General features: G+C 45.9%; 3 protein-coding genes across 3 annotated transcripts in view; 2 read left to right on the top strand and 1 right to left on the bottom strand.

Moving 5' to 3' along the window:
- The window catches only part of CERS1 (ceramide synthase 1), a 32231-nt gene extending 18720 nt beyond the window's left edge, over positions 1–13511 (top strand). The window contains exons 2-7 of the mRNA XM_054981552.1: positions 795–954; positions 3649–3829; positions 5697–5858; positions 10295–10442; positions 12038–12186; positions 13159–13511. Of these exons, the coding sequence (XP_054837527.1) occupies positions 795–954; positions 3649–3829; positions 5697–5858; positions 10295–10442; positions 12038–12186; positions 13159–13201 (843 nt within the window). The 3' untranslated portion in view covers positions 13202–13511. The remainder of the gene's footprint in view (positions 1–794; positions 955–3648; positions 3830–5696; positions 5859–10294; positions 10443–12037; positions 12187–13158) is intronic.
- A 7167-nt stretch (positions 13512–20678) lies between these two features.
- Positions 20679–26384, top strand: GDF1 (growth differentiation factor 1). The gene is made up of 2 exons (XM_054979683.1): positions 20679–20958; positions 25582–26384. The coding sequence occupies exons 1-2, from the start codon at positions 20679–20681 to the stop codon at positions 26382–26384; spliced, it is 1083 nt and encodes a 360-aa protein (XP_054835658.1).
- Positions 26385–35633: 9249 nt separating this feature from the next.
- UPF1 (UPF1 RNA helicase and ATPase) lies at positions 35634–65714 on the bottom strand. The gene is made up of 24 exons (XM_054980190.1): positions 65324–65714; positions 58706–58848; positions 56110–56199; positions 55134–55301; positions 54797–54977; positions 53692–53853; positions 52505–52589; positions 51990–52088; positions 51428–51536; positions 51178–51337; positions 50928–51046; positions 48368–48532; positions 47721–47835; positions 47333–47476; positions 46821–47034; positions 46448–46565; positions 45565–45721; positions 44788–44930; positions 41931–42105; positions 41159–41240; positions 40591–40752; positions 38827–39044; positions 38564–38683; positions 35634–38157 (listed from the first exon to the last, which is right to left on the bottom strand). Exons 1-23 carry the CDS (start codon positions 65573–65575, stop codon positions 38567–38569), a joined length of 3378 nt encoding a protein of 1125 aa, XP_054836165.1. The 5' UTR covers positions 65576–65714; the 3' UTR covers positions 35634–38157; positions 38564–38566.
- Between the last annotated feature and the right edge of the window lie 5109 nt (positions 65715–70823).

Genomic DNA, 70823 nt, shown 5'->3' with positions numbered 1-70823 from the left:
GGGGCCACCAGCCATGTGACCATTTTCAAGAGGTGCTGGAACTCCGTTCCATTGCATTCCAGCTGAAAAAAAGCCCTGGCCCTTTCCAAAGTCCAATGGGAGCAGCAACCCAGAGATGTAATATTTGGTAGGGATTCAGTATCGGGCTGTTGCAGATATTCCTATGCTTTGAGAGCTAGATGGACCTGGCATTTGACTTGGGATAACTCCATGGTAGATTGTCCACTTTGCACTCAGAAGACCGTGGCATCTCCAGCTATGAGGATCTCATGTGCTGCCAAAGGCTTTTCTCAGCTCCAGAGCCACAGTACTGAGCTCAGCAAGCCACAGGTCTAACTCTGCATAAAGCAGCTTAGCATTTTCAAATAAGAATCAGTTAATTTATTAAATTTCTAACCTGCACTCCCTGCGAACGGGCTCAGGGTGGGTGACAACATTGTTCCACGACAATAACAATAAATACAGTATAAAATTAATAATACAACACAAAATACAAAACAGAATTTAAAACCATAAAACCATATCCAACAGTAGCGAAGATATTAAACTTCTGGTTGACCATCTTCTCCACTTGGGTTTCCTGGAAGAGCCGATTAATCGCCCTAGGTGATGCCCTATTTCTACCATACAGTCTCCCAGGTCATTATTTTCTAAATGCTAAAGGTCTAAAGGTCTCAGACAAGGGGGAGGTTTTAAAGATGATTCCTTAATGGTTTCCTTCTTCCCGGCCCTGGGGGAGGGATGAGGTTTGTGCACGGCTGTTTTGTCAACCTCAACCCGTTCTTCTGATGCAGCCATTTGCCGAGTGGTGTCAGCTGGAGCCAAAGGATGCCACAAAGGTGCCGGAGAGTGCCTGGAAGCTCCTCTACTACCTACTCTCTTGGTCCTACAGTACTTACCTGCTCTTCTTCGCTGGCTACCCTTTTTTCTATGACCCGCCCTCCGTCTTCTATGGTAAGCGACTTCATTAGCCAGGACAGAACTCAGCTGGCTCTAAAATCTGGGGATGTGTTTTCAAGATTTGAAAAATTCGTTTTTCAAATGTCAAACCGCCGTCTAGCCTCTTATGGTGTTTAGGAGGCAGGCCAGGCATTTCGTTTTGCCCTTGCCCTTTTAAGCAGTCCTTTTAATCTTGCAAATTCTGTGTTTGTATAGAAATAACCAGAAGACCCCCCATGACGCAGAGTGGTAAGCTGCAGTACTGCAGCCCAAGCTCTGCTCACGACCTGAGTTCGATCCTGGCAGAAGCCAGGTTCAGGTAGCCAGCTCAAGGTTGACTCAGCCTTCCATCCTTCCGAGGTCGGTAAAATGAGTACCCAGTTTCCTGGGGGTAAAGTGTAGATGGAAGGCAATGGCAAACCACCCTGTAACCCCCCCCCCAAAAGTCTGCCAAGAAAACGTCATGATGCGACATCCCTCCATGGTTACTTACCCAGTAATGACTTGGTGCTTGCACAGGGGACTATCTTTACCTTATAGAAATAACCAGCAAGGAGTTGGGCATTAGTTGCGGGCGCTGAGTATGTTGAAAATTAAAAATTAATCAGTGCTGTTGAAGCCTTTCGTTGTGGCCGTAATAATCATCTTGCTTTTGGAAATGCTTTACTTTTGATCTGTTGATCCTCCTGGGAGGGGCCGTGGCATGCAGAAGGTCCCGAGTTCAATCCCCGGCATCTCCTGCTTTAAAATGGCTCATGCATGTAGGTGATGTGAAAAGACCGTAAATTGGAGCAGGGCGGAGCAACAACACTCAGTTACCTGCAGTGTCTTAAAGTGAAACACTCGTGTCAAGTGCTAACATAATCATGATACAGTCATCAGCCATTCTGCAAAATTCATATCAATCCCTACTGACATTAAATATTGTCAATAATTACACAATGTGGTTGTATAATGATGTTATGAAGGCTCACTCCGGTTGCCTGTGTTGAAAATCCCTCGATGTAATTTGGAGTTTGGATTATTATCATGCCCTTGATAAAGTTTTATATCACAAAACAAGTTAAATTGCTAGCGTCTCGTCAGGCTGGGGGGGGGGGCTGTGCCCCCTCTTCTTGTGATGGTCCAACCTGGGCCGTTTCCACACGGCTTACCTTGTTCCAGAAAACAGCGAAATCTCACATGAAATCGCGCGAGAAGACGCGATAACAGCGTCTTCTCGTGAGATTTCGCGTGAGATTTCGCTGTTTTCCGGAACAAGGTAAGCCGTGTGGAAACGGCCCTGGAGTAAGAACAGAAAAAGCAGAAGGACAATTAGTTTCCACTCTTGGGAATCATTAGACCGCGCGTCATCAACGGTTCCTGTCACTTTAAACAGCATCCTCGTGTTTCTGCAGAAGAAAAGGACACCTTAATTGGACGGAGAACCTTTATTAGACTCTAAAAAATAGATTAAATATATTTGCACTGTGGCCGGAGTATGTAATTATTGTGTATATAATGTAAGAGTGTATATTTCTTGACTTATTTATTATTTATGTTTTATTACTATATTTATTTATTTTACATCTACCCTATTTATTGAACGTTCTTAGGAACATTGTTGGGTCAGTATGTAGTGACTGATAAGAGTTTTGCAGAAAGATTGATGACTGTGAGCCAAAACACACGTTAAGAAATACCTAGGTTCAGCACGTGTTCTCTTACCTCAAGGTTTGCTGGGATCTGTAGGCGTCCTGGAAGCTTAAAGTTTAGCATTTACAGAGCAGCAGAGAGGGAAATACAGGCGCCTGTATTTCCCTTCCCCTTTCTGCTGCTCTGTAAATGCTAAACTTTAAGCTTCCAGGACGCCTACAGATCCCGGCAAACCTTGAGGTAAGAGAACACGTGCTGAACCTAGGTATTTCTTAACGTGTGTTTTGGCTCTGTATGATGATTATGTACGCACTTGACACTTTATAAATTATACATGAGGGTTTCACTTTAAGACACTGCAGGTAATTGATGGTTGTCGCTCTGGCTGGGTGGGCTGACACCCTGTTCTAATTTGCTTTCTGATTTCCTGGAGCTGCCTCTTGTTAGTTTTTGAAGTGTAAAGACCGGCAAGCTGCTGCCAGTCAAGGGAGACTATACTGACCTCAATGGACCAATGGTCTGGCTCAATAGAAGGCAGCTTCATATGTCCCCACCCCACGTTCCAAGGGGGGCGGGGCTGTACTTTATAAAAAACAAAAGTGCCCCCTAGTGGTCATGGTATGGAATGCCTGCTCAGGAGGCCTCTGTTGTGGAACGCCATTTGCGCTTCTCATAGAGTTGGACAGGATCTTCAGGGTCATCTAGTCCAACCCCCTGCACAATGAAGGAAATTCACAACCGCCTTCCCTCACACCCCCAGTGACCCCTGCTCCATGCCCTGAAGATGGCAAAAACCCTCCAGAATCCCTGGCCAAACTGGCCTGGAGAAAATTGCTTCCTGACCCCAAAGTGGTGATTGGCCTTACCCTGGGCATGTAAGAAGGGGCCACAAGAACTAAGCACTGATGTAACCCTTCCTGCCTTCTTCTCCTGATCTGCCTAGTTCTAGGTGAACTAAGTCGACTTTCCCCTTCTTGACCAAGGAAGTCGTTGGGGGCTGAAGCAGGGGTGGGGTGAGTTGGATCTCCATTAATGCAGGGCTGACCTCGTTTTGTCATCTTTCTTTCCTCCCAGATTGGAGGAAGGGCATGGAAGTACCGACAGACATCGCTGTGGCCTACCTGATGCAGTGCAGTTTCTATTGCCACTCGATCTATGCCTCCCTCTACATGGATGCCTGGCGTAAGGACTCGGTGGTGATGCTTATCCACCACGTGGTTACCTTCGTACTGATTGCGCTCTCTTATGTCTTCAGGTGAGTCCTTGTTCACTTGCCCACCTCCTGACTGTCACCTCTGCTCCCCCCCTAGCCTTTCCCCAAGCTGCTGTGGTGCCACGGAATGTTCACAAACATCCTGACACAGAGAGGTCAGGGGTGCGATGCCAAATGTGACTTGCAGCTGCCCTGAGCACCACAGTTCTTTGATCTGGCTGAGATAAAAGGCAGAGGGCCTTAGAGATGAGCGTTGCCAGCACTGGCTATTTCAAAACTGGCTACCAAGGTGTCTCATGATAATTTTTTAAAAATGCAAAGGACACTTATAGAATGTTCCTGCAAAGAGGAGCTTCTCTTCTGGAGCTGAGTGAGAGGGAGGCTGTCTGGTTGCCTCCCGTTGGTGACAGCTGATCTCTGATGGGAAGGACATTGTTTATTAATTTAAGATGACTGGCTGCGTTTTTGACCTGGAAGTCGGGGGTTGGGAGGGGGGGTAAAAACTCTGACACTGGTTTAGAAGAGAGAGCCTCAGCAAAAAGTCATCGCTGCCGTTCCCATTTCACAGAGTGCACACGAGCTGTTTTCACGCTGCTTACCAGCCATGGAACATCGTGCCGAGCTCCCGGAACGACAGCGTCTTCTTGGCGCAATTTCGCGCGAGAACTGCTGTTCTCTTGCGAAATCGCGCCAGGAAGACACTGTCGTTCCGGGAGCTCAGTGCAATGTTTCATAGCTGGTAAGCAGCATGAAAATGGCCACAGTCAAGAAGGGGAGCACCGTGGCAAGGGAATTTACGTGAAGAACAATTCTCAAGGGGCAAGGATTCAGTTTTTCTCCATCACCCAGAATAGCATGAATTAAGCACATTGTTTTTTAAATGAATTTATTCTTATTTCTGGTCCATTGGGGGCCGCTCTTACAGCTTCCACGCTGCTTAGATTTCACCTTTTCCTGGGCCTTCCATGCTCTCAGGCCATTCGCTGCAAATCACATTTCTGTTTTTAATATGTTGACGTCCGGTGCTCATTTGCGGGAATGGAGGGAATACTTCCAAGGCTGCTTATGACATCCATTAAAACAAAATGGACCAGCGACATGAAAAAAAATCAGATAAAGATCATTTATAAAACTGGCAGTGAAAGAGAAGGCAGCGAAATATTTTTTTTAAATAAGCAGTAATTTACAAACCAGCAATATAGTAGCTGAAAGCTCAGGAGATGGGAACCAGGGCAGTGCTGTACGTATTTTTTGTTAAGCTGAAGAAGTAGCAAGACAGGGCAGGGAGAATGCTTTTCAGAGGGCTTGGGAAAGTAAAAACTTCTTCAACTGGTACCTAAAAGGCTAGAGCGGATTTCTAGGAGGAGAAACGTGGGGTTATCAGGTTATCTTGCTGTAGGATTTCAGAAGCCGGTAGAGTGTTGTGAAGATGGTACAGAGGGTACACACAGAACTGCCTTATGCAGAGTCTGACCCTCAGTCCACCTTGCTCAAGACTGTCTGGACTTTCTAGTGGAAGTTCTCCCGGGTGACAGGCAGAGAAAGGGCCCCTTCCTACCCAATACATCCTTCAACTCGAGACTCTGGGAATTGTCCCTAGTATCTTCTGTGCATGCAATTCATGAGTGTATTTTGACCCATCACTTCTGCCCTGTTCCCAGAATGCCCACTCCTTCAGATAGACCAATGCTTACAACTTAATTCATAATGTTTGCCCTTAAACGTATAATCCGTAAGACAGCCCTGTAAGGCTGCATCTGGTCTATGCTGCCTGTGGTGGGGTTGCTAATCTTAGCTTGCCTGGCGAGTTGCTGGTGGAATGAGATTGGGGGTGGAGTGGGGGGCTTCCCGGTTCTGCATCTCGGGCACATCCACCTGGGCCTCTGCTTCTCTTCTTCCTGCTTGGCAGGTACCACAACGTGGGCATCCTCGTGCTCTTCCTCCATGACATCAACGACGTGCAACTGGAATTCACCAAGCTCAATGTTTATTTCAAGTACCGCGGGGGGGTCTATCACTCCTTGAACGACTTCATCTCAACCATCGGTTGCATCTCCTTCAGCGTCAGCTGGTGAGTTTGTTCCCTCTCCCCTCCCAGCATCCCATGACTGACCATTGCTCTGTAGGGGTGTTGGGTCCCTAGTGGTTAGAGTGTTGGGTGAGGCCTCAAAAACCCTTTCTCTTCTTGGAAGCTTACGGGATGACCGTGGTCCACTCGTGCTCACTCATTCTCTCAGTATAAACCACATCAAAGGCCCGCTGCTAACTTTGAAGGTAACTCTGAAGGTTGTGTCCTCCAGTCAAAAATGTTTGGAGTCAAGTAGTAATAGAAAGGAAGCTGAAACTGAATTTTCCAAATTCCTGAAGAACTGTAAGTTATTTTATTAGGTCTTTCAGGGAATTGTGTTCCCACGCTCAGGAGAAACATGGTTTTTGACTGTGGTTAAATAGCAAAGATGTTCATTGCTCATAGTTGGAAAGAGCGTTAAAGATAGATTCACAAAGCGTGGTAAATAGCTCGATTACCTCCCCTCCCCCTGAAAACCCCAGAAATGGTACAACAACAACAACAACAGCATTTGATTTATATACCGCCCTTCAGGATGACTTAACACCCGCTCAGAGCGGTTTACAAAGTATGTTATTATTATCCCCACAACAAAACACCCTGTGAAGTGGGTGGGGCTGAGAGAACTCTGAGAGAGCTGTGACTGATCCAAGGTCACCCAGCTGGCTGCAAGTGGAGGAGTGGGGAATCAAACCCGGTTCTCCAGATTAGAGTCCTGCACTCTTAACCACTACACCAAACTGGCTCCCAAGTGAGAGATGAGAGACTATCTTCCTTCAGAAACTGGCCATCCTTTTTGGAATTCTGGACCCTGAGCATTGCGGCTAAAAGTGGGTTGGTGTAACTGTGCATTCTTTTTATAATGAATATGTTTGCTATTTTGTATTGCTGTTTATTGTCAATTGTCTTCTGAGTCATCGTTTTCAATGTTAATTAAAATGATTTTAAAAATTAAAGAACGGTGCTTAGTTCTTTGACCCTCCCCCCAAAATAGGCGTTGGAAACATCATGAATTATTGTTACGAGAAACACATTTGGAATCAAAGGGTTCTCTGCACAAATAGACAGCTCTTGAGCAGGAAGTGTTGTAGCAGTTGGTCCCCTACGGCGTGTATGATTTTTTTCTTTTCCTTTTGGTCAATAGAACTATAGTTGTGATGAGATTTTTTTATTTGCTGCCTCAAGAGTCTTTGCTCAGGCTAAATGCCCCAGAAAAATAAATTTAACATTTGCAGTTTAATAATGGAAATGTACAACCCAGGGATAGAAAGAATTGCCCAATGAATGGGCAGCATTACACTTCAGGCACACCTCCCTTCCTTCAAAGTCTCCGAGATGAATGGATAGTAGTTTATTCATGATGATTCTCTCATATAGGATTTAGATGTTGTGCATAGATTAATACATGATCCAGATAATTATTGATGATTGAAGTAGCACCTGACTGTAGAGATACGATTTGGATAATTATATGATATAGTTGGATGATTATATGATATAATGAATTGATTTCAAGAATGTGATGGCCTCTGGCTAATAAACTTTGTTGTTGCTGTTGCTGTTGCTAGACAAGATTCTCTGGAAAAGTCAATAATGCTAGGAAGAGTAGAAGGCAGTAGGAAAAAAGGAAGCCCCCAAATGAGATGGCTGGACTCAGTAAAAGAAGCCACGTCTTCCAGTTTGCAAGATCTGAGCAAGTCTGTTGATAGGACGTGTTGGAGGTCTTTCATTTGTAGGGTCGCCATAGGTCGGAGGCGACTTGACAGCACATAACACACACATGATATAGTTACACTTTCTGTGTATGAGTTCATTATCTGAAATAAATGATTTTTTTAAAGTCTCCGAGAGACTTTGGGAAATATTTTTAATGCCTAGTGAAAGTTAAATGCAATCAAGTTATTATTTTTTTTTAACTGATGGGTTTTAAACATGGATTTTCCTCCCGTGCTCCTATTGGTGGGCAGCCTTGCTTATGCCAATTGGGAACTCTCTGGACAAGGAGAGCCTGCTACAGATAGAGGAACCCGAAGCAAAGCTTGTCATGGAGAAAGGTTTAGCCATGTCACAGTCCTTCCTCGCCCAGTCCCTAGGGAAGCGCTCTCTCTCTGCAGTAAAGTAGTTTCCTACAGTATTGGAGTTTGGAAGGATGCGTGCACTGCCTCTTCCTGTTTTATGCACTTATGTATTTATATTCTTGTATTTATGTGATTGAGATGTTATGATTTTCTCTGAGCCTGCTTGCAGGGAGGGAGGGCTAGAAATCTAATCAGTCAGTCAGTCAATCAATCAACAGTCTTTGTTGGCACTGGAGCCTCACTTCATTGGGCACATTTTTCCTGGTTTCAAACAGCTGACTCAGGGATACAGCTGTTACAAAGAGAGTAGGTTGGGCATGCAAAGCATGCAGTTGTTGCAGTCTTATTAATCAAAAGATAACAACTCTAAATGAAATAGCAGGGATTGGGATGCAGGCTAAGGAAATGAAGGGGTAGGAAAGGGTTGCTAATGAAAAGGAACTTACAGCATCTTGACGTCGGCTGAATGAGTGGAGGGGCAACCATCTCCCGCCAGTCCTGGCAGATGAGCGATCCCACGCACCCAGTCAGAGGAAGGGCATCCCTTTTGAGAAACCAGTCCCACCTGCTCCCAAATCCAGTAGCCAATCCAGAGTGGGGATTCTGGATCCCACAGGCCTGGCTCGCCTGTCACCCAAGAGGAAGGTGGTACTGCATCAGGAAGATGGAGATGCTCTGATGCTGAGCTGTGAAGTCCAACAGAGGAAGTCTTAGTTCCAGGCTGCGTGCAGACATAGTGTCATCAGCCCCATCTTTCATCATCATCATCATGTGTGTCAAATATCCTCCTCCCCAGGTGTGTCTGTTCCTGCCTCATGTCACAACAGAAGCATTGCTAGGCAGAGCCAGATGGTTGGTCCACCTTGCACCATATTGTCTTCTCCGACTGGCAGAGTTGCTGAGATGTCTGGTCTCTTCCGAGCACCTGTTCCCTGTGATCATTTTACCTGGAGTTACCAGGAACTGAACTTGGGGGCCTTCTGCATGCCGCTGAGCCATAGCCCCCTTCCTGCCCATATCTTGGCCATGCCAGTTTGCGCTGCTGCTTTTAAGCCCTGGCCTCTTTCCACCTCTGTAACCGTGTGTCAGAATGGGGTAGCTGAGCCTGAGAAAACATGTGGTCATGACAGGTTTGCTTTAAGAGCTGACTCATGAGTAAAATCAGCCTCACATGCTTGAGAAGAGTTTCAGCAGCAAATTGTCCGCACCTGTGTGACCTTGGCAAGGCCCGTGTGCTTGTATGTCTCATCTCTTTTCATAATTTCCTCAGGGTAACCACTGTTAATTGGTGTTATGCCCTGATTGGTTGGATCTGCTTTAAGACATGACTGTTTCCAGCCATGGGGGCAGCTCTCCTTGTTGTTGCTGGACCATCACTTTATTTTGAACACTGTTGTCTGGAAGGTTCTACCAACTGCATCAGCTTCCTTCTTCCAGCACTGCATTATCAGCCAGCCCTCTGGCTCTTTATTGGGGAGGCTCAGCTGTAGAGTTATTAGCTAGCCAGTCCAAGTGACTCAGAGCTAAGCTACAAGAGACGAATTACACGAGGAGGAGCACGTGAAGGGAGTCGCAATGTTAGCCGGGAAGCTGAGTTTTAAAAGGGATCGGAAAACTTTGTCAATTTCCGCTCTTTACAGAGCCAGGGAAGATCCCTGCTCAGAGGGTTTGTTAATTTCCTCTTTGCCTCCTAGAAGGGGAGGTGAAACTGACAGAGCCTTGGGGAGGCAAAGAGGAAATTAAGAAACCCTCTGAGCAGATCTCCCTGCTCTGTAGAGAGAGGAAACTGACAAAGCCTTCCGATCTCTTTTAAAACTCAGCTTCCCAGCTAACACTGCAACTTCCTTCACGTGCTCCTCCTCGTGTAATTCGTCTCTAGTAGCTTGGCTCTTAGTTAAGTAAGCCTTGATTAGATTTAGTGAGGATTTATTGTTTTATGTGCTTGCAAACCTTGGCTGGGTCACACCAGCTTTTGTGTTAACCCTCCTAATTTCTTAAAATAAAAAGTACCTTTAACTTTGCCCTGTTTTGATTCACTGTCTCTAGCACTGTATAATTGTGTCACCTGGGCGAACTCCCCCTCTCTTTCAGGCTGAAAAGCCTTAGTAAGCAGAGATCTCCTGCTTTCTCCAGAGTCTCCTAGGAGTCTGAGCAGCCAGTTACTGACTCAGGACAGGAGAGAGAGAGAGAAAGAGACAGCTCCCTGGCACCAAGGTGTAAAACATTGTGCCAATCATCTCCCGCAGCCGTTTTGCACTAGGGTAGCGCCACCCCTACACACGCGAGCGGAGCTTGATGTCACATTGACAACTGTCGCATTGACGGTTTCTAACAAACCCCTCCCCTCTTTTCTCCCCACAGGTTCTGGTTCCGCCTCTACTGGTTCCCCCTCAAGGTGCTCTACGCCACCTGCCATTCCAGCCTCCGTTCCGTCCCCAACATCCCTTTTTACTTCTTCTTCAACGCTTTGCTGTTCGTCCTAACGCTGATGAATCTCTATTGGTTTATGGTGAGTAGTGAGCAGTGCCGTGAGGCCAGTAACTGGAGCTGATGAGTTCCAAATGCTTCAGAAGGCTGTTGGGTGCTCTGTGAAGGAGCAGCCGTGTGAGTAGCAAATTTGCTGGTTTTGCATGGTTGTGTAACATAATTGGATGATGATTGATGGGGTTGAGTTTATCCTCAGTTTCTTGTGCCTAAAGGCTAGGCATTCTCGATTTTCAAACGAGATCCCTCCATTGAAAAATTCGCTTGTTCACAACAGTGTTAACTAGCTTGCCTGTATACGCACAACACAGTCTTTGAATGGTGCAGAATTGTCACAGTAGAGCAAGATCTGAGTCCAGTTGCACCTTAGAGACCAATTAGATTTCCAGGGTATGATCTTTTGATCCCATATCCGGGGAATCTAGTTGGTCTCTGAGGGTGCAACTGGGCTGAAATTTTGCTCTTCTGCTTCAGGCCAACACGGCTACCCACCTGAAATTGTTTAAGTGTAAAACTTCCAAATAACAGAAAGCTAGTACACACTAGAGAGAGAGAGAGAAATTATGATCAAGCCTGCTGTGCTAGCTTTCAACTTGCAGGGAAAGTTTCCCGTAGAACAGCCTTCAAAAACGTAATTCCTCACCAATACCAAAGCTGCTGAAATGCTATCAGGCTGTTCCTACCTCTTTATTAGCACTATATTTTGCTGCCCCAAAAGTATTTATTTACGTGATTTATTTATTTACGTGATTGGGCCTTGTAGCCCAATCAAGGACCACTCAGATTTTACAGAGAAGCCCACATGCAGGGCCCAGAGTCAAAAGCCCTCTTTTTCTGACTGTTCCCCCACTCTTTGACATTCAACGATGTTTAGCCTCTGAATTCAGCAGGCCCATTCAAATCTCACAGCTGATAGCCTGCAAGAGACCTAGCTTTATATTGTCACTGGTTTTCCCAGCCGGAGAACTGGATTTTCCAGGCTGTATAGCCATGGTCTTGGCATTGTAGTTCCTGACGTTTCGCCAGAGCTGTGACTGGCATCTTCAGAGGTGTAGCACCAAAAGACAGAGATCTCTCAGTGCCAATGTGTGGAGAAGAAGATGTTAGCAGGTAATTTATATCTACTCAGGAGGGGTGGGGTTGAGCTGAGTCATCCTGTAAGAGTTTCCCAGGGTGTGGAATGCTAATGGAGGGAGGCTTCACTGTATCCTGAGGACGTTCTTTTGCATATGGATTGGTGCTTGATATGCTAATCTTCTCTGCAGGGCTATTGTAGGATGTAGAGTATTTTGTTAGCCTGGTGTTTTTCAGGACTGGAAACCATGCTCTATTCATTCTTAAAGTCTCTTCTTTCCTGTTGAAATTGTGCTTATGCTTATGAATTTCAATGGCTTCCCTGTGCAATCTGACAAAGTCAGATTGCACAGCTTTGCTTTTAGGTTGTGTTTAGCCCAGCGGCCATCACCAGATCTTGTGGCAGTGAGTTCCTCAGGTCAACTAAGTGTTCTGTGAAGCAGTTCTTCCTTTTGCCTGTCCTGAATCGACTGCCAGTCAGACTGGCAGGGTGATCCCTGGGTTCTGGTACTGAGGTTGACATGGTCGCTCCCCTCTCTCCCTCAGTACATCATCCTCTTTGTGGCAAGGGTCTTGATGGGGCAGGTCCAGGAGGTGAACGACGTGCGAGAATACGACATCGATGCTGGGAGGAAAGCAGCAGCCCTCCAGAAGAAAGACGGAAAGCTGCACAACTCCAGCTCTGGGAAAGAAAGGTAGTGTAGAGCTGGCAGGAGCAAATGACACAAGAAGCTACTTCATCCCAAGTTTGTTGGCTGTGGTGGAGAAGCCCTTCCCTGCCCCGTTGGAAGCCACCTAGGGTAGAATCTGAGCCACCTGGCACAAAAGGGTGCTCTTGAGCAGGGAAAGGCCTCTTCTAAGCCCTGCAGAGATCTTGAAACGGAAGCCCCAGGGGTTCAACACAGCAGCCCCCTCTGTCTACAAAGCATTGACTCTAACCATTGGATCACTACTGCCCATCTCACAAGGAGCAGAAGGGCTGCTTCTGCAGTACATTGTCTTTTCCCCCTTACGAAGTGGTGACGGTGCCTGATTCCGAGTCAGCGGACCCCTGGTCTGGCTAGACCAGCCTTCGTCGTTCTGACCCAGGCTCTCCAGCAAAGAGAAGCCTCCCTGAGACTATCCTTGAAGGGGACAGCAGCTGAGCCCCCTGCAGGCCAAACCGAGGTACCACTGCTGAGCCAGCGGGGATGCCTTTCCATAGACTCTCTGCCAGCATCCCAGGTCCATCAAATTCGGTCTTGTCTGCTCCCCCATGCCTCTCTCATCTCTTGATGCTTGAGAAGCCAGGGTTGGATCCTGGGACGTTCTGCGGCTCCAGGTGCTGAGCTATAACCTCCCCCCACCCTCCACACATACATTGCAGTTTTATGAGGCTGCATTACACCAAGCAGAACCCATAACCTGTCAAGGACTTGGGCTGCGAGGGGCACGGTTTCTCCTTTGCCACTGGAGATCGGCCGCTGAGATTTTCTGCAGGCAAAACATGACCTTGTCTTTTTGCACACATTCTCACACGTGGCAATCCTTTGTTTTGAGCAGCTTTTTTTTACCCTCCAATCTTGCTAGTCCAAGCCTGTCTGGCTTTTCACCCCCTCCGCTGCCCTGCCCTTTCCTCTTTTGTCAAAAGTCCTTTTTCATTAATCTGCCGCTCTCGTCCTTTGCAGGAAACCCCTAATGAACGGGATTGTGAAGCACAAGCACCTTTAAGCGGGGACGTGGTGAACCTGGGGAACGGCCTGCCCAGCTCTGCAGCCCCATCTCCTTCGCTCAAACCCCGGCCGGTTTGGAGAGCCTGCGAGGTGGTGCTGCCCCACATTTAAACTGGAGGGCCCCCCATGCATTCGACCCCGAGTGGGGGAGTTACCATTGCACGCTCAGCTGGGGTTCCATCAACGGCACGCAACGGGCTGGAGAGGGCTGTCGGGTGACCCTTTCTTTGCACTGGTCAGGTTGGAACAGGGTGTATTTTATATACAGTGGAAAGAGAGTGCCTCCACACGGGTGTCCATTGTCCCTCTCCTCCCCGGCACAGGACAAAATTGCGAAGACTGGCCCTGCCCCTCCCATGGATCCTTTGGTTAAGGACGGGCACAAGATGGCAGAGCGGTTTCCTCTCGGCCGTCACCTCTGGAGCCCTGATTGGCTGACAGAAATGAGAGGGAGGGGCAGTCATCACTCCAGGAAGCCAATTGCAGTGGAGAATCAATGAAGTTTTGGCCCAGTTTGCCATGGCTGAAGATGAAAATCCTGGAATGCCTTCTGGAACTTCTCTCTCTCTCTCTCTCTGCCCCTTTGGGGTTTTTTGGGATATATCTTTTGCCCCAGTCTGTTTGGAGAGGGAGTTTCTTGCCTCAGGCTGTGTGTGTCCCCCCCCCGCCCCCTCCGGTTCTTTGGAATACATGTGAATGGATGAGCCTTGAATTACGGGCTAGGGGAGGGCAACCATCCAGGGAGGCAGCCGTGTTTGCTCAGGAAATTGGCTTGGAAAAGCATGCCTGTGTTTCAGCTGTTAAAGATGAGCAGATTGTGTTGGGGTGAGGGGGGAACAATGGAGGAAATCTACTGATACGAATTTTGTCTGTGGACTGTAAATACTTGTGCTCAACTATTGTGGAACAAAAAAGGTACACCACACATTCCACCTGACCTTTGGATCGTTTGGCACCGCGAAGGCTCAGACAGGCAGGCGATCCCTATGGAACCTCCATGGGCGGATGAGCCTTTCTGCAGTGCTGGAGAGGACAGGTACCTTCCTGTCCTGCCTTTTTGCTTGCTGGAAACATCTGGCTGGCTGTAGTTTAAAAGCAGATCTTTAAAAGTTTAAAAAGCAGATAGTTTAAGCAGATAGTTTGAAAGCAGATGTACCTTCGGGGTCCAAGCCAGCCTGGTTTTTTGCTCCTTCCATTAGCTCCAAACAATCGTGAAATGGGAAGGAACCCAGATGGGGCAATTCGATCTCTTGGTGGCTTGCTTGAAGTCTGAAGCGTTAGCTTGCCAGACTTTCTTAGGCCACAGATTTATATCTGCCAGGTTTAAAAACTGCTGGATTCTCCTCCCAGCCAGCAAAATCAAGCGGTGACACAGTTATTACTTTTATATTTTTTTCTGGTAAGTCACGTAGGCAGATAGAGAGAGAGAGCAAGAGAGTGCATTCCTGCTGCCCAGGTCAGGGCTGGCCCTACCTTTGGGTATAGATGGGGACCAAATTTAGGAGTGCTGTTAAAAGGAAGTGAATAGAAGGGGAGGTGGAAAAGGAGATTTGGGTTCTCTCCCTCCAGCACCAAAGCGTCGTGGAGCCCTACCAGCAAGAGCCCTTGGCTGCGAACAATCTGGAAGGCATACGGCCACGCTTTCCTCCCTTTGGGACCAAACTCTTTGTAGAAAAACTTGGTTCTAGGGGCTGCAAAGCAGTCCCGAGGCGAGAGCTGCTCTATGAGCAGTAGGATTTTGTTGGACTGGGGGCAGAATAGGAAGGGCCGGTGGGTCTGGCGGTAGCATAGAGGAGTGTATTTTGCACTCGGGTCAGGGCATCTTTCCTGGGACTGACTTTTTCAGTGGGGATGATGGTAAAGATGGCCTGCTGACTTGGGGCTTCCTTGGAAGTTTGTAAGCTGCTGGGGGTGGGGGAGGGGGTGTTGTTCCTGAAGGTGCTGATGCACCTTGAGATATCAACAGGGAACAGAAGGTGGGAGGAGAGGCGTTTTCAAGTAAAAGAACACTTCCTCCAATTCCTGACCTATAGATGGGTAGAGCTTTAACATTCACAGGTGGGAAATGGCGATGGGGGGTCTCTGCCGTGTGGCACATTTTGCCTGCTCTGTAGTTCATCAGCCTGGAGGCAAAACCTGCCTGGGCCATGGCGACCTCTCTGGGCTTGTTCCCCCCCCCAGCATGCTTCTCTCTCCTGCTTTGCCCCGAGTTCCAAAGCCGCTTTCCAAGCTCTTGTTCCTCCACCCCGGCCAAGGTGGGGAAGCAAAGCTCTGCATAAACCAAGATCATATCGGCTGTTTCCACACTACTCACCTTCATCCGGAACGCTGCAGAACGTCGCGAAAAAACCACGGAAGATAGTGTCTTCTCATGCGACATCGCACAAAACCCGCACGGGAAGATGCTATCTTCCGCGGTTTTTTCATGACGTTCCGCAGCATTCCAGATGAAGGTGAGCAGTGCGGAAACGGCCCGTGTGTGACGTGGCCTTCTGTGAGCTGCCTAAATTAATGCAAGTTAGACAATTTCTGCATCATTTCTTCTGCATGATTTTAGTACACGGAGGATCAGGAGTCACGCCTTGGCCGCACATGTCTAAGAATCCGGTCTATGAGAGCTTGCTGCTTTTTAGTTTTAGGACTGGCGTCTTGAACTTCGGTCAACGAATTGATAATTGTTTAAGTCTGCTCACTAAAGAAGTGAGTGCTGCCTCGGTTGCAGAGGCCTCCTTTAGTCGCAATGGCTGTGGCCCTCTCTGCCAGGAATCCGTGTATTGGAGACCGTCCCCACTCATGGATTCGTGACTAGCAGTTTTATTTGCGGTCCCATCACGTGATGCAAGCCTCTAGCCTGGGTTTTCTCCCACCACGCCACTGTCGTAATCATTATGGGGTTAAATTTTGCAGCAAATATGGCACTTCCTGCTGTTCACAGATTTCACCATTCATGGTGATCCAGGCAACAGTGGCAAGGGTTAACGGTAATTCCCTTGGCCAGCCACTCATTTTGAATGAGTTGTGATGGTCATTCTTTAAGAATCTGTCCAGTTGTGTCCACCTTTTCACTGAATTAAAGTATTTTAAACAGTCAGTTGGAAGGAGTGACTGTTGTAGTTTTTTCCCCCTTTCCGTAATGACAGCTGAGATTCGTCCCAGGGTGAATCTTGATAACTTTTCTGGGTCCCTCAATGAAATGTTTTGCAAAAAAGGACCAAAGTTACTGGTTCTTTGTGTGGTTTGGAAAATACAGAGAAATTTGTGTTTTTTTAAATATGTCTGAACTGTACGGGGGTTTCTCTCCAACAGGAAATGAAGATCATAGAATAACAAATGTCTCTTTAAAAAAATGTTTGTTTAAAATTGCACCAGTTTCAGGAGTTATATCAGATTCTTCATCATCTGCAGATGTCTATCATAACTCTGATTTGCTGAGAGGAAATGGCCAGAAAATCTTGCACTTTGGTCATAACTCTACATAGAGCAGGCAGAAATTGTCTGGACTTCTGTGCAAAATTGTTCCAAACAGAAGCTGCGGCAGTATTACAGTATACAAAGTATTAATGGCTTTTTCTGGCTTCACCACTAAACATGAAAAGCATTTTTTTCAAAAAAAAAGCATGAAAAATGTCCAGTTGACACAGATTTTGCCTGTTCCTCTGAGTGTATGAATGGTACCAATTCAACAGTTTTTGAGCTGCAACAGATCTGTTCCTCTTTTAACCCATTTTTAACATCGTTTTGCACCTATTTACGTTTCCAGTGGATGTTTAGTTGAACAAAGAGTGGAGAAGTTTAATAAATTTATTTTATCTAAATGCTGGCTGATGTGTGGAGGAATTCTCATTAAACTTGAAAGAGCTGACATGGCATGCTGGTTTTTGTGTTTTAACCACTGCTGTGGGGGCCTGCATAAAATTACATCTGGTTCAAGATTCTTTTGCTACAGTTTAGAAAAGGGAACACGTTTATTGTCCTTAAGATTGATGAGAACATGTATTCGAGGGAATGATTGCAGTATGGAAGTATCCACTGTGGGATGGGGTGCATGAAAGAGGAAAGTGTGTGGATATTCGTTCATGGAGGATGCTTGCTTCTTTGAAAGCAATGCATTGAATTTCCCCAAGGAAGGGTGGAATAACAACAGCTGGCCACATTCAGAGTGCAGTTCCCCCCATATATTGCAAAGCTGTCTTACCAAGAATTGTACTATTCAGGGGCTCGATATTGGAGTTGAGTCTGGCCAACCCCATGCAAAGGAAGAGGTCTACCACTAAGTTGTTAAGTAGGATGGGTTAGCTATACTTTATTTGAGTTGAGGGGACTTAGTACAAGAGCCCTTGTAGGTTAAAGAGGGGCCCAGCTTTCTGTCGTTGCTGCAGAGATGTAGCAAGCACCATGAAAAAAGTAGATCCATTGTATATTTAGTGTTAAGGTGCACTGCCTCTGAGCATGGAGGCAGTTTAGCCATCATGGCTAATATTTGTGGGTGGACTTTACCTTCCCGTGGATTTACCTGATCACCTTTTAAGCCAACCAAAAGATCATCAGTTCATTCATGTGGCAGTGAGTTCCACAAGTCGATGTCTAGTGTATGAACAATTTTGTATTGGCTGTCTTGAATCTTCTGGGCTTTCCTGGACCTTGTTGGGTGAGCCTGAGTTCAGGAATTTTGGGAGAGGGAATTAGGGTTGCCAGTCTACAGCTGGAACTTGGAGATCTCTTGGGATTACAGTGGGTCTCTGGAGAAAATGGCTGTCCTGGAGGCGGGACTCCATGGCGCTATACCCCACTGAGGCATCTCCCCAAATCCCCAAGAATTTCCCAACCCAGAGTTGGAAACCCTAGTCAGGCAGGAAAAGTTCGAGCCAGGCATAATTTCATAAGCCCCCTCCACTCAAAAGATTCACAGCCTTCCTCTTCATAAAAGGTGTTCCAGCTCATGCATCATCTTGGTTGCTGTTTTCTGTACCTTTCCCAGCTCCTTCGCCAACGAAGGGCAACCAGAAGATTCCAGCTGCCTCCTCACCTTCAACTGATACAGGGCCTTTCCAGGGCCCTTTTCAACAATTTCTACCTCAGAATTTGCCTTTTTCAGTGAGTTGACTTTCCCATTGCACTACTATCCATCCAGATCTTCACTTCCCTGCTCAGCCCCCACAACACATAAGTGAATTTTGGGGGGCGGGAATGTGCCATTTTTCACAGCCTGCCATTTTCCCACTTCTGCAGCCTGCCAGCAGAGAGCATCTTCCCGCCACTCCCAGCCTGCTTTGCTTCTGGCCCACCAGAATGGCTGGCTGCTTTCTGAACCCCAGACCACCATTTTGTGCTAGCAGGCTCCCACATTGGACCAGATCATATTTACAGCCATTTTTTTTCATCTATTGGTGACGTCAGTGGCGAAATTGAGCGTAATCTATTTCTACATGGAAACCATATTTTTAATAAATCATCTCTCACATTATGTGGGCCATCCTGTCTTTGAATGGTTTTTAATGATTTCTTAATCCATAAATAATTATGAATTCTTTCCTTGGTATCAATTGTCTCCAATTTTTTTTGTCCACTGTTTGGATTTATAATCCAATCGATACAGTTTAACATTTGGCACCGCCAGTCCATCTCGGCTTTTTTCATCTTGTAACATTTTAAATCTTACTCTTGGTTTTCTTCCATTCCATACAAAGTCATTTATCCTTTTCTGCCACTTTTTAAGACTCTCTTCATCTATATAGATTGGGAGCATTTGAAACACAAAATTCAGTTTTGGTAACATACTCATTTTAACAGCAGAGATCCTCCCTAGACATGAGATTTTTTATTTTTCCCATCTTTGCAAATCTTCAATAATACTTGTCCAAACTTTTTAATAATTATCTTTATATAGATTATCATTTTGTCCTATTACATTTATTCCCAAATATTTAACTGGTTTCCTGGTAATAACGGGTAGTTGATATCTGATAGTTGATAATAAAATTATTTTTGTTATTTGATGCAATTTATATCCAGAGTATTGTCCAAATCTTGATATCTGCTCCGTTACATATTTCAGGGAAACATTTGGTTTTGTTACCAATGTTACAACATCATCTGCATAGTTTTTCATTTTACATTATTTACCCTCTTTTATTCCAACTATTATTTCATCTTGCCTGATTTTCGCAGACCATACTTGCAAAACAATAATAAATAATAGTGGAGATATTGGAGTCCCTTCAGCTATTTCTATTTTCTCTGTCAATAAGCCATTTACTAAAATTTTAGCTTGCTGACCAATGTAAATACTTTGCATCCAAATTAAAAATTCAGTTCCACACTTCTGGACTTCTCATGCATGGCTCTCCAGTATGCTGTCGGGAGTGGAGGGGGGGGGGACACAGAAAACCAGGATTTGCCTGTAGCTCCCCAGGTTGGAAAATAAAAGAGGGCATAGAGTTGGAGGGGCCAATGGGATGAGAGAGGCAACTCATCTGGATTGCCCAGCCTTGAGGGGGTGGCCTTGAAGACTGTCTCTGAACACAGAATCAAAAAGAGTCCAGTAGCACCTTTAAGACTAACCAACTTTATTGTAGCATAAGCTTTCAAGAATCACAGTTCTCTTAGTCAGATGCATGCATCTGCCTGGAGATCAGGGGGCGGGGCCACCAGCCATGTGGCCATTTTCGCCCGAGGGTGATTTAAACTTTTAAAAATTCCCCCCTTGTTCCAGCTGACCCAAAGTGACATCATTGGCCCTGGGAGCATGCGTGCACACATGTGATACCAAGGGCACCACCTTCCGCCAAGAGTTGCCCCCTGTGCTGGCAACCCACTGACTTCCACCACCTCTTTTCCCAGAAAAACTCCCTGTTGTGGACTATAGCATGTAAGAGTGCAAGATTACCTGCCCTCTGTCCTGCACAAGTTGCTGATCTAGGTATGCCTCCCAACTGCAGAGCAGGGATTCATGCAGAAGTACAGCCGGCACCCTCCTTTGTGGGCCGGTGTCTGCTCCATTTCTGTGGTGGGAGTGACTGGAATGATGCGTGTTCAACCGAATGCCCCCCTCCCCTGCCCCGAGTCTGACTGTAAGGATGCTAAACCAAACACAAAATCATCAAGGGACGGGATGGAACAACACTGGAGTAGCGAATCAGAGAACAGGCAGCTCACTGGAGCCTTTAATGGCATCTTGAGCTTTCTTCTAGTATCGTTTGGGAATTGCCACTGGTCTGGGTGAGAAAGGGTTAACTGGATACACCCCCTCACTTTAGGGATTACCCTGCCCTCCCCTAGAGGCTCTTCATGGCTAATTGAGAGCACCCCCCTCACCCAATCATCACCCGCTTCTCCTTTGATTTCTCTTTTTAAAAGGAGAAGAGGAAACAAACTCTTCTCTGCTGGCCCTTCCCAAGCGTGTGAGCAGTTGCTTGGCTAAGCTTTATATGTCTGTAGAATTCCCATAACCCCGACTGATGCACCCCCAGTCTAAAATGGGGCTTTTGCACCTTCTGATTAACGTAGAAGTTGGGCTACTTTGGGTCCTGCTGGTTGCAGGGATGGATTTAAAAGTCCAGGAAAGTTTGCTTTTGAAATCCTTGGGGCTGAGGATCAAGCCAAGTCCCAGATCTCCTGCCCCGGTGCCTCCCTTGCTGTGGAAGATGTTTCACAAGAGAACCCTCCTTTCAGCAAGAGATAAGAAACACAAGGATGCCTGCTGGGTGGAAGAATTCGGCGTTCCTGGAAATATCATCCGAGTTTTCCCTGATCAAGGTATGTTTAAGGACTTGGGAATGGAAGAGAGCCTGAGAACGTGGGTGGGTCGGTGTTTGTTTTTTGGGGATTGAGTCCCTGTGTCCTGTTCAGGACTGCAATTGATAATCTAAATTTATATGGCAAAACAGACATGGAGCTCCATACACTGAAAGCAGAGGGAGGGGGGCAGCAAATTGGGAACAAATTTGGGTTGCCAGCCTCCAGGTAGTGGCTGGAGATCTCCTGGAATTACAACTGGTCTCCAGGCCACCGAGATCACCTGGAGAAAATGGCTACTTTTGGGGGTGGACTCTATGGAATTATGCCATGCCAAGTTCCTTTCCCTCCTCAAACTCCACTTTCTCCAGCTGTCTCCAGGTTTCACCCCCTCTGATCTCCAGGAATTTTCCAACTTGGAGCTGGCAACCCTAGAACAAATGGAAGACCAATTTTTCCTCCCTGCCCCGCGCTTACACTTAGCTGTAGCTGGAGAGCAAATGATAAACCTCGGTAAAGCCTCTTTGCCTGCTCCCCCCCCCCGCCATGTGAGTTTGCAAGATGCGTTTAAAGGTGGATTTCAGTCTGTTATGATTTGGAGATGGAGCTCTTGGGGCCTTTTCAGCAATTTGGGGAGTGCAGTCAACCAAGCACCCCACTCCCAACGGTGGTGAGAAATTAATTCCTCCAAGTGGGGTAGAGGTGGTTGAGGAAAACAGGATTTGAGGAGGGGAGGATGAAAAAGATCTTATTTTTGTCTCTTCGCCTTTGTCCCACATTTTAATCCTGTGCTTCCTCCAGGCAACTCAAGGTGGTGAACCACCACCACTCCATTTAAACTAACAACGACCCTGTGATATAGATTAGGCTGAGAAAGCGACTGACCCAAGGCCCACAGACAAACTTTTGTGACTGGGTTGGAATTTGAACCCAGAGCCTTCCAACCCCTCTATTCACTACACCAGACTGTCTTCCATCTTCCTCTAGGGCTGATAGGAGGAAATAGGGGATGAATGACAAAGGGCGCTTTTTCTGGCCAAGGAATCTCTGTTAAGCTCTCCTCCCCTCTTGAAATCCAGGAGCAGCCTTCGCGCACACAGCTTGTTGCCGGAGCATTTGAGGAAAGAGCTTTCTTGTTCAGCTGTTTTGGTTTGTTTGTTTGCCTTCATTAAATTTCACTGAGCTGGTATTTCCCGGCATCACTATGATAGAATGTATGGAATTCTCTGCCACATGAAGTAGCATCAAATCCAGTCTTCGATGCCTCAGAAAGGCAATTAATGAATGAGAGGTCTACTGACGGCAATTGGCTGGGGTGGCTAAGTAGAACCTCCCTGTTCAGAGGCAATCTACCTCTGAATAGAAGTTGCTGGTATTCATGGCCTTCATACTCCTCTTGTTGTTTTACTTCCTTTGTAGCCCACTTTTCTCACTGAGACTCAAGGTTGATCACACGATTAAGACTCACTGAGTCTCAAGGGCGATCACGCAGTTAAAAACCAAAGCAATAAAATTAGATTACAAAATCAGAGACGGGCACATTACGAACAGTGTACTACATGGGGGGAGTGAAGAAAGCAGGCTAGCTGTGTGCTGCCTGAATATGTTGAAGTGTTTATGAGAGAAATATAACCTGTGTGGAACCTGAACTGAGCATGTTTGTGAAAGGACACTCAGTCAGGGAAAGAGAGGCCAGCTTTGTACAATCTGCTGTCATTGTGTCTTTAAGAACTATAGTAGTAAGGCAGTCATGGTGTTTTTTGTTTTGATTGCCCACCTGGAGGTTGGCAAATTTACCGTAGGAAGTGGGGGTGTTATATAGGATCACAGAACCAGAACTGCAGATAAGGAAGTGGGAACCAACTTCAGTCTCGTCCCTGCCTCAGTAAAAATATTAATGCTAGATCCCACTGAGATCAGCGACACTTGAGGGGGAAATAGATACACATTTGGAGAAGCCCTGGGCTCTGCCAGCTATCTCAGCCAGTGGTACTCCATCCACAGCTTACATAGGGCCACCTGTGCAATCGCCCTCAACTCAAAGAGGCACATTTACTTCCATCCTTGGCATGAAGCCTGCACATCAGTGGACGGTGTGTTAAGCGTTACTTCCGCCTCACTGTATTACAGCTGGTATCTGGATCAGAGCATATTTGTGTTATTTTATCAGCAAAACAATAAATAATTGTTCTTGAGCCAGTGGAGATTCAGATTTTGGAGTCAAAAGCTGCCGAGACACCTTAAACAACTGGGACGGATGTGAACCAGCTGAAGCAATGGTTGCAGAGAAGCAGGGCTTTTTTTTCAGCTGGAACGCGGTGGAACGGAGTTCCAGCACCTCTTGAAAATGGTCACATGGCTGGTGGTCCCGCCCCCTGATCTCCAGACAGAGGGGAGTTTAGATTGCCGGCACGGAGGGCAATCTAAACTCCCCTCTGGAGATCAGGGACGGGGCCACCAGCCATGTGACCATTTTCAAGAGGTGCCGGAACTCTGTTCCACCGCGTTCCAGGTGGAAAAAAGCCCTGCAGAGAAGGCTTCTTTGCCGTTTCATAGGTCTTCTAATGGGCTCTATAGCATGCTCGGTGAGATTCAGTTTTCCGCCAGCATCTTTCTAGGCATCTTCGGTCCTTCTTTAGATCACCCAGCTCTGTGATGAGCCAGGGGGCTTGTTTCCACCACAAGGGTGGGAAAGGTTGGTGAGGAGCAAGCTTGTCAATAGCTTGAAGGAGCTTCACATTCCAAGCTTCCTCCACCACCGCAACAGAGCATGCTTTTGGAATTCTAACCCCCCCCCCCCAAACATTTTAGAATCCAAAAGGAACTACGAGGCTTCATGGACAGACCATTTTAGTATGCCCCCCCCCCACACCTTTTGTGGAATGTTTGGGCCATTAGAGGTGCAAACTTTACAACGTCATTTTAAGAGGAAATGCACACATTTTTCTCTCCAGTGTAAGCTTGGGGGAGGGGGATCTTCCTTTCTTCTTTCCCTTGAATTAGCTGAATGCGTCCCGAGCCAGATGCAAATGACACCGCCATTATCACCTCTTCACATCTGTCTGAAGCCCTGTGGAATACACATCCATAAGGTTGCCAACTGACCCAGATGGAACACTTCTTACTGCTGGGCTTCTAAGAACAAGTTGAACGTTAGCGATGCGCTGGCTGAACTATTATTCCCTGTGGCTACCCACACTGTTAAATCCTTGAGTCGGGTCCATAGCTCAGAGATGGAGCACCTGATCAGCAATACAGAAGGACCCGGGAACAAGAGCAGAAGACAGGTGGTGAGAAAAGACCACCTTCTGCTAGGGGCTGGTTGGCCCCCTGTGACTCACTCAGTATAAGGCAGCTTCATCGACCATTCCCTGCATGCAGAAAACTAGCCCATCATTGCTCCAAGTAATCCAGTGTGGTTCAGAGTACGGAACAAAGTGGTTTACATGTAAAATTCTTGAGGTCTGATGTACTTGCATTAGGGCCCTACAGACGGAACATCTTCTTTGGCACTAGTCCTGAGGGGGCAAAGGACCAGGGGAGATACCCCTCCCCCAAATAATTTCCAACCCAAATATTTTTCTTATTATTTTTCTTATTTTACCAGATTTTATCTTGCCTTTTTGCTCTCATAAGGGCCACCAAGGTGGCTAAGAAAACGGTGGTGACCGGAGACCAGGTTGCCTCTGCAGTGGCCCATTCTGCCCATTCAGGCCTGGTGCTTTTCACTTGCTAAGTGTGCTTCAGTTAATTTTATTTGACTGCTCCTGAATTTTTTGAATTGCTCCTTGCTGAAGGTCTTAAATCATTCAGCTAATTTTACTAGCAGGCAGCCAACTAAACTGTTTTTAATGGTGGGGATTTTTTTTTGCACTGCTTTGTTTTAAACCAATCAATTTTACTGATTAAAATATTGTATTTTTATAGACTTACCATACAGCAAATTATATGTTTTTGTTCCATGTTTTTGTTGCAAGCTAGTTCAGGTGTTTTTCTGGAGTAGTAACTAAATTAAATATTTAAAAGATGAACAAATTCTTCTTTCATAAAGTATCATATAATATCTGGCAGCTTTATTAGGCTCATTACAACTGATTGGATAGATAGTATGTTGTAGTGGTTAGAGTGTGGGGTGGGAACAGCCCTGGGTTCAAAATTAGACTCAGCTAGGAAACTCATTGCTGACCTTGAGTCAATCTCTCCGTCTCAGCCCAGTCTACCTCACAGGGTCGTTGCGATGATGACAAGTTCAGGGAAGACTCACCTGTGCTGTTCTGAGCTCCTTTGTGGAAAGGTAGCATATTTATCATTGAATTGGTTATCTTCAAACTGTAAAGTGACAGTTATGCAGTTTTGTGAATCAGACTGCTCCTGTCCTGCAATTGCTATCTCACTAACTTTAAGGTTGAATATCTGAACCTTCACCCCAACCTCCATTCTCTGCTATTGGATGGTTGAATGTGTTTTTTATGTTAGGTTAAGGGACAGGCTCAATGACCATGTGAAACAGTATCAATTTCCCTAGCCTGCTGCCCACCCTAAGCCTCTGAACAAGCAGATGTTTGGCTTTTGAGTTCAAACTCAAAAAAGAGCTTTGGTCATTCCTGTGTCCACCTGTGCTGGTCTTTTCTCTTTTCCTTTCAGGTGGCTTCATTCACAGAGAGGAGCCCCAGAGTTGGTTGTGTCTCCAGAAGCGGCTGTATTTCAACTTCTCTGCCCTGGAGGAAACGGAAGAACTGACAATGGCTCAGCTGCAGATTAAATTTGGCCAAAATTCCTACCACGTTCCTGGATCAGAGCCCCCCTTTGAGCTGAGCCTCTACAGGGCTTCCCAGATAGCCTTGCGGGGCATGTCGACCCACTCTTACAGCCGCAAGCTGCTTGTGGAACAATCCTTCATGCACTTGCACAAGTCTTTCCTCTTTAACCTGACAGAGGTGGCGAAGGATTGGCGAAACGCTGGCAAAAACCTAGGCTTGATCCTGGAAATTGCTGCGCCCCGGGCAGACGGGCTTTGCTCTAGCCTGGATTCCTTTGTGGACACGTCCCTGTTGGTGATCTCCCTCTCCCCAAAGCAGTGCAAAGGCACCAGGACAAAACGAAGCTCCCATTATGTGCCAGTTGGCCTCAGCAATATTTGCAAACCACGCCGGCTGTACATCAGTTTCAGCGACATCGGCTGGGAAAACTGGATCATTGCCCCACAGGGGTACATGGCTAACTACTGTCTTGGGGAGTGCCCCTTCCCCTTGACCGAGGAACTCAACAGCACCAACCATGCCATCTTGCAAACCATGGTCCACTCCCTCGACCCCGAAGGGACCCCTCAGCCTTGCTGTGTCCCAGTCCGCCTCTCGCCGATCTCCATTTTGTATTACGATAATGACGACAACGTGGTGCTGCGGCATTACGAAGACATGGTGGTGGATGAATGCGGTTGTCGATGAGATGGGAGCTTCCCCCCCCCCCCCCCGGTGCCTGTCTGGATTTGTTCTGATTGACTTATAGTCCGCTTGGATGGCAGCCAGCTGTGAACACTGGTTTATAATCCTTGAGAGGGTTGAGAATTAGGAGACTGTCAAGTTTGGGGGGACTAGATCGGTGGAATTGGAGCGCATGGGCTATTTGCCATAGAACTGTGGCTTGTGGGCGTCGTCTGGAAGTCTGGTCTTTAGTGCATCCCCCCCCCCCCCATGATATTTTCGGGTCAGCATTAGCCCACTTTTCATTATTTTTCTATTCTAGGAATACAAGGCAGAAATGAATGATATTTAAAGACTTGTTTCTACTATGAGAATGGGGAAGTTTTGTCTTGTGCCCTTTGAGACCCAGAAAGAAGACAAGAAATATTAATGCTTTTTTAAAAAAAAAAACCCTGTGTAAGTATTTTTGATGACAGGTATTTAAGAGGAATCTTCCTGTGTTGTTAGAATTAAAATAGAAAATGCCACCCATTTGGATAAGGACCTCTTTCTTGATAAAGGTTAGTAGGGTTTTTGTTGGGTTAGAGCAAAGATCCCATCTAATTCAGTATCCTGATCCTAACCAGATGTCCCCCAACCAGCTCACAAGCGGGGATTGAGGGCAGCTTCCCTAGTGTGTTGATTCCCACAGCTGATATTTGGAGGTAGACTGCCATTCCACATGGAGGCTCCATTTTAGTCTCACACTAATCTAAGAGAAATCATGGCGGATCCTTCTGACTCACCAGGCAGAACTTGAGCAGAATATGGTCTCTTTTGTTTGTACCCATCCTCTGGCATTCAGAGGTACGCTGCCTCCCGACATGGAGGATTCCATTTAGCCTTCAAACGCTGATTTTTCCAGAGCAAGCTTAATTAGGGTTGGCTTATCCTTAAGTGGTTTAGGCATGCTAACGCCTACTAGAGATGGCTGCGATCGTGCTGTTCTGTTAGCTTCCACTTGCCAAAAGCAAGGTTTTAGATCTCATAGATGCAAAGATGTGTTTTGAAGCAGGTGACCTACCAAAATCTTGGGCACTGGGAAGATGCTTGGATGAGATTTGCAGGGGCCAGGAGGTAGGGAGCAAACCTGTATGAGTCTTTTCCCTTCCTTAGGACTCCCAGAAGCAACTCAATAGCACACAGAACACCTTGGTACAGAACACTATGGTACACCTTGGCGAATTCTGTCACATTTGATTATTGCTACCTTGAACAACAGACCACTATGGACAACTCTGCAGAGCAATGGCGAACGCTTGTCACTTGCCTTAAAAACCCCTTGCTGAGATTGCCATGACGATGGCTATGACTTGACGGCACGCACATACTTCCATACCTGGAATGACCGCAGAGAAGCTTAATTTTAAATGCTGCCGTGCTAGCAAGTTCTACTAGTGTTTCTTGGGGAAATGAGAAATTAATCTGCCCGTTTTAATTGCTTGAACATTGAACAAGCAGCAGACAGAGTGGCAGGGAAAGCGGAGAAAACAGACCTCTCTCACACCCACACACAATTTCTTTCTTTCTGTTGCGTTGCCTTGGAATTGGAGCCTCCAGAACAGTAGCAGCTGACCTTCTGCAGGTGGGGATTGTCTCAGTTGCTCCAAGCCTAACTTGCAACTGAATCTTCCAACGCTTAATTCTTGGGCCACCTGGCATTTGCTGTAGCACAGCAAGACGAGCAGGCTGTCTGGGATTTCAAACTTTGTTGCTTTCACCTTCTTAGCTGTGAGGTTCTTCTTTCCTCTTGGCACTGCCTCTTCAGAATAAGCCTTGGAAATCGCTCCTTCAGATGGCTTGCAAGAGCTCAGCCAGATCACGAGACAGGGCCGAAAAGCCAACAGCTAGAAACATTTGTGCAGCTTCAAGAGCTCTGCGGCCAGGCCTCCTTTGAGGTGCTGTGGTGGCTCAGGGAGACTGAGGTGGGGAGGAGTAAATTGTGTAACAATAAAACCTGCATGGCGTTCCTTGGCTCCATGTTGGGTCAGTTTTGTGTTGGGCACTGGCTTCTGGGCTGAGAGCCCTGCTCACCAACGCAGCCTACTCACACAAGATGGTCCCTTAATTTAGCTGGATTGGCACGTGGATTGCAAAAGCTCACTTTGGATAGATTGTTTAGACCTGTTTTTTCTCCCCTATGGACATTTAAAGCCACTTTTATAACATTCTGTCTCCCCCAATTTGAGTGTGTCTGAGTTAAGGTCACCCAGCAATCCTCCACAGAAGAGCAGGATTTAAATCTGGATCTCCCAGACCTTAGTCCAAAACTGGAACAGCTACCCATACACAGTCAGGGCCCACAGCATAATAATAGTAACAACGTTTGATTTATATACTGCCCTTCAGGACAATTTAATGCCCAGTTAGAGTGGTTTATAAAGTGTGTTATTATTATCCTCCCAACAATCCCCCTGTGAGGTGGGTGGGGCTGAGAGAGCTCTGAAAGAGCTGTGACTGACCCAAGGTCACCCAGCTGGCTTCAAGGGGAGGAGTGGGGAATCAAACCCAGTTCTCCAAATTAGAGTCCTGCCGCTCTTAACCACTACACCAAACTGTCAAACGGAACTGCCCATCCCCAGAGCCCCTGGGGATGGGCGGTATATAAACTGAAATATAAATAAAAAAAATAATAAAAATAAACCCTCTTTTGCATTTGAGGGCTAGAGAAGTCCAATGGTGAGTGGCAACTTGAGAGAATGATGTCTCTCAACTCCATACAAGGATCTCAGACAAACCTTTTCCCACAGCTGGCCAGCCAACTACCTCCTGCCCCCCGCCACCTCCACCAGAGCCGGACAAGCCCAGGAATGGTAAAAGCAAAGCTTCAATCCCAAGCAGAGTTTAAAGATAAGGTGTAAAATTAAAAGATCCAAACTCCCAGCTCTTGGTTTTCCAAAGACTGTTTTTATCTTCCTGAGCCAGGCCAGCTACTGAGGGGCTACCAGGCAGGGGCATTCTAAAGACTCCAGTTTAACAGTGTTCCCAGGCCCCCAAATAGAAAGAAGCTGCTGTGATGCCTACAGAGTGGTGGTGGTGTGTGGATGTGTGTGTGTGAGAGATGGATTAGAACTGTAGAACGATTCTTCATTACCACCACCGCCCCAAGGAATGCTGAAATCAGCAGAGGGGGAATGGATAACTCCCTTTCCCACCCTTCACCAGGGAGTTATGTAATACGCAGAGAAGTATTTGTGTGTGAGCCTGCCTGATAGATGGTGGAGAGAAACAAACTTATGCTCGGAGCTTTGGTTAAGCTTTAGAAATTTGTTCATTTATTGTTGGAACTCCATACATGATAGGATTCTTTCTAGCTACCTAAAGATGCCAGTGGATGATAGGATGGCAAGTCCTGCATCACGGTCTCAAGACGGAAAAGAGAAGAAATGATGAGCGGAAAGCAAGGATGGACAGACCCCTGACATTTCTCTCTGATTGTTCCCCTCTGAAACCTGAGAAAGGGACATTATAACAGTCCCCCTCAGCTTACAAAAAGGCCTCCCTGTCATTGAGACTTTCTCAGAGACTCCTCCCCAATGTGGCAAAAGTGAATCAGGAAAGCTCAACTCAGTAATGAAAACCTTTGAAGTGAAGTCCTTTTTCCTTTTGAGTTACTCCAGATCCTGGGAGCTCTCTCTGAAGGTCTTTTCCAGAGATCTTCATTCCAATTTGATACAAAGCAGAGGCGCTCAAGCCCAACATCTTGTGAGTAACGCTCTGAAACCACCAACTGAAGATCTGATGGCTGGAGCCAAACAGGAGGGGCTTGCCCTGGTAAAAGTACCAGTTGCGAAACTCAAGCAATAAAAATGTGGGTTCTACAAACAACCCACCCCCCTAGGGTTGCCAGCTCCAAGTTGGGAAATTCCTGGAGATCTGGGGGGTGAAACCTGGAGAAAGTGGGTTTGGGGGAGGTAAAGGACCTTGGCATGGCATAATTCCATAGAATCCACCCCCCCCAAAAGTAGCCGTTTTCTCCAGGTGAACTGATCTCGGCCTGGAGACCAGTTGTAATTCCTGGAGATCTCCAGCCACTACCTGGAGGCTGGCAACCCTAGACCCCCCTCAAGGCTTTCTAGTGAGCCCAAACCATGTTTTTGGCTGTGGATTCTACAACTAACTCCCCCCACCAAGGCTTCTCTCCTAGTGGCTCCACGTCAAAAGGGAGTTTTGTTGAGCTGAAATGCAGAAGTGAGCTAACATTTGCCAGACCATATTGAGAGAAACCTGCCAGTTCTCTTCCCTTGCCAGGACTCCACCTGAGAATTGGCAGGAAAAAGGACAGCACATATTATATATTGCCTAGTGCCAAGGAAACGGCAACATCTTTTGTTGTTCCCCAACAAAAGAAAGGCATGAAACACTACAGGTCTGGGCTCCATCGGTGGACACCAAAGGTCAGCCCTTTGAATGGGAACAATAGCAGCCTTAACCAAATTGCCCCTGGAACTCTTCCCAGCCCCTGCAGGAAGCTAGTTTCACGAGTCCTCCTAGATAGGCAAAGATTGTCCCAGACCAACAGTGGGCTAGCCTTCTCTCAGCAGCTGATGGAGGAATAGTACAGGAAGGCAGCTTGCCAAGGGTATTAAGTTTTTGCAAGGCATACAAAAGGGACTGGAGACCTCCAACAGTTATACCCATAAATCACATTCCCCTTGGAGAAGGGGACTCCAGGGAATGGATTTTGAAGCTTGGTGGGGGTAACTGCAAACATTAGACAGCATACCGCCTCACACCAGGGTCTTTTAAATATGAAGTAGGATCAGCTTGGAGAAGCATTGCTAGAAAAGACAGCATTATATGAGAGACCTCCCATGAAGACCAGGGTTGCAGAGGCAGGAAATGGCAAACCACCTCTTGTTAGTCTCTTGCCATGAAAACCCCACCAGGGGTTGCCATGTCAGCTATGACTTGAGGGCACCACACTCATATGGAACCAACCAGCTGGTTAATACTATCGCTGATTAGGATTCATTCTTTGTGATGTACATGGGAATCTCCAGTGTCTAAACTCTACCCATATTCTAGAAGAGACATACAGACTCTCTTGAAGTGAGTATGGAAGGTCCCAGGGTTGCCAGACTCCAGGTGGTAGCTGGAGATCTCCCAGAGCTACAACTGATCTCCAGGCAACATAGATCAGTACCCCTGGAGAAAATGGCTGTTCTGAAGGGTGAACTCTATGGCATCATACCCCACTGAGGCCCCCTCCTTTCCCCAAACCCCGCCCTCTCCAGGCCCCACTCCCCAAATCTCCAGGAATTTCGTAACATGGACTTGACAATCCTAGCACCAGGGCCAGTAACAACAGGTGGATGTTTACAGCATGCAGAGGACAGCCAAACCACTGACGCTCATACACAAGTCTCCTACCTCAAGCCTTCATTTGGGAGTGAGTACAGATGTTGAACTTGCTTCAGAATCACCTGGGCCAGTATGAACCACCCATACAAGCCAACCTACTTTGGATCTGGTTCTTGTGGCAGGCACAGAAGGCTCCCCCCTCTCAACATTCCTTTCTCAGGGGAGAACTTCACTTCTCTCCACAACCAACACTGCACGAATTGTATTCTCATTCTTAAGTTTGGACACAACCGCGGTGGACTCCTCAGCCAGGCCTTCGATTCCAGCCAGAAGTCTGTCTCTTCAGAGGACACCCAATGCATATGTAGGATCAAGCAGCTTGATGCATTAGGAAGATACTGTATTATCTCTGCGAGGGGCTAACGACTTACCTTGTATGATGTGCTACCGCTGAGAAAATTTCTTCCGTTCTCACTCAACCATCTCCCCACTTGATGAGTTAGCTTCCCTCCCCTTCTAAAGAGGAGGCATTTTGCCTTAATGCAGCAGCAGATTTGTACTACTCACGTTCCAACTGCCGCCCCAAACCTTCAGCTGCAGGAGCAGTATCCCTTCCTTAGTAAGCTTGTCTACACTCAACTATGCTAACAAGGGAAGCTAAAGCATGTATTGGAGTCCTATCGATGTGATGGAGAGGGGCCTGTTCAATAAAAAACAAATGACACCCTGAGTCCAAAAGCCATGTTCTGCTGCATGGCCTGTGGGACTCAAGTCTACTGTAGCCGAACAACAAAAACAGAAGGAATGGCTAGCGCAAGAGCACTCCAACTAGATGTTTGCATTTATCTCAGTCCAAGAAGACGTACTCCACTCAAGTCAAGCAAGTCCATCTTCTTGGAAATATGTTTTGTTCCCAACACTCCTGGTAGTCTGGGACTTCCAAATGAAACCTTTTGATTCCGTATCATGCCATGCTTCCATCACGAGCTCTTGGACATGGAATGTTATACCCAACATGCGTACCCCCCCTACAATCAAGGAAGGCTAGGCAATGGTTTATTTCACTTCCTTCCTAAGAGTTCAAGGGTCCTCACGCCAACTTTGAGTTTCACTCTTTCCTGGAGAAAGTGGTGATACAGGTGCTAACCAACCTCCCAAAGCAGCATGGGCTTTTATACTTGGCGCTCCATCTTTTGTCACAATCAGGGCTTTTTTTCAGCTGGAACGCGGTGGAACGGAGTTCCGGAACCTCTTGAAAATGGTCACATGGCTGGTGGCCCCGCCCCCTGATCTCCAGAGGGGGGGTTTAGATTGCCCTCCGTGCCGGCAATCTAAACTCCCCCCTGTCTGGAGATCAGGGACGGGGCCACCAGCCATGTGACCATTTTCTCCTAGGGCAACCCACTGAGTTCCACCACCTTTTCCCAGAAAAAATCCCTGGGTGCAATGGTGGTCTCCATTTAGGGATGCCAGCATCAATGTGGAGATCAAGAAATTCAGAAAGGCGATCCTGGAATTGATCTTGACACCAGGGGGGCTTGGTTCACCTTTACTGATCTCAAGAACCTCCACTTCCAGATTGCAATTCAGCCTCTGTGCCTGAAATTCATCCATTTTTCTGTGAGCAATATGCGCCACAAATACACCAATACAAGGCAGTTCTGGTTGGCCTTTCTATGGACTCAAGGGAATTTTGCAAGGGCACGGCATCTTTCGCTGCACCGACAATTGGTTTCTTTTCACTGTACTCTTTTTAGCCATACACACATCACTTTGAATCTCCAAACTCCACTGGGTCTGCAGCATCTCAGAGGCTTCATTCCTCACATCCAGATGCCTGCAGTTTGCGCCCTCAGTTCTGCAACAGCCACAACCTTTCTGCCCCACAACATGGCTTATGCATCAGCCAAATTGGCCATGTTCTTTATAACTCAAGTAATCAAGATGCAACGCCTCCTAGGTCAAATGGCAGCATCTCTTATAGGCCATACCACTCAGGATTAGACCACTGCAGAGCTGCCCTTCGGATCTTGTACAGGATTCACAAAACATGCTTCTCACCTAGCAACTGTTTGTTTACAGAAGCCTCCTTATCCTTCCCACTGGACTAGAAACATGCCTTCCTGCCCTGTATCCCCTCAGTCTATTTTGATAACCAATGCCTCCCCTCAAAGGGAAGACGGGAGGCCACACTGTGGTCCCATTCCGTATCAGCCACCTGGGGCTCCTAACGGTCCACAAAGAGACTTCCTCCTAAAACTGCAGGTTGGTTGGGGCGGGGGGCACCAAAATCACCACTTACCAACAAGGTACTGCCTTATATTAGGAAATGTCTTGTCTGCAGTGAATGGAGCCAATGCCAATCCAGGGCTATTATTTATTCCAACATGCAGGCAAATCTGACCTTTTCCTGCAGCAGTAGCCTCCGAGGATGCAAACGTGGCCCCTAACTTAGCAGTGATTTGAAAGGGTGTTTTAAAAATGCAATTAGAGTAAGACTGTTACCTGGATTTTTAAAATTCCAATTAAAGTGCTTTAAATTTTTTGCTTGCATTTTCACTGTAAATTGTCTTAGGCCATTCAGGAGGCAGGATTTTTAAAAATATTCATGAATCAAATAAATCACAACAGACCCAGTAGCAACGCTTGCAAATCCCCCTTTATCACAGAGGGAGTGCGTCACTTGTGGCCGCTCTCTTCCTATGTGCTACCTACATTGCATCTACAAGTGGGGCATACCAGGAGACTTGCTTCCCTCTGCAAAGGGAGCACTGCAGCAGAGAGGGGGCCCATCACCTGAGGAGTTACCTTTCTGCCAACCCCAAGGCATCCCTCTTTGTGTTTTTCCTCCCAGAGAGATCAACTTACACGCTGAGAGGGACACCACTTGAGAGACACCACTCATTACCCTATTCTGGCTACGGCGACCTCAGCTATCCAGGTTTTTGTAACTTGGTCAGGGTTGTCATCCATACCTCCCCAAGGCACATAACCTGTTGCAGGACTGTGGCCTGATCCTTCAGTATACTTCAATCTGGTTGCACAGAAAGCCATTTAGGATCGTCTCTACCTTCAGCATCTGTAGTGCTACTTCCTGAATAGCGAGAAACCTTCGACTCTATGGTCCTGTAACAATGTAAACCCTTCGTTTCATCATACCATTGGGTCTCCAGCTCTTGTTGTTAACTTCAGTCTTTGCTCCATCTTGTCTTGCTCCATCCATGTTCTCAGGAACACACACAGAATATCACCTTAGGCAGCAAGACCACCTATAGAAGGACCAACTGATCTCCACACTCCTGCTGGTGAAGTCATTCTTCAAAGGCATAGTGAGGCTCTACTCCTTCCCCCCTCCCCTAGTTTCATCTTTTACATCCCTGTGATATCTTCAGATTGTGCTTTCTTAGCTTACGAAAAACTCCTTTGAACCCCCGAGTTGTGACTTTTTCCTGCTTTCCATGAAGGTAGTTTTTCTGGCAGACCAGATCATCATGGGCAGGTAAGCAATCTGTTTCCCCCCCCGTTTTTATTAGTGCAAGGAAATGCTTGGCAGATGGTGCTTTGTAGCAGACCTCCTCCTCTTTCATCAACTTAGCAAAAACAGTTAATGTAACATGCCAATTCAGGATGGAAAAAGTGGGAATCAGATTGGTGGGGTGGGTCATAAAGCAGAGTACACCCAATTCTATGCAAAAGAGACAAATGTCTCTATGGTTGGTGGAAAGTATAGATGAAATAGGAGAAACGAGCCTGGATCAAATGTGTGGCACAAAGTGAACTGAAAAGACATATGGGCCAAGTAGAGAACCACCTGCTATCCTCCCCTGACTGCAACCTTCATGCAGCTCGGCAAACATGGGAAACTTGTCATCCAGGTAGCTTTTTGATCAAGCCATCTTAACTTCATTTACAGAGATCAGTCCCTGGAGATTGAATGCAAGAGCTCTTTATTGTTTTTTTTAATTTGATGACAAACAGATTTTAAAAAACAAACTGAGACAAAAAGGGGGAACGAAAGAAAAAAGGTTTAGCAGTGTGCTAGCACTGATGCTTGAGTGGGGTTTATATAACAACTCAGAACAGCTACCAAGGGAAAAAAACCCGTCAGCCAGCACAAAGCGGAGGCAAGAGCTGCTATCCAGTGGAAGATGGAAGGTGTGGGCAAGACCTAGGAAGGTAGCGGAATAAGAAGGGGGGGGGGAGGCTACATTACTCCATGGATTTGCATTGCGCAAGAGGGTTAATGCTCAAAAAGCTAGCTCAGAAATCTACGCTGTGAACAAAATTAAAGCAGCCCTCTGACAGTCTGAATAAATAAAAAGTCCATCATCCCAGCAGGAAAGTGGCCCAAGCGTGTGCCCCCATCCTTCTCCTTGCACACGGCAGAAGTCTGAACGCTGAAGGTTTTCCCGTTCATGAGAACAGGCGGCTTTTACGAGTTTGCACACAATCGGATTGCTTTGTTCTCATTTCCCGGCCAGGCCATCCCTCCCACACCTGCGGGTACGAGCAGTTCTCTGATAGATTCCGGGAGGGGAAAGAGAGTTAAGGTACTTGCAGAACTACTCCAAATTTCTCTAGGATGGGGAAGGAAGAAGGGAATGGGACAGATACACTTCCAAATTCCTAAAAAAAAAAAAAAAAAAAGCAAGGAGGGTTCTCTAAGTACATTCATGTAGTTTACCAAGAGTTCCTCAACACACGCGCGCACACAAAAGTTGACAGATGCTTAGAGCCCTTTGATCGGAAAGCTAATTTAATTTATAAGCTTTAAAAATACCACTTCTAGAAAGCTGGTCAAACTACTGTCTCAGCCGATTGGGGAGATTAAAAGTGTTAGCGTATCTATGGATCGCCTTAAAAAAAAAAAAGAACACAAAGAACACCAGAGCAAAGTTATCAGGAAATTCTATTTTCTGCAGTGGATTTTCTAGAAAGTTTGAGATGCAGTTAAAGACACTTATGCTAGGAACACAGCCGAGGTGGTCTGGGGGAGCACCCCATTCAGCCGGGCTCGGTGGTCCTTTGGAAAGAGCCCAAGGGGCTCACTCCCCGCTTCGAAGGCTCCCAATTTCTTTAAATTTTCAATGCCCAGCCCATTGCACACCTCCCTGCTGCGTAGAATGCCGGACCGATAACCCACCCCCTCCCAAATAATCTAACACAACCTACCTACCACCGGCCACCATGAGCTGCCTGCTCCCCCTACCCCACCCCTTCCTACAATATCTTTGTAGAGTCTTTACTTCAAGCCCAATATAATCCCCAGTTTCCACTTCTGTGTCCCAATGTCAGTGGGAGCTAATAAAAGCAGGCTTTACCCAGCGTCCTTTTTCCTCTGAGACCAAAGGGCAAAGATGCCCAAATCCCCGCTTTTGTGAAGAAAATTATACATCGTATAGAGAAAAAAAACCTGACTGGTGTTTACAGAGCAGGGCCCTGAGACTAGCCAATTAAAGTAGACAAATGCTTTCGAACCCTCACTACCCGGATTCATCGGCTCCTTTGCTAACTATCTGCCATCAGAAAAAGAGGCCGATCAACCAAAGTCACACTGAAAAAAACCTTAAAAGATTGGAGCTCTAGTTTTTTATAAGCAATAAATGGTTATATTTTTAAGCTTCCCAGAACAAGGATTTCCCCTCCACCCCCAGGTCCACTACTAAGGTTTCAGAGACAAAAAACTTCTAAAAAAATATCCAGTGCTTCTTTGAAAGAATCTCTTTTCTTAAAAAGGAAAAAAAAACACAAATACAAGAACCCCATCTCATCACAAAAAGCCTGTTCAGAACATTGGTGACAACACACGCGAGTTTCAAAGCTGGATTCTGGACAACAAAACCACCCATCTCAGAGTCGGGTACCAGCCGGCTGGGCTTCCCATGGGTATGGAGGACCTTCTCTCTTGAAAATGCCTGTGCTCCTAAAAAGGCCAGCAGATACTGCTTTTTTTTAAAAAGAAAAGAAAAAAGAAAAACACACGCACAACTCTGAGATGGAGGTTTTCCTCACCCCTCCCTGCTCTGAAAAAAATGAAGCCCTGCTTGTCAAGAGAACGGAATGAAGTGGAACTTGCTTCTAGGGCCTCTCTCTCTCCTTCTCAATGTGTGTGTTGATGGGGGGAGGGGGAGAACAGGGGACTCCGATGACCACTTGGTTCTTCCAGGGCAGGTTGGCTTCCCCCCCAGTGAGGTGCCGGTCGGTCCTCCGGCGCTCTCTCCCATCTCTGGTCAGTCTCCTTGTCTCAGTGAGCTAGCAGTGGGCTCTCTCGCGCGCACTCTCGTCTCTCCTCTCCGTTGGTTTCTCTCTTTCTCTCCCTCTCTCTCCTGTTGCTCTCACAGAGTTGCTTCAGTTTTAGCAGTGGAAAACAGGTATCCATTTTATTTTTTTTTATTACCCAGAATAAAATGCTGACGAACTAAGCTCCACACAAGCTTAGCTCCTCCTCTTCAACCTGCAAAGAGGAAGAGGGGAAACACTTAACAGTCATGGAAGCTGAGACTTGGCATTGCTAAGAAAGCTTCTGAACATGAAAGGCTGAGGGGGGGTCACCAGAAGGAAATCCAACAATAGCTCCTCATTAAAAAAGAGTAAATGTAATCACATGGGGGGACAATTTCATGCCTAGGAAATCTGCTCTACCTAGCATATTCAAGACCCTCTTCAAACCCCCCCCCCCATTTCTTGCAACATTATAAGAGCAAAGTTCAGTGTGTCAATCAATGTCTCTACCAGGAAGTGGGGTATTGACTGAAACAAGATTGACTTTGGTAAGCGGGCTTGTCAGCAATTCAAGAGGAAGTAATATGGCTTCCAAGCCTGCTTGGCTTCCCTCCCTCCAAACCCACCCAACACCTTACACTCTAATACTGTGACAGTCCCGTCACTCCATGTTGATATGCGCGTTCCCCCTGGTAGGTAGAATCCTGCGACAGGGCCACGTCGATCTGAGATTTAAACTCGTCACCAAGGTAACTGTCCTGAAAGGAGGTGGGAGAAAAGCAATTCTCAGGATTGTGTTTCTGCTGGAAGATTTGGAGGCACTTATATCCACCACGTACAGGAGGTCTGCTGGGATATGGTCCACTGCAGGACCGCCCCAGGCAGACCAAGCATGCATTACCTGCGACAGTTCTGGTTGGGAGAGGCCTGGCTGGCTCATCTGTGACGGCTGGCTCATGGAGATGTAGCCCTGAGTCAAGGGGCCCTGAGAAAAGGGCTGTGACACCACATCTTGACTGGCCTGGCTGTTGGGGAGGTTTGACTGGCTAGCTCCTGGCATCCCAAAACGATTCTTCTGGCGTCCACCACGGCTGGTCTTGCCTTTTGGATTCCCACGCCCTGCAACATCCAGATCTCACCATAGTCAGAACACACTAATTCAACAATGGGAAGGGGGGGCGCGGTTTGGAAGTGGCACATACTGCACACGCAAAAGGCTAATCTGTACATAGTTTAGGTTAGGTGGGCTCTACGTTAATGATGGTGTGTGCTAAAACAAGTTCTCCAACCCTAGAAAGTCACCTAAAGGCAGACAAGGAACTCCAGAAGCCAGATCACACAAAAGCATAAACTTGGCCACCCTCCTCTTCCCACAGAAGCTATCAAGCAGGATTTGATGGAGCGAGTCACACCCTGCTTGCTCCCACAGGCATCTCATAGCCAGCAACCTCTGCAGCGGCCATTTCCCCAAACTAAAGGAAAGTCAAGTAAATATTTTAACCTTGATGAAGGAACTGCGAAAGGGTTCCTTTTTCAAGCTTAAAGCTTCAGGTTTGCTCAGAAGTAACGAGACAGCACAACCAATTCAACGTGATAGTCCACTGACATGATTGCTTATGCCTCCAGTGGACATGCAGTATCATGGATATGGCTAGAATTACAGGAGAACAGTTGCTTGATATGACCAAGGAAGTTATTCAAGACACCTATGCAAACGGACACAGGGCTTTCCCGGCCCCGTAACTAGCCAAGCCACAAAGGCAGTCTAGAGGCCTAGAATAAAACCACCTTGGAGAGGGGCATAAAATAATAAAGTTACATAGTTGTATTGTCATGTGTAGACTTAGAAGTGCTGTCTTACTTTTACCACTACATACAATATACCAAGGCCCAAGTGCAGGGATTATCTGAGAATGGCAGGAATGTTTAACTGCATTGGTGGAGGACCAAAAGATATTCAGATGTACGAGAAACTTGTCATCACTAATTCTACATAGACTTCGTTAATATACAAAGTAGCAAGAATGAACTAACTATTGTTACATAAAAATGACAAGCTAAACTGATAGACAGCTGCTTCTCAGAAGGGGCTCCTTGTCTGTGACCTTGTTACCTTCGGGTAAGATACATTTTTTGGACTCAAGTAAATGCCTTCCCTTAATGATTTATGTATGATTTTCTGTTTTCTATTGATTGAGTAGATATTACGAATACTGAATAATTATTTTGTAATAATAAAAACTTCAAATGGAAGCAGAGACTCCATAATTGTATTACTTGTCTACAATAACTAGGAATACACCTACGACGTTATCTGTGGTGCACCTCCAGCCAGATGTTAAATGATCTGATACAGGGAAGGTACCTAGATGCTCAAGGCTTCCTAAGTGCATGCTTATATCTGAATCAGGCCTGACCAGAGTCATCCAACCCAGTAGGTTTGGAAAGCTACTTGCTGAAGCTATGAGGGCAATGCTTGACATTAAATATGCATTGTTGCGGGGGCAGGGGGGGGGGGAGATACACGTTTGATGTTTCTCTTCCTTGGGGCACTATTCTCTTGACCTGACATACTTTGGGCTGCTGGCAATATTTTTAAAGAAATTGATCATGAAGCGACAGAGAAGCTTAGAAGGGGACAGTAAATACCAGAACGGTATCCTACCGGCAGCTGGCCCATTGGCCTGTCCAAAATATCCTGGCGGAGGCATTGGAGGCATCACCAAGTTGAATGGGATAGGAATGTTCATGGCGGTGACGTGGCTCGGCCCGGCACTAATCATCCCAATCTGATCGTGCGTTTGAAAATACATGTTGGAGGGGCGGCCTGAGGGCAGAGCATGCAAGGGACATCTGAGAAAGAGAACCCACTGGGCAAGATCAAGGACACAGACCCAAGATGATTACCACAGCATTCCACCCATCAGGATCAGATGACATAAAAATGAGGAACTCTTTATCATTTGATTTTATCTAGCAAAAGAATAAAGAACTATCACCACACCTCACTCTTTCCTAAACAGCCCAGGTCTCCTCATCTACAGCAAGCATCTCAAGGTCCCCTCATTCAACAGAGAACAAGCCCTAATTTAGATAAGGGCAGAAGAAAAGATCCCACATTACAGGGCACAAGGAGCTGCCACCCATCCCTAACCACCCAGCTTCAACCCCAGTCCATGCCTGGAACAGCAAGCTAAGCACTTTTGTTCATAGCTCTGATCTCTCATCCTTACCTTGGCTGCTGCGATCATAGACAGATCCAGGGATAATAGCTTCACGGGCATCATACATGGCAGTTGTCATGAATCGGGCTCCCTAGGGTTGAGGGAAATAAACATGCGTTACTGATGTAGCAGGCACATGGCCAAACACACGATGTTCTGGCACCTCCACCCCCCTACGGTCTAGCTAATATCCTCTAGATGCCTGGTCAACTTTTGTTAACCAAGCTGCAATTTAGGATGGTTTGGGGATCATACTGAACTGTTGCTTTAATATTGTGAACAGATGTCTGATCATACACATTGTCAGCTACCTTAAATATTTATATTCAAAGATAGCAAACGAATATATTTTAAAATAACACACTTTAAAGACTCTAACAAACAAAGAAAACAAAGCACTGTTGCTAGGGGCAGAAGAGATCCTAGCTGGAAATGGGAGTGGCAAGATCCTCTTGGTCTGTGGAATCCTGACTCTCTCCCTCTTCCATCTGGCTTGAGATTCATGGGCTGAAAGGGCCGGAGACTCTTCAAATAGCCCAAGCAGACAACACTGGGCTAGACCAGTGGCGTCAGCCATTGCAACAGGCTATTGGAGGAATCCCATCTGGACACAAGAGGAGGAAGGGCATGAGAACTCATTTGGGAGCTGATGCAGGTGGAATGCCACCACTTTCACAAGGGGTAAAGAAAGGAAGGGAAGGTCTGTGAAGCCAAGCTTGAAACATTTAGGCAAGAATAGGCTGCACAGCAACCTCAACGTTGTTCCCATTGCTCTGCTTACCGGGTTGATGGTGTTAACGAGCTTCCGAGGCTTGCTGAACTGCATGAGGCTCTCTCGGAGGTTGTTCAAAGGACCCTCAACTAGTACTTTCTGCTCCTTGTAGTAGTTCAGCAGGTGATTCCAGAGAGGCTGCTTGGACAGAGCCTTTGGGTTTCCAACAATAATTACACCGTACCTACAGAACCAACAGCAAGGCACTGAAGCACAGCGAGGGTGGCAGCCGGTCCTGTTTGGCAGCTCACCCCCTTCACCAGTGATGCACACACAAAAAACCCCCGAGAACTTAGGAGGCACCAAAACAGTTAACAGTGACCAAAGACCACAAACAAAGCACAATTCTTCATCTGAAGTATTTCCCAGCACTTGGCTGGAGACCTGTGCTCTCAACTGTCCCAGATTTAGTCTCCTTCCTGCACAAGCAGCCAGCACATTGTCTGCACTACCCCCTCCCTGAACTTTTCAAAATGAAGTGAGAAGAAAAAAGCAAAGAGAAATGAGAATGAACAGAGAGGGCAGGAAGGAAAAAATAAAGAAAATAAGACAGGAAGGATGGGAAAATAAAGGGAACAAGAAAAATGGCGGTCCCTTAAAAGAATGGGGCTGTAAGGGGACGCTCCCTCGTCTTATTTGGGTTGAGGTTATCTCCCTCTCAACTTATTTTTGCCTCCTGGAGAGCCTGTGTTGAGCTAGACCTTCCAGAAGTCTAGTCGGGTGATAGGAGTCTTTTTCAAGGACTGGTTCCAGGACAGGTAAAGGAGGCGTCTAGAACCGGCAAACAGGAACAAAGCCTCAAGAAGCCTTGGAATTGTAGGACACAACAGAGACCTATTGTCCACGGCAGCTGTTCTTCTCACAGGGAGAAGGAAGGCCAAGGAGCCTCCGGGACAAAGAGCCGGAAGGATCGGCTGCTTGCTGGGAAAGGGAGAACTGTCCTGCCAGAGCTCAGTTCTTGTGAAGGGATGAGCAGAACATCAGCAGACGGAGATTAAATCTGGGCACGCTCAGCTTAATGTGAGGGGGAGACCAGACTGGTCTGCTTTTGTTTTGTATTACAACACTGTGGCATTATAACAACAACAACATTTGATTTATATACTATCTTCAGGACAACTTAATGTCCACTCAGAGTGGTTTACAATGTTATTATTATCCCCACAACAATTACCCTATGAGGTGGGTGGGGCTGAGAGAGCTCGAGAGAGCTATGATTAACCCAAGGTCACCCAGCTGGCTTCAAGTGGAGAATCAAACCTGGTTCTCCAGATCAGAGTCCTGTCAGTCTTAACCACTACACCAAACTGGCTCTCATACCTGTGCATACTGGGTTGTATCCTGCCACTTTGCTAAGCAGAGGGGCTTTCCTCTGTCATAAGGGTTGAAACTTTGCTTAGTGGCCTTTTGGAGAACTTTTCTAGCTACAGAACTCGAGAGGGCGTTCCCTGTTAGCACACGATCAACCATTTCCCGCCCAACAGAGCGCCCTTCCCTCTCTCTGTTCTTCTTTGACCCCCCCTCCCCCACTGACCAGCAATCGGAACTCAACCTGTAGTGTAATTTAGGGTTTTCCCCCTTCTTTTTAATTATACAGATATATGTATTGTTAGTGTGTCTTATGTTTAGAATGTTGTGTTTTTTCTTATTCTCTGTTTATTGTTTATAGTTTATAGCTATTATGTTATGGTTTATAGTTTAAATAAAGAAAATTCTACCTGTAATAATTACTTGAGATCAGAGCTGACACAGGAGGGAAGGAGAGATGGAATGTGTGCCTGCAGAGCAGAACTCAATGAACAGTTACAGGTAAGTGCAACGCTGTTTTCATCTTTGTTCTTCTGTGCAGTCCCACATTGGGAGATTACCACACTAAATACCTGAAGGTGGGTGAAGCTCTCAACACTGCCTTCTCCACTGCTGCTTCCTTCCTTGCATTAGCTTCTATTACATAACGTCTGATGAAGGTAGCTTCTGAAGACTAACAGTGCAATCCTAAGGAGAGTTACTCCAGTCTAAGCCCATTGACTTCAATGAGCTTAGACTGGAATAACTCTCCTTAGGATTGCACTGCAAGTTGCTGCTCTACAAATGTCCTGTAACTGGACTCCACTTGGAAATGCTCCTGAAGATGAGTGGAATAAGCTCGTACCTGTACCGGGCATGGAGCTTCTGCTTCTTGACATGCTAACCTTATTGCTCTGACAATCCATCTTGCTGAAGATGATGCCTTTTAGCCCTTATTTGGACCAGAGTAACAAATAAAAAGGTGTGGATCTGTTCTAAACACCTTCGTTCTATCTAAATAATGAACAGACACATGGAAGTAGGCATCTTTTAAATGTGGAACCACAAACCAATCTTTTATTTTTAACAAATTTAACACAGCTAAGAGAGTAACCATTTTAAACTTTTTAACTTGTAAGAAAATATTTAAGCCTCTGAGAGCCAGGAGGGTTCTCAACTCATGCTCCAACTCTGGCAATGCCTACTTCCATGAATCCATTCATACTGGACTGCACAGAAGAACGAAAATGAACCAGAGGATACAGGCCTCTATTTTAACCAGAGCTCAACAGGGGTCAAATACCTTTGGGCTAGTCAAATAATTGGTACCATAATAAACACAGTTATGAAGACCAAGATGTGTATTCATTTTCTACTTTTTATGCTTTTCTCCTCTTTTTTTTAAAATCACATGTGCTCAATTGCGCTAAATCTCATGTCATGGCACAAGCTGCTTTTTAAAAACACCACACAAGATATGCCTAGCAGCACATTAGAATAAACCACAAGCTGTTCATAATGTCCGTTAAAAAATCCAAAACAGGAGGGTCCAGGAACGCGTACTGGGAGGGATGTGTACCTTGCTCGGGTGAGAGCTACGTTGAGACGCCGGGGATCGTTCAGGAAACCAATCCCTTGGTGTTCGTTGGCTCTGACGCAGGACAGGATGATGAAGTCCTTCTCTCGCCCTTGAAAGGCATCTACACTGGCAATTTCCACCTCCTGGAAGAAGGGCGTAGAGAGACAGAGGCTTCCTTACAAGCGAGCCTTCATTTGCCCAATCGCTAGAAGTATCTTGTTTCATATTGCATCATCATTTTGCAACATAATAGTAGCCCTCAAGTACTCTCTTTGGGCAACATTACTTGAGTAGGTGCAGGCCAAGGGAAAATAACTTTCTAACTCCCCCCTTTGTACCACCCCCTTGTCCCAAATCACCACCTCCAAGCTGCTTTTACCCCCCCCCAACCTCCAGCAAAGATAAAAGCAGCCTTGAAGTTATGATCCAGGGCATGTGGAAATGGTTCAGGAAGGTGCTTTCATAGGATGGCACTGCTTATTTTCTGTATTCTCTTGCTTTTGCTCACTTGCCTTCTACTTTGGCAATCCATTTTCTGCATTGATTACTGATTACATCTTAGATGGGGGTTTTTTGTCTGCATTGTCTTCTAACTTTGTAATTCTAGTCTTACTGCGTTGTTCAACAGATGTCTTACACATGCTGACTGCACTGTTTTACTGTTTTGTAACCTGCTTTGAGTCTCAACGAGAAAGGTGGGCTACTAGTGAAAGACTAAAATTGGCAACAATTTGGGAAGCAGACAAGAATCCAGGAGGCACGCTGAGAGCACTATACCTGGTAAAGCTTGGTGTGGAGGGAGCCGCTAAATTGCATGTACTGCACCAGGTAGGAGCGCTGTCCCTCATAGGGGGTGATAATGCCAATCTGATCTGGTTTTGCACCAGCCTTCAGCAGTTTAGTGGTGATCTTCTCCACATTTGCAGCCTCTGTCCTGGGGGCAGGAGAGAGAAGACAGGAGTTGACCCATTCCATCCATGATTTACTCAAGTAGCAGCAACACCAGAGTCTCCGACATAGTCTACTCTGCACTCAGTTTACTTAACATAAGGAAGCATAATCATTTATCACACCGAATTTACTCTGCTTCCAATATGGCAGGTTTAAAAAAACAACAACATACAGAGCAGAGGAAAGCAGAATAGTATTAATTCCCTAGATTTCACTTCTTGAGTATTAGGCCTGTCACACACCCAACCAGATCTGATTGCTGTCCTACTGGCAAGGCCTTCTGGCAAAGATGGGACCTTGGCACATTTATAAACTCCAGGCTGCTTCCATTTAACCAAAGCAAGTAACTAAACACACATTTTTTAATTGGAAGCACACTCAGCCCCTGAAGACAGACCTATTCCTGGCCCATGATTTTTCCTAAGAAACCTAAGAAAGAGAGGGTTGGGGAAGGAGAGAACTGAGAAAGGGAGCATCACATACACATTACCTCCTCCCAGGTGAGCACTCATACTCCCCCCCACCTCCACCCCATCCACAGAACTCCACACGGATCTCCTGGAGTTGCAGAACTTTGAGTGGAGCAAGCAAGGCCAAGATGTTCTGCTACCTGACTTCCTCAGCTGCACCCTCCCATTTTTTGATATACAGATACTGCAAGCCTATTTTGCCCTAGGAAATAGAGGCAAAGAGCTTGCGTGTTATTTACCTGTTCAAGTAAGATGTGCCAGAGCTCGCAATTTCCTCTTGCCCTTGGGTTACATAGAAAAACATGGGCTTATCCGGCTGAGGCCACTGGAAGTCAAATCCCTTTTTCACACGGTCTGCTACAGAGGAACATTAAACACCCAGTTTTCAGCAATAAGCTGTGCGTTGACATTGCTCTAAAAATACCTGAGGCCTACCAAAAATAGCAAACTGCCAAATGGCAGTGTACCATGTGCCAAAACCACAACCTCTCAATTGTCAACAAAATGATGGGAGACGCCATGTTGCTTTTGTATAAGCCACAACCTCCCCCTCCCTCCCACATCCAGCCAAGCCACTGAGACCCCTCTCTTATTCTCCCCCACCGCTTTTACCTGCTGTGACGCCATTCTGGAGAGACCCCTCGTAAAAGATATTGGAAGGAAACGCACTCAGGGCAGGGTGCATGCGGTACTGCACTTGCAAGCGAATAGGACGGATCCCCAGTACCACTAGCCGCTCAAAGAGAGACTGGGATAGGCCGGCTTTGGCTGCCTTCTTGCACATCACAACAGGGCCAAGCTGGCAATGGTCGCCCACCAGGATCAACTAGGAACACAAAGATGAAGGAAGTTCAAAATATATTGAACAAGTGGCCACCCTACCCACCCCCCAGCACTAAATGTCAGAAAGCAGTGATGGGCTTTGAGTCTACTTGCTGAGGTTTGGCCTCCAAGTCACTGAAGCTGGAAAGGCTACTTTCTTCTCACAGAACCTTCCAGAAGGTTTAGAGGGCGAACGTTCAACACAAGGAAACTCTCACCCACCCCGGAAGGAGGCTGAAATGACGCCACTGCAAGCAGCCTCAAACACATCCGGTAGCTCTGTTTAAAGAGCCAAAGCCTACCTGCTTTGCCCCGAGGACAACCGGCACCATACATTCTGGCTCAGTGGCCTGGGTGCTCTCGTCAATCAAAATGGAACGGAACTGCATTTTGGCCAGCCTCGGGTCGCCGGCTCCCACACATGTGCAGCAGATGACATCTGCATTCTGTAAGGGAAGAAAAGTTCTGAGGGCGGTGCCCAGCGTCCAATCCCACTTCAATCCACAACACTTGAGGTGTGTCTTAAAATTACATCATTTCGTTCAAAATTCCACTGCAGCTGTTGAAAGTCTCTTACTGAGGCACCCCCTCAATCACCATAGCACTGAAACAAAGAATCCTATCGCCTGGGCTGCAGGCAACATGCCCGGTTTGACCAGCTTAATGCCAAGGCAGAGAAAAAAAATTTACCATCAGCAATTCCCGCTCAGCCGTTCGCTTGAGTGCCCGGTAGCGCTTTTCATCTGCAGAGGAGAGTTCTCCAGTTTCATCTTTCAGTTGCTGCAGTTTCTGGAGCTCAGGCATACTGAAAAACACACAGAGGCCACTAGTGACCCTACACATTTTATTTTAATGTACAACATACATTGCTTCATTAAGACTCCTGGGATGACAGCTAGGGCTTCATAGCACGTTCCCATCTCGGCTCCAGCTCTAGTGCTGTCCTCAATTTGTTTCGAGAGACAGCTGGCTGCAGCAGCAATTAAAGCCACCTTTCCTAGCAAAGCCTACTGTTCAAGATGTTTTCAAACTCTTGGAGGAGGAGTTCAGAGATAGTACAAGGAGACAACCAACAAGGGATCCCAACCACAGCAAGTAAAGATAGAAAGAATTGAAGGCCAAGCGTCTGGGTAAGGACTAACTAAAGTGTAGTGCTGATGCAGCTACAAGAATGGTGAGAGATGGTTCCACTGGTTTTAGTGAACCATCCAGGTGGACACCAAGGCACAGCACATCTAAGGGCCAGAGTGCCCAAGGTCTGACCTGAATCCACAGCAGCACTTGCTCTGCTATCCCTCCACCCACCCCCCTGCCCACTTCTCAAAGCGCCCTCTTACCTGTCCATGTTTCTGATCTGATTGTGCAGTGCCAGGAAAGATACTGGCGAGTCAATTGCCTCCCGGCTCTTGGCACACAGACGCACCACTTTCAGTCCGGTCTGATGTATCTTCTCAGTCAGCTGGTCCACAGCTATGTTACTCGGAGCACAAACCAGAACAGGTCTTAAAAAGGACAAGAGACAGGTGTGAAGGCCAATCAAGTAATAAGCATCAAACCCAGAAGCCCCACAATAGCACCATGGTGATTCAGGTTAACATCCACATCAACCTTATTTGTTTAAAGAAATCAACCTAACGTTATTGGTGGCTTACTACAGTATAAAATAAAATTTATTTTATAATAAAAACAACAACAGCGGAGATCAGTCAATGTTGATAAAAAGCAGAGGAACCCTAAAATCAGAGCAGACAAAACATTTTAGAGAACAGCCCTGGAACTTTAAACCAATAAAAAACCGGCAGTTAAAAATGCATCAAGGACAACAGAGAGTAGGAATTATCCAAATGTTCATGAGACTAAAACTGTCTTAACCAGCATCTAAAAGTCAATAATATGGCACCCGATGTATCTCCTTAGGGAAGGATTTCAAACACTTTGGTATCATAAGCAGAAAGGTGTTCTTCTTTGACCAGTCCTCAAAATTTTGAGGACTGGTAAAAATCTACAGTGAAAAATTCTCTTCAAGTTTAGGTGTAACTCACTTAAAATGTATAGTATGAAAAGCTTCACACAAGACAATCAACAGAATTACAGAATGATAATTTTTGTGTGTTCTGCAGACACACAACATATTTTCAACTGTAAGTTTATTTAAATAGGACTAGTTTTCTCTGCAATAAGCAATGCATATGATCCTAATACATGTGAAAAGTCCAGTGTTTTCAACATTATAAAGTTTAACCAATATGCAAACAGGCTACTAAACCTATTGCAACTGTATAGGTCATGTTTTTGCCTAAATATGCTTTACTACAAAACTTGTTCTCTGTTTTCAATTTATTTTTTCCTTAGCAAAAACTAAGATACGGGTATTAAGGTAGCAGAGTGTAGCGTTGTTTTCTCTCATGTACTGGGGTAAATTAGCAATTTTGCTTATAGGAAACTAAGGATTTATACTAGGGGTAGGCAATCTTTTTGAACCAAGCGCAAAAAAAATTTCATCATCTACCTGTGAAGATGTTGGGGTGCCAGCAAACAAAAGGGGGAAGGGACAAAGGTTGTACTTTGACAGACCAACAAAGCCCTCAAGTGCCATTGCCACTATTTCAGGGATTTGCCTTGGCCAGTGGTTATGCAGGTCTGGGGGGGGGGGGGTGACAGCAGGCATCAGCCATGCCTGTGTTTTCTTCCTGCACTGCTGGCCCCAGCATAGATACTATTGCTGCGGTTGCATGGGCAGAGATCCAGTGCTGGGTGCCAAGATGGTCGAGTAAAGCCATTGTTGGTATGTGTGCCAGGAGCTACTTAATTCTGGATTATACTTTTAAATTGCCCAAATATGCTAAATAGCACAATTACATGATATGTTGAAAAATGATGCATTTTGTGGAGTTAAGGTAGTAAATTAAGTTTAGGCTCGATCCCCCCCCTCCCGTTCAATCTCCCCCCTAAAGCAGCCTCTCTCCATGGCTTCAAAATTATTTTTTAAAATTTGCATATATAGTTTAGAAGATACTAATCTTGGCTTATGCTAATCAAGGTTATCATATCAAATCAGGGTTTGAAGAGGATTAACAAACCCTAGTTAGCAATATGGTTGGAGCAGGAATAATCTACGGCCATTACAATTACCAGGCTAGAGGAAATTTGTATGAGTCTGCAGTTTTCAGTCACTTTGCAAATGCCACAAGTAACTATGAAAAGCCAAAAATGTGCATAAATTCACGGCCAGCTTCCAATTTCTTAACCATGATTAAGAGATCAGGATGCTTCACCTGCACCAGGCCAGCGTTATATTTGTACGCGTTTAGGGGATTTATTCCTCACCTTTAAGTGGCTTACAAACATTTGAATGACTATTCCAGTACAATCTCAAGATGAAACAAGGGGTTAGACCCTATGGATCTATTCCACTAATACTTTCTCCAAGGAACCCCTGAAACAAGGGCATCTTTCACCTGGGGAAGGAAAGCATCACTTCTAGCTAAACAGTTCTGCAGGATCCAAAGTAAGCCCTGCAAAACCCAGTCAAAAATGCATAATGCAGATCGGGTAAAAGATAGTCTAAAAAGAAGTCTTACACCTTCAAAGATTCACAAAAGAACTACTACCACAAATTCCTGAGAGTTCTTCCAGAGCTCTTCACCTGGCATACTCTTTTGCTTAACACAACAGAAAGATGTCAATCAAAAGAAACCTTTGCTGGCTGGACCTGAATTAGTATATAGGCTCATACAGGAAGAGGCAGCCCTTCCGATATAATACTGGCACTTGCAACTGACCTCATAAGCAAACAGGCAACTAGTGCAGTTGCCTCGGAATTAGGTGTATATAAGCCAAGGTGATTTCATACCCCTTGTACTAACGAGATTCTGCACCTTTTGCTCTGGTTCTTACCCATTTCCTTGCCTAGCCAGGTGGTAAACAATGGTAGCTGATGTCACAGTCTTGCCTGTCCCAGGAGGACCCTGGATAAGGCTCAATGGACGCTGCAGGACAGTCTTCACAGCATACACCTGAGGAGATGAAAATTGGGAATTCACAGAGGCTGCACAATGATACACAGGGGCAATGAAACCAAAGTGGCTCCCTAAGCCCAATACCTGTATTATACATCTGGCCATCCCTGTGGCATAGACAGGGTTACCTGAGAATGATTGAGGTCAGGAAGACCTTGTGCAGTAAAACGTTTTGGCAGCTGACACTTGATGATGACATCTTCCACCTCGTGACCAAGCAGCTTGTGATAGATGTAGCCGGACACAGAGGTTTCATCCACAGCAAACGTTTTGAGTGCACTCTGCATTCTGGAAGGGAGACACGTTGTTTGGTACATGTTCCTTTATCAGGAGTCCTACCACTTCCCTCACAGAGTGATCATAAATTCACCCACCCACCTGTCAAAAGAGGTCGACTTCCACACAAAGTCCACCTGGAAGTTATGGGTCACCTCCACAGGGGCACCAACGCTGCTCCTCAGCTCAATAGCGATTTCATCGCCATAATCTTCAAAACCTCGTTAAGTAGCAATTGCCAAAAAACCTGAAAGCTCTTTTGAAGTCATTCCCCTCTCCCCATCCCAGCATCTTCATTTCTTTTTGCATCACCATTCTACAAAGAACACATGGCCCCAAAGACTCACAACATACTGTACTGCTGAAGGCCTGTGCCCGTAAACTGCACAGAGGTGAGACTGCCCAGGAATCACATGTAATCTGTTTGTGCTCCTTGGATGGAAAAATGGTTGGGAAAAGAGTTTAATGGAGGCCACCAACATTCCTTCTGTTCTGTGATGGAGCAGTAAGAGATGCTGTCAGGTGACAAGAAGGAAAATGAGATCACCTTCTCTTGACTGGGTGGACAAACTCCAGGGCCTCAGCACAAAGCACCTGGGATTCCATCTGCAGTTTATCCAGGATGCTGATTCATGTCCTTAGTCTCTTAAATTACAAAGGATACTATCTGGAACTTTAATGACATGGCCAATTCCTTTCCACAGTGGGGCCAAATCCCCCTTGTACCTCAGGCAGATTTCATCTCCCTGCATCAGACGCATATCTGAATAGACAATATGAAACATAAAACATTTCTGAAGTCAGCAATCATAACACTCTTTACGTGTCACAAGGCTGGGCACTAAGGCCAGCAAAACTAGCAGATACATCATATAAAATGCATCATCCTTTCAGGCAATTGCACCGAGCAGAAAGCAGACCTATCCAAGAGTGTAGTAATCACCTGTGCCAGACTGGTCATCCCCAGGGTATATTCTGAAGACATGTAACACCAACAATAATAAATACACTGAACTGTTTAACTACAAAGTTATCTTGAAATCATGACACATTAGGATCGTCTGAACACCACTGCAATCTGCCCTTCCTAGCCTAGCATGGGGACCAGCTAGGACAGGTCTGGCACATTAGAAGTTTGAGCCCCTAAACCCCTGCACTTTGGCTAACGACGGATCTGACCTGAGTCGGTCTTCGGCAAGGTGAAGTAAGCAATTCTTTTCTTGTTCAAGCCCAGATCCCATCTCACGGTGATGTTGTCCTGAGTCTAAATAACAAAGAGATGAATATTCTACTTTATCTGCAGAAAAGGAGCAATCAACAACAGATCTGGCCATCTACTTTAAATAGTGTTTGAACAATCATGGGGCCAATACTTGCTGACAGAAGTTCAGAGCTAAACAAGTAAGTCCAGTCTCATTGCTGTGGACAGCGCTAATGCCGGGTGGGGGGGGGGGGAGTTGATGTTAAGCCCCTTCCAATGCCATATTCCTCCTCAAGGAGACAAAGAGGCTGACTGCAGCCACTGGCTAGAAGATTGACATTTGCAGGAATGTTGCTTCCCCTCCTTTCTGAAGAAGGAGGCTACAGAAGCAAGGAAAGGGGCCTGCTGGAGGAAGAAGGGCTACTACGAGGCCACATAGCTCTTCCTCCCCATAAGGAATTTCTTTTGTTTCATCTCCAGACTTTGCATATTTGTGTAAGCTACTCAGAGTCAAAACAACAAGAAGGAATATTTTCTCCAACTATAAGAATCAGGGGAATATTAACTTCTCTCAGCATGAAACATGTGACCCGTAGAAAAAATGGAAGACCTTCAAGTGTAACTGAAACACGGTTGAATGAGAAAAAGAAGTTGTGTTATTTACTAGTCAGGGCTGTTTTGCTTGAATTTTAAGAGCAGCCCAGAAGTTTCCAAGTGAATTTCACACTGGTATAAAAGTCTGCACCACACAAAGGGTAAGTCTGAGCTGACCCCTAATTGCCTTAACAAATCTCACTCTGTGATGTAGAAAAGGGTATGTGCCAAGCATGGGCATCTCGTATGTAACACTAACTCTGGGAAAGAATTTAAAGAATCAAGAGGTGGCACAAATTCTTGGGCTATAGTTGCCTAAGAGGAAAAAGATGCTAGTGAAACCAGGAAAGATGGTGCTTCCAGAGCACCTGAAAGGCTGAAGCATGTGCCAAGGTGGTTACAGAAACCCTTCAAATACTCTGCTGACAGTTGTGCTTAGTTCCTGGGGGGACTCCCACCCAGCTGCTAAAATGTAAGGGCAGTGAAAATTCAGCAAAATATTCCTTTGGCTCCAAGCCCCAGCATTTGGAAATAGCCACTCCCCTTCCCTAATCCTCTCCAGGACCCCTACCTGAGACTCCTTGAGTTTCTTGTCATAGTCCGCCTCAAGCTTGACCAGTGGCCCGAAGATGTTCTGGTACTGATAAGCATCCTCATATCGAAGAAGGACATGCTGCGGCTCCTCATCGACACCAGGTTTCTCCAAGTCCTCAAGGGTGGCAGAAGGATTTTCCTGAAATTCAAGCACATTGAACAGTCAGTCTGCAGACCAGATCAGATGATCTTTTGGCAGGTCTTCCTAAGTTGGAGGGAAGAATGAAGATGAGAACCTCCACTAAAGAAACTCAACCAAAATAAAATTTGACAAGTATTGGCAGAGAAAAACATGCTTTGTTCCACTGACAACCAGGGAGTTACTTTTAAAGTAAAGCACAGAAGAACTAATATGTCTGAACTTTAACTTTGTGCAGCCTACTTTCAGACTTAGAATAGATAAAATAATTCTATGGAGCATTTCTATGGTGCTTTATGGTGTTCAGAGTTTCACATCTACTGTCTTGTTCAAGTCCTTATAACAACCCTATTAAGTCCTTGTGTTGCAGATACAGCCACCAGGTGGTTGGTGGCAGATGTACCACTTAAGCTGGTTCATCATTCTGTCTTTGCCACACCACATCCCAATACTCCCCTGTATTAGCCGCAGAGCATAGGAAGAATCTCCAGCTGACCAGGCAAAACAGCTCTTTCCCCACCCCTGCCCTTCACATATTTTATCCTGTAATTAAGTGCCCCAGCCCATGGGGGCTGGTGGGATAAGTACATGAGTTTGGGGACTAGTAATGTTTGTGGTATTGCAAGAGTTGGTGTCTCCCAACAAAACGTATCCATCCCTGCAAAATTCTGAGTTTCTTACAGAAGTGGGCCCTATTGACCTCTGTGCATTCTTCAACTTCAAACAAATTTCCAACCCATAACCCCACCCCTCTTCCCTATTCTAAACTAGAGGGAAGAAAAAAGGGAGAACGAAGAGGATTTATCAGTTTTATAAATGATGTCGGGGTCTCAGGAAGAGATGAATTCCTAACTCTGTAACAGACATACACATGGTCCCACCTGCTGCGCCCTTCGCTCTCTCTCAGCCCCTCCAGTAGTTCCCGTTCAATTCTCACACACACCTTCCACAGTTCCTCCAGCTTGTTTATTTGCTGAGCCGTGATCTGCCGAGCTCTCAGCTGTTCCTGCTCAGAAGGAATCTTGACCAGCCAGGAAAGGAAGCAGCGGTCTTGGATCAGAGGCTGCCATTGTGAACTGTCCCAGTTGATATCCTTTAAGCTGCTCTGACTGGCACAAGGCTGCCTGCATAACCAAGATTTCGGAGAAGAATTCTATTAGACAAGCCTAGGAAGATAACTTGCCAATCAAAGCATTTTGTAAAAATTGGTTTCAAACCATTCTAAAAATTTCCTATAAAGACCTGTGTTGCCCCATTGAGAAAGAGGGAGATTCTCTCACCTGCACAGCAAAACCACCACAGAGTCCGCTTTGGCGGGAATGAAGCCGAGGAGGAACACGTTTCGGCAACCACAGTTGTAGCACTCCAAGACCGTCTCTCCCAAGGGCCCATCTTTGTGAAGAGTCACCTCCTTACATTTGGCCCTCACAAGATGATTCACAATGTGGCTGAGACACGAAACAGAAAGATGCATGCTTGTTTAAATGGCAACACCTGCTTTGGTTCACTTTCTTTCTAATGCCAATTCCTGCAAATTGTTTCAGACATTTGTCTCTTTTTAAAATCCAGTACTACCAAGAAATCAGAAGGAGATGGATAAGGAACTAAAAAAGATCCTCATGTGTAAGAAAGTGTTGCTGGAGACCAAGGTAATTCAGACTATAGTATTCCTCATTATTATTGGAGCATGTGAAAGTTGGACAATGAAAAAAGCTGACAGGAAGAAAACTGATTCATTTGAAATGCGGTGTTGGAAGCGAGTTTCACAGATACCATGGACCACAAAAAGACAAATAAGTGGGGTCTAAAATCAAATCAAGCCTGAATTCTTCCTAGAAGCTAAAATGAATAAACTGAGGCTATTGTATTGTGGTCACATCATGAGAAGGCAAGACTCACTGAAAAAGACAGGAATGCTAGGAAAAGTTGAAGGCGGTAGGAAAAGAACCAACGTGAGATGGATTGACTCAATGAAGGAAGTCACAGCCTTCAGTTTGCAAGATCTGTGCAGGACAGTTAATGACAGGACATTTTGGAGGTTGTTAATTCATAGGGTCACCACAAGCCAGAAGTAACTTGACAGCACACAAGGACCCCATGGCAGGACTGGGGTAAGCCTCTCCTTGCCAGAGACCTCCAAGAGCTGCTGCCAATTACAGTAGACCACACAGTGCTAGACTCTGCAGAAGGCAGCTTATTTTCATATGTTCATGGGCATCATGAGTGCTAACCACTTAAGTGACCTTAGTTGTTTACCTGCCAGAGGTATTCCCACGACCGTTGCAGAACCACTTCTTGCTGGTGTTGCAGTAGACCACACAAGCTGGGTCATGGATGCCACAGTAGCTAAGGAAGAGAACACAGAGGGTAACAGGCATCTTCTTACTTGAAGGGAAAGGCAAGCCAGGACATGCTCTCAGATTCAAACCACTACACAAACAGTGCAGTGTTGCTGATTCACATTCTTTATTCTGTCTGAATTGCCCGATACCTGACGTTGGCTTTAATGGCCCAGCTCTGCTTCACATTGCCTCAATCTGAGAAGAATTTAGGCCACTGAAAGCGAATGCTCCTTTCCAGTCACACACCTCTGTATGAAATGACTAACATCATCTTCAGGTGTTGAAACATTTAAGAGTTCCTCTTGCCTTGTCTATTTGTATTTAGAACAGTGGGGCATATGATGCCCACTATCAATTTGGTCCAAATCTGAAAAGCACTAGAGAACATGGGAGCAACTGGGCCAAGAAAGCACAGACACACAACAACCTGCTATTGAAAGATGGTTTGTTTAATAGACAAGCCTCAGGTAAGACCCTCCCTCCTTCCTGTGATCTGAATAAAACTCTGAAGACTCATTAAACAGGCAACAGTAAGCAGATTCCTTGTCCTGTCACCTATAACATTTCTTATGTACCACAGGTGAGGCACTATTTACAAAGGAGAGGCACGACTTTTCAATGGCTGGCTCAACATGCTACATATAGCAAATGCAGACCCTGGTGAAGGAGTAAGAATGCCACTGACCCCCAGAACAGCATTTCCTCACCCAGGCCCTGTATCTCTCAACTTGGAAAAGGCAGTTTGTGATGTTGCAAGGGCATCAACAGCCCATCTTCGTCAAAGCCAATAGTTTCAAGAGCTTTCAAATACTCTTGGATGGGGAAAATTCAGCCTTAAAGGATCGACTGCAATTCTACCATGACAATAGCTAGCATGTGGGTGGTGTGAAAGCCCAAAGGCAATACTCTGTCTTGAGAGGGTGAAGGTTGAGGGTGTTTGCTTCCAGCTCCTGAAACGCAAGCTGTATTCCACAACCCCCCCCCCCCCCCGCATCAAGTCTGCCCCACATTATTACCTGAATATAAATGTTAAGGACGTTAGGTTCTTGTTTCTTAACACTTTCAGCACTGTATCCAACTTCTGGTTATTTTCAAATTTTGGCAACCCATTCCCTATGTATTGTTTCTTGAATGCCCCATTCTGTTGATTGTATTGACTTACACTGTGAAATGTGCCTCGAGTCTCAGTGAGAAATGCTTAAAAATAGTGCAAACAAAATAGAAAGCAACCCTGCAAGGTTTCTAAGGCAAGAGATATGTAGAGGTGGTTTGCCATTGCCTGCCTCTGCAAAACAACCCTGGAGGGATCACCTACTTAGCTTCCGAGATCTAAGATCAGGCTAGCCTGGGTTGACCTGATCTGGGCTCAGGTGATATACTACCGCTATATGTGGAGTATCCAGTTAACTCTTATGCTAAAGTAACTGTGAATAGACCTTTCATCCACACATTTCTCTAATCATTTTTAAAGTCCCTATGATGCTCTAGCAGTTGCCACATCATGTGGCAGTGAATTCCATATATTACAGATGCACTCTTGAATATCCAGTTAGCCATGTTAGTCTGTAGTTGCAAAATAGTAAAAAGCCCAGTAGCACCTTTAAGACTAACCAACTTTATTGAGGCATAACCTTTTGAGAACCACATGCATAAGTGGGTGTCATCAACATATTGATGGCACCCAAGACCAATGCCTCAGACAATCTAATCCAAAAGCCTTTTAATCAAATGGATTCTGGTTTTGAAAAAGGCGTGCTCAAAACTTGCAAGTTGCTGCTCACAAAGTAGATTTCTGGCTCACAACACTGCACTACTTAGTGGGAACACTGCTGCCAGTTAAGGGGCAGAGAGGCAAGCAGGCCCGAATTGTGGGAGTGCTCCTGGAGGGCACTTCCCAGAAGTGACATCATCGTGCAGTCCTGGGAGCACCGCATGTGGTACCAAGGGCGCCACCTCCTGCTAGAAGTTGCCCCAGGTACTGGCAACCCACGCTATGCCACTGAGTTCTACCACCTCTTTTCCCAGAAAAAAAGCCCTGACTACATGCAGGATTGTGCAATATGCGCTGCTGAGGGGGGTTGTAAAACTGCAGCTGCTCTTTTTATACTATCAATTTTAATTGTTTATTTCTATATTTTAAATTGATGTGATCTGCTCTGAGCTTGCTTGCGGGGAGAGCGGACTACAAACTGAGTAATAAATAAATAAAATAAAAATGACTCTCAAGCTCTGTGGTGACCACTCAAGAGTGCAAGTCAGCTTCCATCCCAAGTCAAGCCAGGCATCACTGAGCTGTACAACTTTACACTCACTCAGTGTGCAAGACGAGCATAGATGCCCACACATTGTAAGCAAGGACACAATTAGGCCACCCTCTGGGGACGCTGTCAGTGAGTGCCGGGGCAAAGTGATACAAGATGACACCAAAAACAGCTCCTAGGTCACAGAGCAAGACCCTGCTTGAGCTTTAACTCTAACCAAACCCTCCAGCAGTGTTTCTTCAAACCTACCTGCAAGCATGCACAGGAAGGTCTTTGGTATAATATGTGTCTTCTTCATCTTCCTCAAAATTGAGTTCTGCTAAGAGCTGGCTGGTCTTCGCCACATTATCATCCACTGCACCATTTTGGAGGATGCCATCAGGCCCATTGACCTAAAAACAGAGCAAAAATGTTCTCATTTGATTGAGGTGCTCAAGTACGAAGAGGAAATCTGTCCAGACAGAACTAGCAACAGACAGGAATTTGTGTCCTTTATTATAGTGCATTAGCCAACCAACACTAATGCAATCTATGGTGGCTGCTTTGAAAAGAACATACCGTCCTTTCCAATGGCACACTTACCAAGGTAACCTGGCAAGGCTGGCCACAGTACCATCCTCCTAGCAAACAAAGTCTCCTAGCCTGTCAAACCACACATGCTTGTGTTAATTATTTATGGCCAAAATACCCCACTGATTCTCATAAAGATTTCTTGCTTGGTCACCTGGAGATTATTGTTTTGCACCACAAGCTATTTGCCAGCCTAGCACACACGCACAGCCTTTAATTCATTACTGTAATGCTCACGAAATACCTGCATGACTTCTCAGAAGCCATCCTTCCTCCCACCCTCCTAAAAACAGCAGGAGAGAGATCCTGAAAAGGTATCTTCTCTAAGAATCATTTGCCTGTTGCCATTGTTTTAACTCTTCCCCAGTAGCCATCCCTTGCTCTGACCTCAGTCTCCAATCATATTTTCCAAAGCAACCACCAACCCCCTGTTTTAAAAGCCATGCATCCCAGAACATTTAAGAACGTCCTAACAAGGTACTTCAAGTATTTTGTTAAGTGGGCTGGCACTGGAACAGGCTGTAGGAAGATCTCTCTCCTGCCTGTTTCTGTTCTTCATCTTCCCAAGTTTCAAGGCTAACTAGATAATCCAAAATCAAAGACAGCTTAAGCGTCAAGAACACTGGTGGTTTTGAGATGAACCATTCATTTTTTACACAGGGGAACTGGAACACTCTGATCTGCTAACAAGTACAGTGGCTCAAGCTACAACCCTGACCAGCAAATCATTTTCAACGGTGGCTGTATTTTCTACCGGACCAAGAGCTGAAGGACCATAATTCTACCATTTACTGATCTCAGTTTCACCATTCACTCACCAAGGCGAGAAATTAACCCATTCTTCCTCGAGACTTCTACAAGGGGCAGGGCGAACAGGTTACAGAAAGGGTAAGACTCTGCCCAAATCTCTCCTGGCTGCTCTCCTTATGGGAGAAGAGCCCACTGTCCGTATTGCTGCATGGGAGAAAGTGGCCAAGGTGCATAACAGCAGGAAAGGGGAATGAAAGCCTTGGGGTTAGCTAAGATCTGGAAGGAAAACATTTGGCTCCCAACTGCCTATTCCTAGCCTCCATGGTGAGGAAGCAAGCACAAGGAAGATTTCTTTTGTCCTTGCCATTCTGCAGAGCAGGGACAAGGGACATCCTTTGGTCCCAAAGGGTCACACAGCTAGTTGTGAAATCAATTCATGGTACATGCTAAGAAATTGGCCCTGTATGTCTTCTCACAGGCCCAAACAAGTTCTCAAACATGCAGAGCCGCGAAAAGTTTAAATGTTATTCTCTTGGATTCGGGATTCAAAACCAGAGGGGGATTCACACCTTAACACAAAGTGTCAGCTTTCACCGTATCTTTTGGTTCAGCAATTTGGGATTTAAAGGTAGGCTACAGTTTTGTTCCCTGAAATATTTAGCCTCAATCAGAGCCTTGTAACAGCCCACAAAAGACAGCAAGTTGGTGAAAGCTACACCGCATGCCTCTCAACCATGCAGGGATCTGTAACAGTTTGCCTATATAATATCCTGGTTAAAATGTCACACTCATCAGTTTTATAGCAACATTAAGAGCCCATTAAGTACAACTTGAAGCAAGAATCAAACTTTTTGACATCAAGTCTGATGGATGCCCTGCAACAAACAACGAACAGCATTGTGCCAACATGGCAGAAAGGCCTCTGAGCAACAAAAAAGAGTAAATTAAATGCACACCATCTTACCAGCTGCTTGGTAATAAACATCAAGCTGGAGATCTTCTGGATTATAGAACTGGTTGTTGGTAGTCTCTCTCTCTTTTTTTAAAAAAAAGCATTAAACTATACTGTTCAGAAAGGACAAAGTTTTGAACATAAGGATTAATAAAGTTCACCCATTTCCAGTAAAGCAACACTGCTCTTTAAGGAGAAAAAGAAAGCTGGCTAAAGTACCCCCAACTCAACACCATCTCTTGAACAAATAGTGGCTAAAAGGAAAAGCATCTGGCAGGGGCAAGTCTCTCTTGGGGAATTTGCCTAATACACAAAGAGGTCTTTTGCCTAAGACTTCCAGTCCACATATCTTCCATAATATGCAGCTCTTGCAAACAAACCCTTTGCTCCTGTTCAGTTGCACAAAGGTGAGACTTTGGCAGTCTCAAACAACTCATACAACAATTACTATGAAGACAGCAGAGGTACCATCTTTGGGATCAGCTGTTGCCAGGGAAGTCCATTCTCCACATATGTTCACTAAGTCAGGAGCAGCATACACAGTATTTTTTAATGCCACCACTGATACAACATTTCAAGAAGACACCAGATGAAGTGCTCATTTTCCACTGGCCAGAACCCTGCAAGCCACCAATTAGCTATAGTTTCATTCAAAGCAGGTCAAAATATATGGGGATTGCTCAATGAAAATAATATAATTACAACCAGCTCTTATGCTGCTTGTGTTTCACTGACAAGATTTGATTTTATACATCTGAAGCCACGCAGTCCAGCTGGGCTACCAACAAAGCAAAAATGGAGACTTCTCTCACAGCAATAAAAAGACCCTGGTGGCCTGTATCCTGGAGTTGGGCCGAAAGGAACTGGTTGTAGACAGGGTTTTTTAGAATAATTATTTCAACATAGTTTTATAATGTATTTATTGTTTGAATCTATTTAATGCTTTCAGTATTTAATGTGGTAATGTACATGGTGTCCTGAGTTGTTAGGAGAAAGACAGACACCAATATTTTAATTTAATTTAATGCCTGGGGAGGATTCACCCACAAAAAAGGGGCAGCAATAGTATGTAGCCTAAGTAAGAGCAGAATAATTAACCTACACTTTACGTGCTTCCTAGAGCAACATAGTTCAACATCTCAACTTGCAAGAAAACTTGCAACCAAGATTATCTGCACAGATGTAATGATAGTCTACCTATTACAAGACTTGTTGAGGCTCAACACAGCTCACTTGCAAATTAGCTTTCAACTGAAATTAACCACTTTTGGTGAGGCTCAGAAGCCAGGCTCCCTTACTTTCTGCCCCACAAAACCAAAGAAAGAATGTTCCTTTCAAACTCACAGCCCCACAAGATGGTTTGTACAGGGGAGAAGCAGAAGGAAGACAAAAATCTTTTCTATGCAACTCACAAACACAGATGCTGAACCTTGGGACAAGGTACCACTCTGAAAGAGGCGCAATTCTACTCCTCTATTCTTGGTAGCTTCTTTTTTTTTTTAAGTTACCTCTCTGCTGGAATACTTGGAAATTTTCCCTGCAGATGGGCAGAATTACATGTTAGGCTTCCTCTAGTAGTTAACATTTGGCACACCGTTTCCACAACCTGAATACAACAGTTTCAAGCTTCTCTAAGCCCAGAATAATTACTGACAAATGGAAATTGTACTTCCTGTGACAATAAAAAATACAGGTAACATACAAGCATATATGTCTTTCAGAAAGAGAATTCTCTTGGAAAGGTGTGCAAGGGAGGATACCATGTGACGTGATCCAGGGCTTATGCATTAGAACTGTATCTTATGTTTCCATCTCATGTAAGGTCAACACACACAAAAGCCTGTTTTGCAACACATTAGCAACTTGTTAGTGATGAAGATTAAGCAGCACAGCGGTAACAAAACGAACCACTTCCTAAACCTGCATGATCAAAAAGAGAGAGTGTGCTACCACAACCAAAAGTAAAACTGAACCATGGCATGGCAAAAAAAAAAAATTGGAATGTTCACGCTGAGTTAACAAAAGAGAGGAATCCTGCTGTTACCACAATGAGAAGACTCACTCCAAACTCCTTAAATGACACACTCCCAGCACCTGTTGCCACTTGGTTTCATAACCAGAGCTGACTCAACTTCCCAGTGGGAAACCATATGGAAGGCAGGCCTGTAAGGACTGCTACAGTTACAAGGTAATTCCATAGAGCAGACTGGAAGCAGACCAACACAGTTACCTACCCGAAAACAATAATTATACAAGACTTCCTCTCTCAATACTCCCACCGCCAAAAGATAGTTTTGTCCACAAAAAGTGATATTCATGAACAATACCAATATTACTCTATCACTTCAGTGTCTTTTGATCTAAGCAAACATTTGAACTGTGTCAACACAAAGCCCCCTCCTTATTTTTTATACACAAGGGCATAATTCAACTAAACCCAACCATGAAATAAAAGTTCATTCTCATGTTTTTAGCCTACAGCCACATGGTATAGACAACTGCAATTCCAGAAGGATAGTTTTGTCAGTTGGTACAGCAAAGATAAAGTCTTGAAGCACTTGATGATGAGCAACTCTGTACTCCAGCACAAGTTTTCATGGATTAAAGTTCAGCTTCATTAGATGCATGAGACAGCGTTAAAGGGCCATGAAATGCTGGAAATAAGAAATGCAACTTCCAGACCCCCCCCCCCCACAAACTGCCTCAACTACAAAAAAAGTCGTCTTCAACTGAATGTAGCTATGATTAAATAACTTATCTTATTTCTGTTCTTCCATAAATACACAAGTCTGCCACCTTTCCTCACCCAAGACAGCTTTAATCACAAACAGTGGTAGAAGTCATAACTAAAACAAGTCAGCCAGCGTTTTATTGTGTATGTTCACATATAAGCTGATATATGGATGACAGAACCGAGATTAAAAGTCTAACTGCGTTGGCTCCTTCAGGAGCAGTTGGTTTAGACACACAGAGGCTCTCCCCATAAAAGACTGCTCTTGCCACTGTACCTTCACAGAGGAGTCACTACAGTGCAGCAGTTCAAGTCAAACTAGGATTGAGTTCAAACACACATTCAGCCACAAAGCTTTCCTGGGCTCTCAGCCTGACCTCCCTCACAGGGCTGTCAAGAGTACAAAGTCAAGGAAAAGGAAACTATGTACGCCACCCTTGAACTCCTGGAGAGGAAGAGCAGAATAAGGGCAACTAGAAGGGCTTGGGCATGTAAACACAAACAAAAAACCACATAAGCAGATATCTACATGCTGACCAAGCCCCTCCTTTACCACCCACAGTTCTGCACCTGGGCCTCCATTTAGCCAAGCCAAGACTGACTAAGAAAGGAATTCTTTTATTTTTTGTTATGTGCCAGATATTTGCATCTGTGGCATAAAACATATTATCTTTCTCATATACATATACACAAACACATGGAACAGGGGAACCCTACTAAACACACGTGTGTGATATATGCATATGCTGTTATGTAGCAGATGACTTATGGTGACTTTGTAGGGTTTTGATGGCAAGACGGGACCCTGAACTTCCTAGGCATTCTCCCATCCAAGTACTAACCAGGGCCAACTCTGCTTAGCTTCTGAGATCTGATGAGACTGGGCTAGCCTGGGTCATCCAGGTCAAGACAGAGAGACAGACAAATATACACAAGCTGAGTAGCAAGGACCAGATCCAATAGCACCAACTAGAGTCAAAGCTCCCTTCTTCAGATACTTGAAGAAGGGAGCTTTGACTCTCGAAAACTCATGCCCTGGAAATCTAGTTGGTCTTTAAGGTGCTATTGGACCCAGATCTTGCTCTTCAACTGCAGGCCAACGTGGCTACCCACTTGAAACAAGTGCTGAATGTCTAACAGGGTTGCCCCATTCTCTGTTCTACTTCACTAAGCTAAGAAAAGCACTCTGGAATTATTTTGTTATGTGAGAGATGTTTATACCTGTGTGGCATTAAACATATTCTGGGACACAAACACATACACACGTAGAATGAGGGAGCCCTGTTAAACATACCATACGCATATGTCAAGAAGCAGGCAATTTATAGCAGCCCTCTAGGGTTTTCAAGGAAAGAGAAGTTAAGACATGGTTTGCCGTTGCCTGCCTTTGAGTAGTGACCCTGGTCTTCTTTGGAGGTCTCCCATCTAAGACCTGAACCAGGGCCGATCCGGATTAAGACAGATGGATAAATAGATAAACGTGTGCCCAGTAGCACCTTAAAGACCAATAAGGTTTCCAGGGAATGAGTTTTCGAGAGTCAGCGCTCCCTTCCTCAGATACTCAACTACCTGACAAAGGGAGCTTTGACTCTGGAAAGCTCATTCCCTGGAAATCTTGTCGGTCTTTAAGGTGCTGCTGGACCGGAATCTTGTTCCTCCACTTTAGGCCAACACGCCTACCCATCTGAAACACGTGCTGGGCGTCTAACAGGGTCCTCTCATTCCCTTTCCTACTTCCCTCCGATAGAAGAAAGCGGCACCTGCTGTCAGAACTCGGAGCCCGTGCAGAACTCACCGGGCGAGGAGCGCGGCGCTCCCTCCCAGAGCCAGCCACGTGACAGCCCCCCCCCCGCCCGGATCTCACCTGGGCGTCGAGCTGCCCGGCGACGACGGCTGAGGGCGGCCCCCCTCCTCCTCCTCCCGGCGCCCCGGGGGTTCCTTGGGCGCCGGCACCTCCTCCGCTTCCTCCCCCGGGCGGCGTCTGGGTCTGACTGGGCAAGGTGAAGTCGGTAAACTCGAACTCGGAGCCTTGAGTGTCGGCGCCCAGCAGCTCGGCCTCTTCGGTGTCCAGGAAAGTCAGCGTCTGCGAGCTGGGCCCGTACGCCTCCACGCTCATGATGGCGGCGCCTTCCGGGTCGCCCCCTCGGTCTTTCTCCCGCGCTTCCCCCTCACAGAAACGACGCGACCGCGGACCGCCTCGACGACGACGACTAGGCCGCGCGCGCCCAATGCGCCTGCGCACACTCCAGGGACAGGATAGGGGCGCAACCGTCGGCCAGCCGGGCTGTAACGAACCAGCGACTCCCGCCCCCTTCCGCCTCCTCTCAGCCAATAAGGCCGCGGCCCGTTGTCGATCAAAGGGGCCCGAGCACACCGAGTGCGCACGCGTAACGAAGCGCGTCCACCCGCCACATCGCTCCTCTCAACTGCCGAAGGCAGGGAGAGAGGGCGCGTGTGTGTGACAACATACGAGGCGGGCTCGATGAAAGTGCGCACGCGCACGAGAAAGAGTTCTGAGGAGAAAGAATGGAAGGGGGAGGGGAACATTCCCACTAGGAAGAACCCAATTAGAATGACAGAGGGGTGGGACCTCAGTCGGACGCTAACGAATCAGAGTGGTCCTGGCGGAGAAGGGGTGGGGACCAAGCGCTCCCAGAGAAAGGAGAAGGTGTGAATTATGAGGCGATTGAATAAGGGACGGGGAAAAATAGCCGGTCATAGTGCCATTGCGGGCAGGGAAGGGGGCAGGAGGATGGAAAGAGTGCACAGAGGTTGTGTGTAGGAGTTCTGAGAAGAAGGGTGAAGGGGAGGGAAACAAGCCACGAGCCACTCATAACGGAAAGCGCGGGAAACTAGAAGCAGTCAAATCCATCCACCACGCGAGGAAGGGAGGGAAGATTTTAGAGTGGCCAATCAGGATGGAGATTTGGGATAAAGGCGGGGAAAGAGCGGAAGAAAGGCAGAGTTGTGTACGCATGCGTACGGAAGAGCGGTCACTTGTATGCGAGCGCAGCAGTAGGACAGCAATACACGCGCGCTGATTGCTTTCGTGCAAGGCCACGCCCCCTTCTAGGTAAGGCGGGAGGCACGACACTCACCTGTCCGTGATTGGCTGAAGGATGGAGCAGTGTCATGTGGGGCGGGAGCCTGCTGCAGGTTAATTTTTTAAAAAATTATAAAATGAATATAATTTAATGCCTATAATAACTTTTTTAAAAAATTAAGGATACTGATGTTACTGATATTTTTTATTACTTGTATGTCTATAATCCTTTTGAATGTCTGGAGCCCTGAGCATCCGTTACCCTAATTTAAAGAACAGCCCTGTAGGGTAGGCTAGTAAATATTAACCTTTTAAAAAGAACCAGATTATCAAGGTTTTTTAAAAAATAATAATTCAAACCGGCATGTATCCATGGTGCAATTCCTCCAGCCTAAGGAAGCAATTACCTATGTGCGAGGAAAGCTTCAAACTTCACTCAGGGGGAGTGGCAGGGTACAGGCAATCTTAAAGAAGATGGTTCTAGCAGAGTTTTTTAAAGAGGGCAGTGGAGTGACTGCTGCCTCTTCTTTCCCTAGCCTTGCACCTCTTATTGCAGATAAGTAATAGTGGTTTGCTTAGGGCCTTGGACGTAGGTATTTGAAAAAGGTGGGATAAAAATGTTTTAAATAAAAATAATCTTAAACCCTTCTTAATCCCGAGGCCCGCTCTTCATCCAAGCTTCCATCTTAATATAGTTTTAATTGTCTTGTTTTCATATCAATCGTTTTTATTGTAGAGGTTTCTGTTTCTTTCATAGAGTGAAAATGGCAGTTTTTAAAAATCATTCTGTGCCCTGTTTATCATCCAGTCAGATTGTATTGTTGGGTACTCATCAGGTGTTACCCTGATGGGTGGTCTCCTCATGAGTAGGGGGAATTAGTATTCAAGGAGATGCAGTGAGAGGAGTTAACTGGGTTTTCTACCAATTTCTACCAGGATATTCCCTTAAGAGAACTCTCAAGTAAACAGGCAGGTGTAAATCAGGAAAGGTTTCTTTATTGACAAAAAATTAAAAAGGCAAGCACACAGAGAACATATGCACAGAGCTACCTAAGAAAGTAGGGAGGAAAATGGGAGAGAATAATTGGGATTGAGATCTCGAGGAGAAGGAGAGGATCTGTGGAAGAGCAGCAAAGTGAACTGCACTTCATGATGAGAAGGAGGCTCAGGCGAACTGGAGGGCACGTGGATCGGTACCAAGACACACACACTGAGCATATGACCGAGCAGTCCAATTATAGGGCAAAATGTACCCCAGAGCAAGACTAGCATCTTGCCTCCAAAACAATGGCTTAATTGCTTGTCTGGAAGTAGGACAATTAAGTTGGAAAAGGTGTGATAGGATTATCTTGGGCGGGGCTGCTGATAAAATATTGCTTGATGACCCTGTAACTACTGGCTAGGGAGGTTATTAGATGTGTTGAATAGCCTTGATTAGGTAAGTGGGAGAGGAAAGGTGGAGGGAGGTGTTGACAGGATTAGGCAGGGAGGTGTCTTAGGAAGCCTTGTTATCTCTGCTGCTCTCTTGGTGGTGGGGGCATTGTCAGTCATCCCCTATGACTCATGTCTTGGTAACTTTCCAGTCTCCAGGCCACCTGGCATCCGTGCTGCCTTGCTAGGCAGTGTCTGAAACTGCTGGCAAAGGAGTTTATGATATTCCATATCCATGAACTGCCCTTCTAGTATGAGAGAGGGGTCTCACTGCTAACACGGACAGGCCATTCCATAAGAGGAGGGCCACAACCAAACATATGCATGTACAGGCAGTTATTGATTTTGCCTACTTGCAGGATGGCACCTGCAGAAAACCCTGCTCAGATGAGCAAAATTACCACAGTGAGGGAGAGAGGCAGTCCTGCAAATATGAGAGACCAAGGCCATGAAGGGCTTTGTATGTGACAGCCAACACTGAATTAATAATAATATTTGATTTATATACCACCCTTCAGGACAACTTAATACCACACTGCAGGTGGTTTACAAAGTGTGCTGTTGTTATTCTCACGGCAATCACCCTGTGAGGTGGGTGGGACTGAAAGAGTTCTGAGAGAGCTGTGATTGACCCAAGGTCACCCAGCTGGCTTCAAGCGGAGCAGTGGGGAATCAAACCCGGTTGAGCCCGATTACTGATAGGCAGCTAGTAAACTCACTGCAGAATGGGAATTATAGGCCTCACTTAGCTTCTGATAATAATGAGCTGAGGTATTCTGCATCAGCTGGAGTATCCAAGTTGACTTTGAGGGAAGACTGATGTAGAGTGCATTGTAGTCATCCAGTCTTGACAGTAGTCTAGTCTGTGGCATGGATCCAGGTGGCCAGATCAGCCATGGTAAGGTAATGGGCCACGTTCCAAGCTAGACTGAATTAGTAGAAAGCATTTTTTTTGCAACTGCATTAACTTGTTTCTCCAACAGAATTGCTGGATCCAGTATAATTTCTAGGTTGTTATTAACCTTATTAGAACAACAAAACCCTACTAGAAAAACAAAAACAACAAAAATTAGCAGCAGGTTTGATGCTTATGTTAGTGAAATAAAATCAGTTAGTGAACGAATGAAATAAGGTTTTAAAAACTATTATAGCTTTTATCAATATTAAGTATTAACTGTAATCTTTCCGTAAGGAAGTCACTGTTTTGCTGGGGCAGCAGCATCTGCCTACAGGTATGATTTTTAAAAAAAAGCAAATCAGATAAAAAGCAAAATACAGAATTTGAACAAAAGTTAAATACTCAAAGGCAGTTGTTACTAACAATGAAATAGGAAAGGGAAGCTGCCGTCTATAGTTGCCCCTTTTTACTATTGTAGTTTGTTCATTCAAATATTTATGCCCCATCTTTTCATTCATTAGTTGTTCCACTAGCAGGCCAGTCCAAAGACCCAGATGCTGGTTTATTGCACTCCTATTTAGCATCCGATATCTATTCTGCAGATGGGCAATGGGTGACAGAAACACCCTCAACAGAATCTGGAGCAACTCAGCTGCAAGCCACCAGTTACTGTGTGCTGCTGTTTCAAATCGTCCCCCCAGCTGTCACCCCACAACAGGCAGAAAGAGGCAGTCAACAAGGCATGCTGATATGACCATGCCCCCCTCTCAGGCCCAGGAAGGAATTGAAAGGAAAGCGGCACCCTCCACTGGAACGGGAACTACAGGGTTAACGGCGTCCTGGAGTGAATATATTTCAAGGAGCTCTGCAGATCCCTTCTGCAGCTGAGTTCCCTTTTGCCCAGCGTGCACAGAGGGAAAGAAACACGACCACTCCTGCCTCAGGATTCATGCATCTGCACTCTAAGCACTTAGTACGAGGAACTGTGAAGGGAGGAAAGGTAAGTGTGCATAACAGCGGGCCATAGAGGGAAAGTCCCATGCCCTGTCCTCTGAGGTACAGGCATCCTGGCTCGGGTTTATTATCTTTTTGGAGGGCTGTGACCGGCTGCAGATTCAGTCAGTTTCCTCAGGTGCCCCTGGGGTTAGGGCCAGGGTGGGCTTCTGTGTGTGTGTTTTCATTGGAATGAGCCTGTATGACTGGCTGTAAAGCTACGCCAGGGTGTTTGGTGGCGTAGTGTTGAACCACCACCGACATATGCAGGGCTGGAGAGGCTTAGGAAACTGCCTAACGCCCACTCACCCACAACATGTCCTGACTCTGCCCTACTGTATGCCAGGGTTTACACCGGCCTAGTGAAGTTTGGCACCGGCACACTTCTAGTTGCTGGCATGTTACCATGTTATGACAGCATGCAATAGTTGCCCTCTTAAGTCATTCAGAGAAGGGGCTGAGGATGGTACTGTAAAGGAGTCCAAAAACAGAGACCAGCATGAACCAAAATCATACACCCAGGAGCTTGAAAAAAAACAGTTGCCCATAAATTAAATAAAAGTGTGATGGAGTAAGAAGCCAGCAGGAGAGTTCTGTTGCTCAAAACCTACTTTGTGATTTTAGTAGAAGAGGTGCCACTGAGAGGTGAGTCACAGATTAGGTTTGTTTTGCATCTTACACAGCACGAGAGAGAGACATTTTTGGCTGCTTGCTTTGAAATAAGGTTTGTTTTTGTATGTAAGATTTTTTGATTTGACTTGAATTTATGTCATGTGGGTACACTTTTTATAGTTAAATGTATTAGAAATTAATTGGGGGGTTGTGAGGGAAGTTCCTTAAGTAAGTAATTTCTTCTGTTACTCTTTTAACAACAAATGTTCAGGCTTTATGCAAACTAACACAGCTGATCTGGTTTTAAAATTTTAAGCAATATGAATAAACAGGTCAACACAGAAATGGTTTGAGGAAGATTCACCTGAAACCGAGTGTGGCTGGCAG

This window comes from Eublepharis macularius, chromosome 5 (assembly GCF_028583425.1).
Source record: "Eublepharis macularius isolate TG4126 chromosome 5, MPM_Emac_v1.0, whole genome shotgun sequence".
Classification (NCBI taxonomy): Eukaryota; Metazoa; Chordata; class Lepidosauria; order Squamata; family Eublepharidae; genus Eublepharis; species Eublepharis macularius.
This window is presented reverse-complemented; position numbering and strand designations above follow the sequence as displayed.

Coding starts and splice junctions, on each gene's coding strand:
- GDF1 (XM_054979683.1), top strand. CDS start 20,679: ATGGGGCTTTTGCACCTTCTGATTAACGTAGAAGTTGGGCTACTTTGG. Junction 20,959..25,581: donor CCGAGTTTTCCCTGATCAAG/GTATGTTTAAGG, acceptor TTTTCCTTTCAG/GTGGCTTCATTCACAGAGAG.
- UPF1 (XM_054980190.1), bottom strand. CDS start 65,575: ATGAGCGTGGAGGCGTACGGGCCCAGCTCGCAGACGCTGACTTTCCTG. Junction 54,978..55,133: donor GTGGTGGTTTTGCTGTGCAG/GTGAGAGAATCT, acceptor TTGGTTATGCAG/GCAGCCTTGTGCCAGTCAGA. Junction 51,047..51,177: donor CTGACCTCAATCATTCTCAG/GTAACCCTGTCT, acceptor TCATCTCCTCAG/GTGTATGCTGTGAAGACTGT.